Source organism: Schistocerca gregaria, chromosome 1, assembly GCF_023897955.1.
Source record: "Schistocerca gregaria isolate iqSchGreg1 chromosome 1, iqSchGreg1.2, whole genome shotgun sequence".
In the NCBI taxonomy this organism is placed as follows: domain Eukaryota; kingdom Metazoa; phylum Arthropoda; class Insecta; order Orthoptera; family Acrididae; genus Schistocerca; species Schistocerca gregaria.
In genome coordinates this window covers 100,722,863-100,794,951 of record NC_064920.1, presented here as the reverse complement: position 1 = coordinate 100,794,951, position 72,089 = coordinate 100,722,863, and positions in this window count along the sequence as shown.

Sequence of the window (72,089 nt, the reverse complement as noted above, 5' to 3'; positions counted from 1 at the left end):
ATTAGTTGAAGCTGAAAGGGCTGTGGAAGCCACCACTAAAGTCAACAGTAAGGAAAAGGCTCCCGAAGAAGAGGACAAAGAAGCAGCTCGCCAGCACGATTATGCTGTTGTAATATTCTGAAAGAGGCATACGGTGAGTCAAAAACACTGTGAACATTCCTTTCTCATTTTCTCGGAACTACATTTTCAGAACGTTAGGTACATATAAGTTCACAATGGTTTTAATCATGTTTAAAAAATTTCTCTCAACTGAAGAATGGGATAGCATCTTTGTATTATGCCTAATACATCGCAGGAATGATCTATGTTTGTCATTCTGTATGTAATTTTAGTGGTGTTTTTTAGTTAAAATAGTAATGTGGTATAATAAGGACTTTTCTGTTCCCTCCGATATACTCCAAACTACAAAACGACAGGAATCAATGTGCTCCTGTGAATGTTGACCACAGCCTGCCACAGTTTGAATGCTACTATACTAATGGTGGATCAGAAAACTGTACCAGAATGGGAACGTGTATTATAAAAGCATCTTTTAGGCTAAATACTGTAATTCTTAAAATATAACATATATTTCAATAAATTTTCTTCTACAGCTTGAATTAACATCATTCATTGTTGAAAAAAAAACACAACTTCCTCCGCATTGTAGATCAAGAGTAATGTGCACTGAGAGCGAGGGATAAAAATGCACCCCGTTCACGTCCAGGTCCCCTTAAAGTTATTGCTAATCAATCTGACGAAGAAAAGAAAAGATCCGAGTAAAGTTTGTAACTGTTTAAATTATCAGTTTTCAAAATATAGTAAATAAAAACTTTTTATCGCTTTCTTTCATTTTTCTACTGCTTAAAGCGTGTTGACTAAACCCCTCCTGATAATTCCATTTCTATATAAGAAGGGGGCGATACTTGTATCAGTAACTGTGAGCAAGCACTGCCCTCAGCATGGACAGCAGTATTTGTTTTGAATTATTTTGGCATGTTGCTGGGTGCAGGATATTCACGCAGTTGCAGCGGCAAGACGAGGAATGTTGTCTGTTGGATGCGGGAACGTTATTGTATTAATGGTTAGGAGATGTTAGAAAATGTTTCTTTATAGAAACAGTCAAATACAACGTAATTTAATTTTTCGTTATTCATAGAGAGAACTATAAATTTTTGATTATTTTTTTAATTTTATTTTTCAATTATTTTTATTTGTTCTCAGTCAGAATACTAATATTGTGAGAGACTGAGCTTTATACATTTCTTACGTCTTTGGCCAGAAAATAAATAATTACAAAAATTGAACTAAACTATTCTGAAGCTCGTCCACATGACCCACTGAATGTATCTGGAAAATTCCTTCGCTTTATGATACATATTCCAAGATACAAGAAGACATAAACACTGAGATGCGTGAAAAACCAGCTTTTCGTAAAACCTATTGCAAATTACTCTGACCATACTGATTAAGTGTTCTGATAGAATTTAAATATAATGTCAACCCTTTTGCGTTTTCACTCATAAAGCTTCATGCTTAACAGAAGATACTCAACGCATTAACTTATTTGTAAATCAGTCAGACTTCTGATGGTGTTTGCAGTCTGGAGTATGAATCCTTAAAGAATCGGACAGTGGTTGGCACACTGGAATCACATTCTGGAGGACCTCAGTTTAAATCCGCTGCCCGACCATCGTGTCTCAAGTTCTCAGTGATTATCCTCAGCAAATGCCTGGATGGCTCCGTTTAAAGGGCACGGCCGCTTTCTTTCCACAAGTTTGTTCATCATCTTTAACGACCTTGATGTTGACGGGACGTTAAACACTAATCTTCCTTCGTTGTTTACAGAATCGGGGGTGAGACGTTAGTGGTATTCCAGTACAGGTCGATCGAGAGCGCTGTAAGCGACATATTTCTTAAGTGAATTATGTTTTTATTTCGGATTTATTCCAATAAATATGAGTCTTTTCTCATTGTTATGCTATTTTAATAAAGTAGCGTAGTTTTCTCTATGTTCTCTTAACGTTAAAACAGATTCTCCGCTGTTTACCGAGAACACAATTAATGAGCCATTAGAAAGCAGTGAAAGATTGAAGAGAGTACATCGCAGGAACTGAAAAATGACTGCCGACAAATCGTATCTCCGACGTTGTACCACTGGCGAACCGAGTTTTGGAATCTACACGATAGTTGAGAGACATGTAGACAGACTATAAACATGCGATTTCGGCGTAGGTGCTACACTGTTATAGGCGCAACTGATGACAAGTAAAACTCGAGAAAAAATTTTCACTCTACTGCGGACTGTGTGTTCGTATTAAACTTCTACGTAACACTTTGACGTCTGAGCGTGTAGGGTGTGGTTGAACTAGCTGATACTGTGCTTTTCTGAATTATATGTAGCTTGTTCTACAACATACAATTAATTGACTGCATTTGAAAGGGGGGTCATTCTTCTACTGAAAAGATACATAGACGTATATCAGTGACCGCTTATTATACTGAAATGAAAATGTGGTAGTTTCATAACAGATAAAACATATTTTTGTTTCCTAAATGGAGACAGATTTATGACTGATTAGTACTGAAAATGTAACTGATTGAGCATGTAGATCCTCACTGGAACTTACCTATTTATATGTACCATAGCATGAAAAATTTCGAAGCATTCTTGTAAAACGAATTCCTACGTAACATTCTTCACAATAGTACCTTGTATATTTACTTGACGCTTCCCCAGCTCTTCACTTGAGTCTTTCTGAAGAAGCCTTACAGCTGTTCTAACGCTGCCTGGATCGCTTAAGGAAAATATCTCATGCTCATTTTGTTTACAAGTGAACTATTTTGAGTGGAAGTTGCTTCAACCATGCTTCTTTGTTCATCAGAGCCTCTGCAATTTCATCAACGAATTCAACATTTACTAGTCTGCTTAGACGTTTAATATGAATCATACCAATTTATCATTATCAAAATGTGAAAAAACTTTCATCCATCACTTCATTTCCTTCCTGTCAAAAGGGTAGTATCGCATTAGATGGTCGCTGTCGACCATGTCAGTCTTTTTTTTAGCGCAATCAAAATAGCGACAGGTGTCACCTTATTTATTACTCCTATTTTTGTTCTGAAGTTGACACTGCGTGCACTCATTTTGAGTTTTGTCGTCAGAAGAAATAAATTACTAGCTTCTTTCCATTTCACCCATAGCAAATGCTCTCGTCTGAAAACGAAAGTTTACAGTTTCTGGGAGATAGGTCATTTGCAAGTCCTTTTCTGTACTTTTGTACTGTAGTGTAAGGCTAACTTCAAAATAAATTCAAATCGTGTAGAAGACTACAATCAATGCCCCTTACACTGCACTGCGTGTGACGTTGGAAGGCGCTGAGAGTGTTAACAAGGGGTAATGGCAACGCATCGAAACAAGTAACATAATACTGACTGAATTCCATTGCTGACAATAAGACTGACAGATGCTGCTGCCCATGGTTGTTCGTGTAGTACGAGCCTCACACAGGGCATTTATAGAGGCGACAGTCGCAAGAGAAAATTAGGGATGCATTTACATATTTCAAAACTGACTGACGTAGGGCATAGGTCGCTCGTCTTTCTGGAACATTCCATGCGACACAGGAGCTATGTCTCTCATCTCTAAAGTGTTTGGGACACATGCCGCTGTAGAGTGAAAGTTCGGTTCCAGAAACAATCCTCTAGGCTGCGTCGAAGCCATGTGTCCGCAGTGTCCTTCCTTGCAGGTCTGCTAGTGCCGTAAGAGATGCAGGCGAACTGTGAACTTTGGAAGGTGCTAGAAAAGCCAACGGAGAAAGAAGAGCTGTTAGGACGCGTCGTGAGTCGCACGTGAAATGACCAGTCGTTAGAACTCTTACCCTGCGAGAGGCAAAGGTCCCAACCTCGAGTCTCGAGTTCCAGATCTCTCCCTAGTGTCTCACTGTAATGATGACGTGTGACACTGTTGCTTGTGATTCTTATTTCAAATGAGCTTTCTTTGATTTATCCGCCAGTTAAGTGCTATTTGAGCTCAGCACGTTAGCGGTCGTTGTGCCTAGAGGAAGGACGTTCTTTCCGATTAGACAGGTAAACGTCCCCCTACCGGTCTTCCAGCCAACACTGCCATACAAATCTTTCATTCCTTCTATCAGGTTATTTTCAGGACAATGTAGTGATCGTGTCTCTTTCGGTTTCAAAATGTCACAGAGGGCAGGATGGTGTTGTGGAACAGCTAAAAACAGATATGCTTAATTTTCAAAAATATTTATAAGCACTACTTGGAAACATATCGGTTCTGAACACCAAGACTGCAGTATTAAGGAGCAAATGAAAGCTGACACAATAAACGGTGACTTCATTTTTTCTTAATCTACAGATGTTTTCCAATGGCTGTTTTCATATGCAGACTGACTCATGTCACTCAGTTGCTTGTGCAGGTGATTTAACTGTTGAAATAGCTATTTTCCAGCCATGCTCATTGCGAATTGACACAAGATCTGCGGGCTGATCGTTGTTTCGCTGCTACATTCCCGGTAACTGCAGTTCCTCAACCTTCTCACAGACTAAATTTTATTGAACTCGGAGGGACGAAGGATCTAAGCCTTTAGATGATTTATGGAAGAATCTCTGGAAAACGAATGCTGATACTGAACAATATCGTTTTCCACAAAATTAAGTGCCTCAGTGTATGTACATTTACGTGATTACTCTGCTATTCACACTGAAGTGCCTGGCAGAGGGTTCAATGAACCACCTTCGTACGTAGGTGGGTGCCAACAGAATGTTTTCACAATGGGAGGAGAAATCTGGTGATTTAACGTTCATGAGAAGATCCATTCGCAACGAAAAACGCCTTTGCTTTAATTATTGCCACTTCAATTCACGTATCATGTCCGTGGCACTATCTCCCCTATCTCGCGATAATTCAAAAATAGCCGCCCTTCTTCGTACTTTTTCGATGTCATCCGTCAGTCCCGCCTGATGCGGATCCTACACTGCACAGCAGTACTCCAGAATAGGGCGGACAAGCGTGGCGTAAGCAGTCTCTTTACTAGACCTGTTGCACCTTCTAAGTGTTCTGCCAATGCATCCCAGTCTTTGGTTTGTTCTGCACACTACATTATCCATGTGATCGTTCCAATTTGTAATTGTAATCCGTAAGTATCTAGTTGAATATACAGCCTTCAGATTCGCTTGAATTATCGCGTAATCGAAATTATCACAGAACAGGGAGAGGAAACGTATATTAAAACTAACGATTTATTAAGTTATTACAGTTAAAAGGCTGCCAATAGTAGTGTGACATACCAAATTTGAGATTGTACTAGTCGATGGCCGTTTATCAATGTTGATAATGCTGGTAGAATGAAATCCGTGAATAAAGTAAGATTTAAAAACATAAATACGAAAATAACGTATTTTTTCCAAAGCGTCTGAATGAATAATTAAATTTACTGTCGCCTCAGAGTTTATTGGAAGCATGACAGTTCATTGAACACAATGAGCAGCGACCAAATCACAAAGGATATTTATATTAAATTGTTACGGAACATTTACATATAAATTACTTTTGAGCCACATTGTTTATTCACAATAAATACTCATACGTATTCGAGTATAATTGTTCACATTTCTCGCGTTAAAAATGACGAGAAAATGGGAACAGCAGGAACAACTTCCATGAACTTTACAGAAGACATTGATGTTTAGGTATATCGCATTCTCCTTCCGACAGCGTGTGGCCTCTCTGTCTATTGGAATTTACTCATATAGCACCATGAGTTTGCTTAGAACCCCATCTGCCGAGAAACACTGTATAATACTTAAAAAAAAAGGTCTGCACTGCGTGTCAACAGTGTACATAATCGTTCTGTTTCCTGCTGCAGAGTTGGTTCATTATAACAAGCAAATTCAAGGCTACTGAATAATTTCTTCATTCATATGTTTGTCGTACATGCTCATTTTATCACTACACCAACGGCTCTAAGTTCACCCCAAGCAACGGTCCTTCATAGAAGAAAATATAATTGCTAATAGTTCACACTGTCATAGTCACTCGCATTGGCACAGTCTGTCAATAGTAGCCAGCATAAGTGTAGAACACACGATCTTGTGTCGAAAGAACCACAACATTTAAAAGTTAATAAACCGTTCTAAACTTCATATGACTGTTAGCGGTGTTGGTGTGCTTGCTCAGTACTATACATTTCATTCAGTTCTTGTTAGTATCGTGACAAGATCCAAGGCCGTACCAGGAACTGCTCATGCCAAGGTGAACGGAGGGAAGGGGGAGGGGAGCATGAAGATCCCCTTGTTCCACGCCTTCTGCACCTGTGTTCAACAGCCAAGAACGGTAACGTATCAGAATTGCCGAAAACTTCACAAAATATGATTGCATTAGTAGCTTTCAAAAATTCTTTTAAATACTGGCACGCCAGTCATGCTGGTAAATATCATTAGAAGCTGTATATATCTTTTAGTGTGGAATATTAGAACGAGTGGACAGTATATTTCCAAACGAATAGTTGCAAACTAACATTTGTTTATAAAGCAAATATAACAAATTATGTACTTGTGTTTGTTTAAAATGAACTTTTATTGTAAATAGTATCCCATAAGCTGTGGTAACACAAATAAAATTTCCATCCCTGCTTGATTCTATCATCAGCCTATACTGTAGAGAATGAGGGCTTACTGCTACCAGCAAACAGATAGTTCGTAGCTCAAGAAAATTTGATCTTTCCACACCCACTCATCATATTAGTGTCCAAAAATTCTGAGGTTTCTTGCCCCAATGGTAGGTTTCAAAGCCTGATAACAGTTTACATTTTAGATGTTACGTATAATAACTTGATTTAAAACTAGCCTGACCAGTGTTATAACTGCAGAAAAGTATGTGTTAACTAAGCAGGCAAATAAACAGACTGACTGTACTAATTAGACCTATTCACAACATACCATCAGAATTCCCGCTTAGTGAAGTATTTCTCAAGCACATATTTAGGAGGGATGTAATGCATGGTGTTATTCACTAGAAAAAACGTTTGAACAGTTTTGTTGATGATCATTTATTACCATTACTACAAATGACACTAGCCTACTGAAAAAACTTATAGTGTGTATCTGTCCCTTTTTATTGCTCACAGTATTCTAAAAAAGTACGTCAACAGCGCCAAAAGAGCGATTTCATGTGGCAGTACCTAAATACGTAAGATGTGTATTCAGTCTGTGCAGTTTTACACACATCAAAAAAAGTTTGGTGTCACCAGAGCACCCAGAACTCCTGAAGATGGACGTTGACTGTAGATATTGTATCACGGACACAGTCCATTTGACTATTCAGAGATGTCACTAAACACGACCAAAGATGTAAAAAACCATGCACGAGCAGCACCTGTTAGATGGAAGAGGTCAGACAGCCGATCAGTTCCAGTCATTCCACCAGGAAGGTGGTACACGGCTCGTCTTATCTGTAGTTCAACCACACCTAGACAGTCAATACCGCGGTTCGATCGCGTCCGCATTGTTACTTTGAGCCATGAAGGGCTCTCAACAAGGAAAGTCTCCAGGTGTATCGGAGTAAACCAAAGCGATGTTATTCAGACATGGAGGAGATACAGAAACGTTCTATGACATGTATTGCTCAGGCCGCCCATAGGCTACTTCTACTCCAGTGGATGACCGCTGCATACGGATTATGGCTCGAAGGAATCTTCACAGCAACGCCACCACGATAAACAATACTTTTCGTTCAACCACAGGACGTCGTGTTACGACTCAAACTGGGCGCAATAGGCTGCACGATGCGCAACTTTACTCCCGAAGTCACTCCCGACGTCCATGGCGAGGTCCACCTTTGCAACCACGACACCACGCAGGGCGGTAAAGATGGGCCCAACAACATGCTGAATGGACAGCTCACGATCGGCACCACATTCTCATCACCGATGAGTGTCGCATATGCCTTCTACCAAACAATCGTCGGAGACGAGTTTGGAGGCAACCGGGTAAGGCTGAATATTTTAGACACACTGTCCAGTGAGTGCAGTATGGTGGATATTCCCTGATGTTTTGGGGTGACATTATGTCGGGCCGTGGTACACTGTTGGTGGTAATGGAAGGTGCCGTAACTGCTGTAGGATATGTGAATGCCATCTTCCGACTAACAGTGCAACCACATCGGCAACAATTTGACTAGGCATTCGTCTTAATGGACGAAAATTCGCGCCCCCATAATGCACATCTTGTGAATGACTTCCTTCAGGATAACCACATCGCTCGACTGTAGTTGCCACCGTGTTCTCCAGGCATGAACCCTATCGAATAAGCCTGGGATACCTGGGAATGATCAGTTTGTGGACGACGTGACCCAACAACCACTCTGAGTGATATACGCCGAATCGCCCTTGAGGTGTAGGGCAATCTGGACCAATAGTGCCTTGTTGAATTCGTGTTCAGTATGCCACGTCGAATACAAAGATGCATCAATGCAAGAGGACGTGCTACTGGGTATTAGAGGTACATCTACATCTACATCTACATCTACATGACTACTCTGCAATTCACATTTAAGTGCTTGGCAGAGGGTTCATCGAACCACAATCATACTATCTCTCTACTGTTCCACTCCCGAACAGCGAGCGGGAAAAACGAACACCTAAACCTTTCTGTTCGAGCTCTGATTTCTCTTATTTTATTTTGATGATCATTCCTACCTATGTAGGTTTGGCTCAACAAAATATTTTCGCATTCGGAAGAGAAAGTTGGTGACTGAAATTTCGTAAAAAGGTCTCGCCGCGACGAAAAACGTCTATGCTTTAATGACTTCCATCCCAACTCGTGTATCGTATCTGCCACACTCTCTCCCCTATAACGTGATAATACAAAACAAGATGCCCTTTTTTGCACCTTTTCGATGTCCTCCGTCAATCCCACCTGGTAAGGATCCCACACTGCGCAGCAATATTCTAACAGAAGAAGATCGAGTGTAGTGTAAGCTGTCTCTTCAGTGGACTTGTTGCATCTTGTGTCCTGCCAATGAGACGCAACCTTTGGCTCGCCTTCCCGACAATATTGTGGTCCTTCCAACTGAAGTTGTTCGTAATTTTAACACCCAGGTACTTAGTTGAATTGACAGCCTTGAGAATTGTACTATTTATCGAGTAATCGAATTCCAACGGATTTCTTTTGGAACTCATGTGGATCATCTCACACTTTTCGTTATTTAGCGTCAACTGCCACCTGACACACCATACAGCAATCTTTTCTAAATCGCTTTGCAACTGATACTGGTCTTCGGATGACCTTACTAGACGGTAAATTACAGCATCATCTGCGAATAGTCTAAGGGAACTGCTCAGATTGTCACTCAGGTCATTTATATAGATCAGGAACAGTAGAGGTCCCAGGACGCTTCCCTGGGGAACACCTGATATCACTTCAGTTTTACTCGATGATTTGCCGTCTATCGGTATCGGTGTGTACAGTAATCTGGACTATCAACTCTGATGGTATCGCTGTATGTTGGTACAACATGCAATGTTTGGTTTCTTTGAGCAATAAAAAGGGTGGAAATGATGTTTATGTTGATCTCTATTCCAATTTTCTGTACAGGTTTCGGAACTCTAGGAACCGAGGTGATGTAAACCTTTCCTTGTGTGTGTCTTAGCAGGAACTCTGATTCGCATAAATTAAAACCTGTAACCAACTGCGCAACCACAAATACACACACAACACACCTTATGAGAGAAAAAAAAGGAATATATTGCTTTTGTTGGCAAATTTTACTTAGACTACACACAGACATGTAAGCCTATTGCTTGTAAATACATAAGCAAAGAAGTGACATATACAGACGCATAGTCAAGGTCGATAACTTGAAAAAAATTAGTTACGATATTCGTTTTATAGGTAACAACCGCCTTCTTCCTTCTGCATTTTATTTCATTTCTTCCAGACTCATTTAGCCAATTATTCTAAGATATCATCAATGTAATCTGGATTAATATAGTTTTGTCTTGATACACAGTTCATGTCTTAGTGCAAACGACACGATAATTGGGAAGACAAATATTTATGACGAAAAGATGTAATTATGTTTCGTAAGTGGAGTGTAATGCGACAGCCAGCATAGGACCAGATAAGATGGAACGCAGATACGATCAAAACCCGGGTAACTGTAAGTATAAAACAAGATGTGAAGTGTTATATAAATGTCACATATCAAAACAAAATTGTATCATTCTAGACCCCTCTGAAGATGCCTTAAAGTAAAACGTGAAACACGTCTGGAACAACTAAAATACGCTCCACCAAGTAAAACGCGGATTATACACTCCTGGAAATGGAAAAAAGAACACATTGACACCGATGTGTCAGACCCACCATACTTGCTCCGGACACTGCGAGAGGGCTGTACAAGCAATGATCACACGCACGGCCCAGCGGACACACCAGGAACCGCGGTGTTGGCCGTCGAATGGCGCTAGCTGCGCAGCATTTGTGCACCGCCACCGTCAGTGTCAGCCAGTTTGCCGTGGCATACGGAGCTCCATCGCAGTCTTTAACACTGGTAGCATGCCGCGACTGCTTGGACGTGAACCGTATGTGCAGTTGACGGACTTTGAGCGAGGACGTATAGTGGGCATGCGGGAGGCCGGGTGGACGTACCGCCGAATTGCTCAACACGTGGGGCGTGAGGTCTCCACAGTACATCGACGTTGTCGCCAGTGGTCGGCGGAAGGTGCACGTGCCCATCGACCTGGGACCGGACCGCAGCGACGCACGGATGCACGCCAAGAACATAGGATCCTACGCAGTGCCGTAGGGGACCGCACCGCCACTTCCCAGCAAATTAGGGACACTGTTGCTCCTGGGGTATCGGCGAGGACCATTCGCAACCGTCTCCATGAAGCTGGGATACGGTCGAGCACACCGTTAGGCCGTCTTCCGGTCACGCCCCAACATCGTGCAGCCCGCCTCCAGTGGTGTCGCGACAGGCGTGAATGGAGGGACGAATGGAGACGTGTCGTCTTCAGCGATGAGAGTCGCTTCTGCCTTGGTGCCAATGATGGTCGTATGCATGTTTGGCGCCGTGCAGGTGAGCTTCACAATCAGGACTGCATACGACCGAGGCACACAGGGCCAACACCCGACATAATGGTGTGGGGAGCGATCTCCTACACTGGCCGTACACCTCTGGTGATCGTCGAGAGGACACTGAATAGTGCACGGTACATCCAAACCGTCATCGAACCCATCGTTCTACCATTCCTAGACCGGCACGAGAACTTGCTGTTCCAACAGGACAATGCACGTCCGCATGTATCCCGTGCCACCCAACCTGCTATAGAAGGTGTAAGTCAACTACCCTGGCCAGCAAGATCTTCGGATCTGTCCCCCATTGAGCATGTTTGGGACTGGATGAAGCGTCGTCTCACGCGGTCTGCACGTCCAGCACGAACGCTGGTCCAACTGAGGCGCCAGGTGGAAATAGCATGGCAAGCCGTTCCACAGGACTACATCCAGTATCTCTACGATCGTCTCCATGGGAGAATAGCAGCCTGCATTGCTGCGAAAGGTGGATATACACTGTACTAGTGCCGACATTGTGCATGCTCTGTTGCCTGTGTCTATGTGCCTGTGGTTCTGTAAGTGTGATCATGTGTTGTATCTGACCCCAGGAATGTGTCAATGAAGTTTCCCCTTCCTGGGACAATGAATTCACGGTGTTCTTATTTCAATTTCCAGGAGTGTATTTGTTGTTGTTGTGGTCTTCAGTCCTGAGACTGGTTTGATGCAGCTCTCCATGCTACCCTATCCTGTGCAAGTTTCTGCATCTCCCAGTACCTACTGCAACCTACATCCTTCTGAATCTGCTTAATGTATTCATCTCTTGGTCTCCCTCAACGATTTTTACCCTCTACATTGCTAAATTTGTGATTCCTTGATGCCTCAGAACATGTCCTACCAACCGGTTCCTTCTTCTCGTCAAGTTGTGCCACAAACTCCTCTTCTCCCCAATTCTATTCAATACCTCCTCATTAGTTATGTGATCTACCCATCTAATCTTCAGCATTCTTCTGTAGCACCACATTGCGAAAGCTTCTATTCTCTTCCTGTCCAAACTATTTATTGTCCATGTTTCACTTCCATACATGGCTACACTCCATAGAAATACTTTCAGAAACGACTTCCTGACACTTAAATCTATACTCGAAGCTAAAAAATTCCTCTTCTTTAGAAACGCTTTCCTTGCCACTGCCAGTCTACGTTTTATATCTTCTCTACTTAGACCATTATCAGCTATTTTGCTCCCCAAATAGCAAAACTCCTTTACTGCTTTAAGTGTCTCATTTGCTAATCTAATTCCCTCGGCATCACCTGACTTAATTCGACTACATTCCATTATCCTCGTTTTGATTTTGTTGATGTTCATCTTATACCCGCCTTTCAAGACACTGTCCGTTCCGTTCAACTGATCTTCCAAGTCCTTTGCTTTACAATGTCATCGGCAAACCTCAAAGTTTTTATTGCTACTCCATGGTTTTTAATACCTACTCCGAACTTTTCTTTTGTTTCCATTACCCGCTTGCTCAATATACAGATTGAATAACATTGGGGAGAGGCTACAACCCTATTTCACTCCCTTCCCAACAGCGGCTTCCCTGTCATGCCCCTCGACTCTTATAACTGTCATATGGTTTCTGTACAAATTGCAAATAGCCTTTCGCACCCTGTATTTTGCCCCTGCCACCTTTAGAATTTGAAAGAGAGTATTCCAATCAACATTGTCAATATCAAAATTGATTATATGTTTTAATCTTCATGAGCCATAGTTTCTTGAAATGCAACTGCACAGATTGAATCCATACTTTACATATTTAGATTCCTCTGCAATATAGACACTGCTCTTTTCGCGCTACTGACGTATTCTTTAGAATATTGTGAGCAATGAAAAATTAAATGAGGGAATGGCATTGTTGGCGGGTAGTCCCCATCCTGACAAGTTCGGCCGCCTTTGTAAGTCTTATTTCACGTGACGCCACATTGGGTGACTTATAATCCGGTGATGAGGATGAAATGATGATAAGAGCATTACAACACTCATTCCACGAGCTGGGAAAATCTACAGCCCCGCCGGGAATCGAGCCCAGGCCTGCTGCATGGGTACCAAGCTAAGTAGGCGAACAGTGTGAGCAATAATGTCGACAAATACAGTCTATAAAACTCTCATCGATCCTTTGGACTGTAAACTACTGTTATTGTACGTAGCCCATTCTATGTTTAGGTCATTCGTAAGAATAGCCGTAATTGGGAATCACTAACACAATTTACATTCTTTCTAGTCAATAACATGATATGTTATCTTCGTCCCTCCAGAAATGTTGCTTGAGAAATATTTTAAGAGGTAGAAATATATAATTCGTAGGTGTGATGTAAGTAGGACTAATTAGTCGTATTCAGAGTTTTTGTACTTACTAAGCACAGATGTACTTTTCTGCAGTTATAAACCTAATTATGTTATTTTTACGACATCAAACTATTATACCTTACTTCTAAAACCTCACGTGTTATTAGCTACTGAAATCTACCATTGGGGCTAACGTGATGAGTATTTGTATAACTGGAGATTAACTCACAATTTCTTGTAAACTGAACATTCTTGTAATGTTACTTCAATTGATTTCACTCTTACAGTGCTTTTTCATGTATTAATCTCAACGGACAATGTAAACATCTTACGTTTAGCGTTACCGACATATTTTGCTGACATATCAGAATTTTTTTCAAACTCTTAGATGTGGGAAATAAGTACTTTACGACCCTGTTTTTACCACCATATGTCTGACTGCAGACTGGTATTATTATACTTCAGCTTCAGTAGACCAGTCTCATTTGTAATAACAGCAAGAACTGATAATCAGTGCACCATTCATATTGTTTCTAACAATAGCAAAATTCTTTATCTTTCTCACCTCTCTGTGTTTCCAGTATCTCCCAAGTTATTCCAGGTATACGAAACTCCAATGGCAGTTACCCATTGTTATTCTGAAATAGTTTGCAGAATTTATTCTCGATCGGTGTATGGTAAATGACTTTATTAGTTTACAGGTAGGGATGTAGTTAGGCCATCTGCAAACCACACGTGGGTGACCAGGCCCGCAACCAGTGAGCAAGCACAAAAGCGAAAGACGGGAACTGTCCAGCGTGGAGTCGCGTTTGTAGGACATAAAAGCCAAAAAACTACAACAGGGAGAAGCTTGCAGCTTCCTGATAGTCAATGCATATCGTTTCGCCTGAAGCTACGAGCGTCATTCTCAATTTCATTACTCATCAGTCACTAAAGCCTCGTTTCAGTTCTTTCCTAAAGTTTAACTGTGATGCTGAAATTTATACCGAATTGCCTTTTAGTACCAATTCTTCAAAACGAACTGTAACGTTGACAGTAAATAAGTGTAATTTGCGTTATAACTTACGTATATACTTGCCATATTTCAGATTTGATTCCCTTTGCAATCGCGAGTTTAGGAAGGAGTTTAACAGCAAGAAAGTTATTAAGCGATGTTGAACTTCAGGAAATGGAACTACAAACTTAACCTTTTGAGTCTCACCTTACATTTAGAAAGTGTCTATGCACTGCAAACTACGTAATTTGAGTTTCAGGATTTTACCTAATTCGAGCATTTCATAGAAATTAATATCTTTGAAATCATGTACGGATCAGCTACCGTTTATATGTTAGTCGCTCCATACGTAGTTGAATTCATGGGAAACCTAACTTTTGCAGAACTAGATCTTATACAGTGCTTCCTCCGAATACTTTTTTCGAATTCTATAGTTCTGTACTACTACAGCGATACCCAATTTTGGTTATGGGAAACAATGTTCTTCGCGTTCATAGCATCTGTAACATTAACAGTACCTTGCAGCAATACTTACCGCCGTCCTGTTTGTCCTTAAAACACAGTGTAAATAAAATACACAAATGTCCTGATTGGACGTAATATACCGACGCTAAGGTGCTACGAAAACGGGGTTCGTTTCGCTAACGTATGCCAGGTTTACTGAAGAGAACAACAATTTCCAATTATCTTAGATGAAACACTTTCACTAGTAACCATAAAGCTACTAGAAATCATTATTCTGCTTCATTAATTCGTTACTCACATCAAGCATATCTGAATCTTCGCTTATGGATTACTCCAAGGCATATGATAGTGGTCACACGATAAACTTTCTCAACACCCATAGGGTATACGTTGCTTGAAGGGTGTTAGTGTAGCTATAAACACTTGTGACAAGGACACGGGAGAAAAAGAAGCGCGAGATATCCATGTGATATGATCACATTTACGTACTTTGTTCTTTCTCGTTTATGTGTGCACACTATCATCTAATCCAATTGATATTAATAATGATCAAACTGTGTTCATATCGAATAGGGACATACATATGGTGACAGCCTTTAACTCTCCCACGTTTGCCCTTACCTGAGTTGTAACCCGTTACCAAACAGAGTCGCGTTACCTTTAGTTAAACACTCCTGGAAATTGAAATAAGAACACCGTGAATTCATTGTCCCAGGAAGGGGAAACTTTATTGACACATTCCTGGGGTCAGATACATCACATGATCACACTGACAGAACCACAGGCACATAGACACAGGCAACAGAGCATGCACAATGTCGGCATTAGTACAGTGTATATCCACCTTTCGCAGCAATGCAGGCTGCTATTCTCCCATGGAGACGATCGTAGAGATGCTGGATGTAGTCCTGTGGAACAGCTTGCCACGCCATTTCCACCTGGCGCCTCAGTTGGACCAGCGTTCGTGCTGGACGTGCAGACCGCGTGAGACGACGCTTCATCCAGTCCCAAACATGCTCAATGGGGGACAGATCCGGAGATCTTGCTGGCCAGGGTAGTTGACTTACACCTTCTAGAGCACGTTGGGTGGCACGGGATACATGCGGACGTGCATTGTCCTGTTGGAACAGCAAGTTCCCTTGCCGGTCTAGGAATGGTACACATAACGTTTCTGGTTCTCAAGAATATATTTCAGTTAGAAATGATGAAATTTTTCTTAACATTAGATACTAACTATGTAATTCTCAACCAGAACCCATAAACTTAGTACGTTTCTGCATCCAACAATACAACCATGAATGAATTTAGCCTTTCATTAGCCTACCACAAAAAGTTCATGGCCATGAAAACTGGTATTCATAAATTAGAATACGCTTCCTGAAAAGAATATAAGAGTATAGGAAGACTTGTGGAATAAAATATGCTATTCACACCATAGTCAGTTTGGAACTTTGTAATTACAGCTGTCCTGAAACCGAAGATGTGCATTTAATAAGATAAGGAACATCTCTTGGCACTCCTAAACAAGGTTAATTATGGATATGGGTATTGCTAGTTGCCAATACACATATCACCAAGGCCCCATGTCCTCTACGAAGTAGAGGAAGAGCCAAAAGAACAGCTTTCATCCTTTATTTGTTTTGCATCTCAGTGACATTAGCGGCCATAAATACAACTCCTGGAAATGGAAAAAAGAACACGTTGACAACGGTGTGTCAGACCCACCATACTTGCTCCGGACACTGCGAGAGGGCTGTACAAGCAGTGATCACACGCACGGCACAGTGGACACACCAGGAACCGCGGTGTTGGCCGTCGAATGGCGCTAGATGTGTAGCATTTGTGCACCGCCGCCGTCAGTGTCAGCCAGTTTACCGTGGCATACGGAGCACCATCGCAATCTTTAACACTGGTAGCATGCCGCGACAGCGTGGACGTGGACCGTATGTGCAGCTGACGGACTTTGAGCGAGGGCGTATAGTGGACATGCGGGAGGCCGGGTGGACGTACCGCCGAATTGCTCAACACGTGGGGCGTGAGGTCTCCACAGTACATCGATATTGTCGCCAGTGGTCGGCGGAAGGTGCACGTGCCCATCGACCTGGGACCGGACCGCAGCGACGCACGGATGCACGCCAAGACCGTAGGATCCTACGCAGTGCCGTAGGGGACCGCACCAACACTTCCCAGCAAATTAGGGACACTGTTGCTCCTGGGGTATCGGCGAGGACCATTCGCAACCGTCTCCATGAAGCTGGGCTACGGTCCCGCACACCGTTAGGCCGTCTTCCGTTCACGCCCCAACACCGTGCAGCCCGCCTCCAGTGGTGTCGCGACAGGCGTGAATGGAGGGACGAATGGAGACGTGACGTCTTCAGCGATTAGAGTCGCTTCTGCCTTGGTGCCAATGATGGTCGTATGCGTGTTTGGCGCCGTGCAGGTGAGCTTCACAATCAGGACTGCTTACGACCGAGGCACACAGGGCCAAAACCCGGCATCATGGTGTGGGGAGCGATCTCCTACACTGGCCGTACACCTCTGGTGATCGTCGAGGGGAAACTGAATACTGCACGTTACATCCAAACCCTCATCGATCCCATCGTTCTACCATTCCTAGACCGGCAAGGGAACTTGCTGTTCCAACAGGACAATGCACGTACGCGTGTATCCCGTGCCACCCAATGTGCTCTAGAAGGTGTAAGTCAACTACCCTGGCCAGCAAGATCTCCGGATCTGTCCCCTATTGAGCATGTTTGGGACTGGATGAAGCATCGTCTCACGCGGTCTGCACGTCCAGCACGAACGCTGGTCCAACTGAGGCGCCAGGTGGAAATGGCATGGCAAGCCGTTCCACAGGACTACATCCAGCATTTCTACGACCGTCTCCATGGGAGAATAGCAGCCTGCATTGCTGCGAAAGGTGGATATACACTGTACTAGTGCCGACATTGTGCATGCTCTGTTGCCTGTGTCTATGTGCCTGTGGTTCTGTCAGTGTGATCATGTGTTGTATCTGACTCCATTAATGTGTCAATAAAGTTCCCCTTCCTGGGACAATGAATTCACGGTGTTCTTATTTCAATTTCCAGGAGTGTATATTCCTACCTGAATTCTTCACTCCACTCTCCCAGGACTCCTCAGTGATCTGTAAAGCCTACAGCCGAGAGTAGTACAAGCGTGTGCCTTTCTCTACAGTATGGGCTATATTCAGATATATATTTACTGAAAGGAACGTACACCATGTGCATTTATATCAGAAAGAACAACAAATGGCTGCATGGGCAGACAAAAATGAGTGTAAGTAAAATATATGAAAATGTAATTGGAAATAGATTAATAGTTAGATTAAGAATGCATAAGAAACGGTACAAATATGACATCAGCATGTTTGTAATTAAATGTTTTTATACTCTTTATAGACCACTGAAGATACCTAATATGAATAAGTGAAACATTTCTGGCACTCGAGAATAAATTTCAATTTGCAAAAGATGGAATCCTTTTTTCCTTTACAATAACACTCAATTTGAAGCATTATTAGCAAGTGACGAAAATTGCTGCACATGTTAATAGTATTTAACTAACAAGGTATACAAAAAACTTACATATATTTTGTATTAGAAACACTTGTTCAGATAAAATAAAAGATTGAAGTAATAGGTAATGAAATCTGTAACCAAAGCTTAGCACCGCGTCTCAGATGTTACAATGTAATACATATATTGTGAATCAGTTAAAGTTTTCTCCCATATTTATTTGGTGATGCTGCCAAGGTGTGATCAAATTTTGGAGAACCTTATGATGAAAACTGATCAATGCTGTATTGCAGTATTTGTCAGGAAAACGAAATTAAATGTTTCAATTTTTTAGAAAACTTATTTAATGTTAAGTCTTCCAAATTCTTGTCTTATATTCTCTCTCTGCTGCGGATTTCTACATCTACATCTACATGACTACTCTGCAGTTCACATTTAAGTGCTTGGTAGAAGGTTCATCGAACCACAATCATACTATCTCTCTACTATTTCACTCCCGAACAGCGAGCGGGAAAAACGAACACCTAAACCTTTCTGTTCGAGCTCTGATTTCTCTTATTTTATTTTGATGATCATTCCTACCTATGTAGGTTGGGCTCAAAAAAATATTTTCGCATTCAGAAGAGAAAATTGGTGATTGAAATTTCGTAAAAAGGTCTCGCCGCGACGAAAAACGTCTATGCTGTAATGACTTCCATCCCAACTCGCGTATCATATCTGCCACACTCTCTCCCTATAACGCGATAATACAAAACGACCTGCCCTTTTTTGCACCCTTTCGATGTCCTCCGTCAATCCCACCTGGTAAGGATCCCACACCGCGCAGCAATATTCTAACAGAGGACGAACGAGTGTAGTGTAAGCTGTCTCTTTAGTGGACTTGTTGCATCTTCTAAGTGTCCTGCCAATGAAACGCAACCTTTGGCTCGCCTTCCCGACAATATTATCTATGTGGTCCTTCCAACTGAAGTTGTTCGTAATTTTAACACCCAGGTACTTAGTTGAATTGACAGCCTTGAGAATTGTACTATTTATCGAGTAATCGAATTCCAACGGATTTATTTTGGAACTCATGTGGATCATCTCACACTTTTCGTTATTTAGCGTCAACTGCCACCTGACACACCATACAGGAATCTTTTCTAAATCGCTTTGCAGATGATACTGGTCTTCGGATGACCTTACTAGACGGTAAATTACAGCATCATCTGCGAACAGTCTAAGAGAACTGCTCAGATTGTCACCCAGGTCATTTATATAGATCAGGAACAGTAGAGGTCACAGGACGCTTCCCTGGGGAACACCTGATATCACTTCAGTTTTACTCGATGATTTGCCGTCTATTACTACGAACTGCGACCTTCCCGACAGGAAATCACGAATCCAGTCGCACAACTGAGACGATACCCCATAGCTTCGCAGCTTGATTAGAAGTCGCTTGTGAGGAACGGTATCAAAAGCTTTCCGGAAATCTAGAAATACGGAATCAGCTTGAGATCCCCTGTCGATAGCGGCCATTACTTCGTGCGAATAAAGAGCTAGCTGCGTTGCACAAGAGCGATGTTTTCTGAAGCCATGCTGATTACGTGTCAATAGATCGTTCCCTTCGAGGTGATTCATAATGTTTGAATACAGTATATGCTCCAAAACCCTACTGCAAACCGACGTCAATGATATAGGTCTGTAGTTAAATGGATTACTCCTACTACCCTTCTTGAACACTGGTGCGACCTGCGCAATTTTCCAATCTGTAGGTACAGATCTATCGGTGAGCGAGCGGTTGTATATGAGTGCTAAGTAGGGAGCTATAGTATCAGCGTAATCTGAAAGGAACCGAATCGGTATACAATCTGGACCTGAAGACTTGCCCGTATCAAGCGATTTGAGTTGCTTCGCAACCCCTAAGGTATCTACTTCTAAGAAACCCATGCTAGCAGATGTTCGTGTTTCAAATTCTGGAATATTCCATTCGTCTTCCCTGGTGAAGGAATTTCGGAAAACTGCGTTCAATAACTCCGCTTTAGCGGCACAGTCGTCGATAACAGTACCATCGGCACTGCGCAGCGAAGGTATTGACTGCGTCTTGCCGCTTGTGTACTTTACATACGACCAGAATTTCTTCGGATTTTCTACCAAACTTTGAGAAAATGTTTCGTTGTGGAACCTATTAAAGGCATCTCGCATCGAAGTACGTGCCAAATTTCGCGCGTCTGTAAATTTTAGCCCATCTTCGGGATTTCGCGTTCTTCTGAACTTCGCATGCCTTTTCCGTTGCCTCTGCAACAGCGTTCGGACCTTTTTTGTGTACCACGGGGGATCCGTTCCATCTGTTACCAATTTATGAGGTAAGAATATCTCAATTGCTGTTGCTACTATATCTTTGAATTTGAGCCACATCTCGTCTACATTCGCATAGTCAGTTCGGAAGGAATGGAAGTTGTCTTTTAGGAAGGGTTCTAGTGGCACTTTATCCACTTTTTTAAATAAAATTATTTTGCGTTTGTTTCTGATGGATTTGGAAGAAATGGTATTGAGCCTAGCTACAGTGACCTTGTGATCACTAATCCCTGTATCAGTCATAATGCTCTCTATCACCTCTGGATTGTTTGTGGCCAAGAGGTCAAGAGTGTATTCGCAACCAATTATAAATTTCGTGGGTTCGTGGACTAACTGCTCGAAATAATTTTCGGAGAATGCATTTAGGACAATCTCGAAAGACGTTTTCTGCCTACCACCGGTTTTGAACAAGTATTTTTGCCAACATACCGAGGGTAAGTCCCCACCAACTATAACCGTATGAGTGGGGTATTTATTTGTTACGAGACTCAAACTTTCTCTGAACTGTTCCGCAACTGTATCATCGGAGTCTGGGGGTCGGTAGAAGGAGCCAATTATTAACTTAATTCGGCTGTTAAGTATAACCTCCACCCACACCAATTCGCACGGAGTATCTACTTCGACTTCACTACAATATAAACCACTACTGACAGACACAAACACTCCACCACCAATTCTGCCTAATCTATCTTTCCTGAACACCGTCTGAGACTTCGTAAAAATTTCTGCAGAACTTATTTCAGGCTTTAGCCAGCTTTCTGTACCTGTAACGATATCAGCTTCAGTGCTTTCTATTAGCGCTTGAAGCTCAGGGACTTTTCCAGCGCAACTACAACAATTTACAACTATAATTCCGACTGTTCCTTGATCCAAGCACGTCCTGTAATTGCCAAGCACCCTTTGACATTGCAGCCCATCCCGCACTTCCCGAGGCCTTCTAACCTAAAAAACCGCTCAGTTCACGCCACACAGCCTCCGCTACCCGTGTAGCCGCCAGCTGAGTGTAGTGAACTCCTGACCTATTCAGCGGAACCCGAAACCCCACCACCCTATGGCGCAAGTCAAGGAATCTGCAGCCAATGCGGTCGCAAAACCGTCTGAGCCTCTGATTCAGACCCTCCACCCGGCTCTGCACCAAAGGTCCGCAGTCGGTTCTGGCAACGATGCTGCAGATGGTGAGCTCTGCCTTCATCTCGTAAGCAAGACCAGCAGCCTTCACCAAATCAGATAGCCACTGGAATCCAGAGAGAATTTCCTCAGATCCAAAGCGACACACGTCATTAATGCCGACATGTGCCACTACCTGCAGCTGGCTGCACCCTGTGCTCTTCATGGCATCCGGAAGGACACTTTCCACATCAGGAATGACTCCTCCCGGAATGCACACGGAGTGCACACTGGATTTCTTCCCCTCCTTAGCCGCCGTATCCCTAAGGGGCCCCATTACGCGCCTAACATTGGAGCTCCCAACTACCAGTAAGCCCACCCTCTGCGATTGCCCGGACATTGAAGGCTGAGAATGATCCTCTGAAACAGGGCAGGCAGCTGCATCTGGCTCAGCCAGAGACAGTGCCTGAAACGGGTTTGTCAGACGCACCGGGGAGGCTTTCTGACCAGCCTCCGGGGACGCCTTTCGCTGCCTGCCACGCCTTGGAACGACCTCCCAATCAACCATAGGCGAGAGCTCAGCCCCACTGCGGGCAGCAACCGGGGCAACCACAGCGGCAGACCGATCTGGGGATAGACGGGACGAGGTTGACATACCCGTGATACACAAGTCCTGCTCCCCACAGTGGTGCCCATTGGCAACAGCCTCAAGCTGCGCGACCGAAGTCAGCGCCGATTGCAGCTGTGAGCGAAGGGATGCCAAGTCAGCCCTCATCCGAACACAGCAATCGCAGCCCCTGTCCATTCTAATCGATGTTTAACAACAGTTACCGAAACACGAGTCCGTGCCTAGATAATGCAAGCGGAACACGCAAAGAATGTATCAACTAACCTGTACAAACGCCTATCGACTGCGCTACAATCTGCTGAATTTACGATTACAGTAACTAAAACTCGAAATTGCACCTCCTATACGAAACTCACACGCAATTTAAATAAGAATCTACGAAGTAAACACTAAAGCGCGATGCTACAACTGTCAAATACTATAATACGCCCGAAATATATGAATTAAACAATGCAAGTACCCAAAAACACTCGTAGTATTACAGTAAAATTAGCTTTACGAATAATAATCAAACATACAAACAAAGAAGTAGCATGCAACAATGAATTAATATATCCTGGATAAGACAAATTCGAGACTGTAACTATTTCATAAATTCAACAATAAGTCATGGAGATGAAATGCATTTTATATATTGTTTCTTGGACGTTTGACGGGTTGGATGACCACCACCTACAAGCTTATGCTTCTCCCAAAAGGCAAACATTTAGTTAAGGTAGGTATTTAAAATTACATCTTACCTTATGTTGGTCTGCACAAAGTCAGTAGCACAAAGACTTGCATGGACCATATTTATTCAAATTAGAATTATATATTAATTTCAGCTGCTGATTGGCGTTGATATATATCAATGGGGGCAGGTGACAATGTGTGCCTCGACCAGGATTTGAACCTAGGATCTCCTGCTTACATAGCAGACGCTCTATCAATCTGAGCCACCGAGGGCGCAGAGGACATTGCGACTGCAGGAACTAACTCGCACACGCCTCCCGCGAGACCCACATTCTCACCTTATATGTCCACACACTACATTCTTAGTGTCCTTACCCAACACACCCATTAGTCGTGGAAGACATACTCAGTAAGCCCCGTAAGCTTTCGGGTAATATGTGTGCATCCACACAGAAGAAGAAGGTCATGGCCGGTATTCCCAGAACTATATACTTACATGGATATGGTGTTTGTTCTTTCGGACATGTCCACGTTTCAGTTTACTAAAGGTACCGCATGTCTTTAATTATTAGTACTCATATGTGCTCACCTCCACCTCTGGCATCAGTTTTTTTTCCTCACGTCAAGCTGTCCTATGGCAAATAAAGGGTGTTACAAAAAAGTACTGCCAAACTTTCAGGAAACATTCCTCACACACAAAGAAAGAAAATACCTTATGTGGACATGTGTCCAGAAACGCTTATTTTCCATGTTGGAGCTCATTTTATTAATTCTCTTCAAATCACATTAATCATGGAATGGAAACACACAGCAACAGAACGTACCAGCGTGACTTCAAACACTTTGTTACAGGAAATGTTCAAAACGTCCTCCGTTAGCGAGGATACATGCATCCACCCTCCGTCGCATGGAATCCCTGATGCGCCGATGCAGCCCTGGAGACCGGCTTATTGTATCACAATACGAGCACGAAGAGTCTCTACATTTGGTAGCGGGTTTGCGTAGTCAAGAGCTTCCAAATGCCCCCATAAATGAAAGTCATGAGGGTTGAGGTCAAGAGAGCGTGGAGGCCATGGAATTGGTCCGACTCTACCAATCCATCGGTCACCCAATCTGTTGTTGAGAAGCGTACGAACACGTCGACTGAAATGTGCAGGAGCTCCATCGTGCATGAACTACATGTTGTGTCGCACTTGTAAAGGCACATGTTCTAGCAGCAAAGGTAGAGTTTCCCGTATGAAATCATGATAACGTGCTCCACTGAGCGTAGGTGGAAGAACATGGGGCCCAATCGAGACATCATCAACAATGCATGCCCAAACGTTCACTGAAAATCTGTGTTGATGACGTGATTGCACAATTGCGTGCGGATTCTCGTCAGCACACATGTTGATTGTGAAAATTTACTATTTGATCACGTTGGAATGAAGCTTCATCCGTAAAGAGAACATTTGCACTGAAATGAAGATTGACACTTTGTTGGATGAACCATTCGCAGAAGTGTACCGGTGGAGACAAATCAGTTGCTGATTGTGCCAGCACACGATATACATGGTACGGAAACAACTGGTTCTCCCGCACCACTCTCCATACAGTGACGTGGGCAACGTTACATTGTACAGTAGGAATTTCTCTGACGCTGACATTAGGGTTCTCGTCAACTGCACGAAGAATTGCCTCGTCCATTGCAGGTGTCCTCGTCGTTCTAGGTCCTCCCCAGTCGCGAGACATAGGCTGGATTGTTCCGTGCTCGCTAAGACGCTGATCAATTGCTTCGAACGTCTTCCTGTCGGGACACCTTCGTTCTGAAAATCTTTCTCAATACAAACGTACCGCGCCCCCGGCTATTGTCCCGTGCTAATCCATACATCAAATGGGCATATGCCAACTCCGCATTTGTAAACATTGAACTGACTGCAAAACCACGTTCGTGATGAACACTAACCTGTTGATGCTACGTACTGGTGTGCTTGATGCTAGTACTGTAGAGCAATGAGTCGCATGTCAGCACAAGCACCGAAGTCAACATTACCTTCCTTCAACTGGGCCAACTGGCTGTGTATCGAGGAAGTACAGTACATGCTGACGAAACTAAAATGAGCTCTAACATGGAAATTAAGCGTTTCCGGACACATGTCCACATAACATGTTTTCTCTATTTGTGTGTGGGAATGTTTCCCGAAAGTTTGGCAGTACCTTTTTGAAACACCCTGTATACGCGCATGCTGATCTTAAATTGCCGTGTTTTACTATGACCTCTTACACCAAAGAAATGTTGGCCCTTCTTATGACCATACGAGCTGCATGCTTCTGTTGCAAAAATAATAAAAAAAGCGTCTCGTTCGTTCTTCACCTACTTCGTAAGGAAAGGGCCTTAACGAAATTTAGTCATGTCTAGGTGACTTACGCCCGTGTAAACCGCTTTTAAGACCTTTTACGATTCGTGCGGCCCTCAAGTGTGATACTCTGAACTCTTTCGATGAAACTTAAAGAGATACTCTAAGGATGACCCAAAAAACTGGGAAATGGCTTCCAAAGTTAGAATGACGTTACACAGAATGTTATACTGCATATGTAAATTACAAAGTCTTCAGCGTATTTCATCTGCCACTGCTTTTCAGATGTTTCGTTCCAACCTATGGGACACTGAAAAGTTTCCAAGAACAGAAAGCGTTCGATTCCCACCGTTTGTCACTTTGTTAAAATGTACTACCCCGCAAACTATCCCGAGATTTCCTATTTGAAAAGGTCGCCACTCTGCGGGGAACAATGTAGAGGGCCGCCGCATAAGCGCGGTAACATGTTTTGCATACATACATACAGCAACGTCCTTTCGTTTTCTGGCCGAGACGAAAAACTCCCTCAGAGCTGAAAACAACATTTGTTTCGGACAATACTCGACAGCGTTCGTTGCGAATAGCCAACGGACGAAGTTCTTTGCAGCCCGCTGGTCGTTGTTTCGGCTACGTCGATAAACTTGCAGGGAAACGAAGCTGCGAGATTTCCTTTCGAGCTGGCCGTGTTCTCGCTGTTTCTGAAATATGGGAGTGGGCGGGGGAGAAGGGAGTAACTGTTCACAGCACGCCTCTGCCCACTTACGCGAACGGCAACAGTTGGTGCTGATACTCTTATGTAGGAGACCACATCGGGGCATACAGTTGACTCATCCGCGTTAGTCCCCTGTGAAAACCTACGTTGATGTTGTAGCAGCCCGACTGTCTTCACCTTTGATTTTAGTTCTCAGTTGACGGTACGTGTGATTAAATATGAACATAAGATTGATCTAGAGCCTCCTACGGAACAAAGGCGGCCATCATTACTATACCAGTCCTATTCTTTCTATCTGTTTTTATTAGGTTACGTGTCTTTTCTTTTAGTGTAACAGTGTGAACAAATTTAGTAGTGGAGTATGTAAGGGTGAACCTTTATGTGAGCGGAAGTCCAGATCAGATGTAAAATAATATAATAATAATAATAATACACATGGTTCTCTTGAATACTCCCAACAGAGTCCTAGATTCAGGTGATAAAACCAGATAAATAATCAACGAAATAAAAACCTACCACCTGAGATAACTTCCACAAGTGAAATAGATGACACACAGTAGTTCGCTGACACCTGCCTCAAACGTACATTCTTGAAATCTCTGGCATGTACAGAATTCTTTCCTCCACCGTCTGCCAATTAGTTGTAGCTCCAACTTACAAGGCTGTTAGCACTTATAAATGACAAATTTTCATTTACTTGTGCTCAAAGTAGTACAGCCAGGATTCACAAACATGGCAGTTTTTAAATATGTAGACAGTCTATCGAAATACCTGTAGTGTTCAGTGATTTTCATAATACACCCACCAACAAAGGAAAACCAGGACTTTAGTGTTAGTAGACTTGGACATGTTATTACGAGATACTGCGACAAATTGCACACCGTTATTGGTTACTCAACTCGCAGCTTACGAAAAAGGTTATTGTTGCTAATAGCAGATATTAAGAGTGTTAAAAAACGGGACATTTCCTCAAATTGATACGTTCTCTAAACCTCGATCCATGCCTCACTGAAGAGGTCATTGTACACATACTATAAAGCACCCTAAAAGTAGGATAAAAAGAATGTCAGTGGTGTTTGCTGTAGGGTTCTAGTGCGAGCCATTTTATTAGGTATTGTACTTTCAGAAGTTCCTATACCGACACTTTTACAATAACTGTGTTAACACCTACTTAGGATCAACACAAACACACTCACTAGTTATTTGGGTTCTGACTAGTGACAAGACAGCTGATGATCACACGTTATTTTCAGAATGACCCCCAACTGTGATGAAACACGCTTCCAGTCTTGTATGGAACTACAGCTGCACATGTGCTAGCATTTTGGAGGAGATGTCCGAGAAGGCTGCGGTAATATATCGTTTCATATCATTGGGTATGTCCTAGCAGACAGCGTCTTTCAGTCTTTCCCACAGAAAAAAGTCTACAAGCGCCAATTCTGGGGAATGGTTCCGCCAAGGTACAGGTCCTTTTGGCTCAATCCAGTGATTTGGAAACATCATGTTCCATCTACGATATACTACCCTATGAGTTGATGGTACACCGTGCCGCACCACACGCTTATACTCCATTGACACTTACGTTCTATCTGCTGAAGGTAATCAAGTCATTCTTCGGCAGTTTACCAGATCATTATTGGTAAATGTTGCTTCATTACTAGATAAGATAGATTATACATCTGGATTATCTCGACATAATGCTCATGTGCTGAAGTTAGCACGATTCTCATAATCGCTTCCTTGCCACTTTTGATACAAAGAGATGTTGCAGGAATATAACCTATGTCACAAGAGAATGAATAGGACACTTGCCTCCTCATGCCACTTCGTTATGCGATTGCGTGAGGCCTAACATATGGATCAACAGCTACAATAACAAGAAGATCAGCTTCCCCTCTTCTGTTAGTGTAGGTGCTGCACTACCACTTTCACATAATTAGTTGAAAAGATTGATAAATAATTGCTGAGATGGTTGACCTCTATTGGGATATCAAACCACATACTTCGTTAGGTACCAACTGAATATGAGCATGTCAGCTTTATCTGTATTGGTAAATCCCATCGTTCACCCACAACCTACTGCTTCGACAGTCACACACTAACTGACTAGCAAGTCGCAATGTACTCAAGGGACTCAGAACCACACTCTAAGCGAACATAAAAAAAAAAACGTATCTAGCAACTACGTAGCCTCAGTGGTACAAACCAATGTCGAGGTGGAAACCTTTCAGAATATGATATCTCATAATAAACGACTCATAAACTGGACTCGTACAACAACCACCATGACATTGTAATTTACCATAATTTTAGCTTATTGATGTCAATAGTACGAGGTGAGGTCGAAAAGTTTCTAGCCCGAGATAGTTACCATAATGTCTCGCACAAACAACACACCCAACTTGTATGATTATCCTTTGTGGGTATCGAAGTCAAATGTCGCGGCTCCAGCTTCCTTAAAAATGGTTCAAATGGCGCTGAGCACTATGGGACTTTACATCTGAAGTCATCAGTCCCCTAGAACTTAGAACTACTTAAATCTACCAAAGGACATCACACACATCCATGCCCGTGGCAGGATTCGAATCTGCGACCGTAGCGGTCCCGCGGTTCCAGACTGAAGCGCCTAGAACCGCTCGGCCACATCGGCCGGTCCCTTAGTTTTCCCTCTACGATGCGTTGTATATCGTGGAGTAAGTAAAATGGCGAATATCGGGAGAATTAAGAACAATGTTGTGATAGAATATCTTCATTTGCAGGGAATGACGCCCAAGTAAATTGCGGAAAACATGCGGAATGCACTTAAGGTCAGTGCTCCGTCTTATGAGACAATGAAAAACTGGTTTTCCGACGTCAAATGTGGCTGCAATTCACGATACAATTTGGAGTATCGTCGAACAACGTTGCTGCACATTGAAACCACATTAGGAATCTATCATTCGCGTGCTCATGACATGCTTGTGATTATTTTGGAAATGTGAAAAGTCTCATCTCAGTGGGTCCCGAAAGTCCTGAATGCAGATCAGAGACGGCAGCGTGTGCAGTGTTGTGAAGAGATCGTCCGCCAATTTGAAGCGGGTGAAAACAGGGGTTAACCACTCTCGATCCTGAGACAAAATAACAGTCACAATAAGTGAAACATCTATCATCCCCAACCACAAAAATTCTGGGTGCAAAAATCAGCCGGTAAGGTGATGGCATCGATCTTCAGGGATACATAACTGGTAAATTCTGGTGGATTACTTGAAAAATGACGTAACTATCAATGTATCCTACTATTGTACCTTCCTGCGCCGTTTGAGAGAAGAGATAAAGAAAAAAAGAGGTGCGGAAAGGTGGCGCGAGAGTTCTTTGACATCAGAACAACGCAGCGGCGCACAAAGCCTTCACAACATTGGAAACTCTGTGTGACTACGTGTTCCCAACTGTTACGTCACCCACCACATTTTCCAAGTTTGGCTCCATCAGGCGTTTTCCTTTTCCCAAACCTAAAAAAAAAAGACCTGAAAGGATGACGATTTGACAGTGATGGAGATGTGAATAATATTGTGAACTCTTAGTTGGATTCGAAATCGAGACCTTTTATTTGTATGGTTTGCAGAAGTTATCTGTGTGTGTTCACAAGTGTATTAGTGTACAAGGGTATAACACTGAAAAATAAACTGGTATTATGAAATTTCTGTCATTCTTTACTTGTTAAGCTAGAAACTTTTCACCCCCTCGTATTTAATCATAGTAAAGTCAAAAGTCAGTTTTGTGCTGGTAATGAAATCATTGCCTGTTACATGTCGTTCTGTAAACATTTTATGAGTCTGATAATTCGGAGATTATTCAGTGATTACATCAACTGCATATCCGTTTAATGTCCAGCCTTTCTTCTTCGTTTGAAGACGGTCGCTATGATCAAGACCAACAGAAAGTAAATAACAAATTTGTACAGCTGAGAGCAAACATGCATTTCCTCCAAGTCCTGACAGCTGCATGAAGTAACCTTATTACCATATACAACACAACACATTTGTCGTCTACTGCTGATAATTTTAATAATACAGTCACACGGTGGAAACTACATGACTTGTGAATGAAGCAACATACCGAACAGTAGTAATTAACATTCGTATAGGTAAGGAACGATGATTCCTACGCCTTCGACTACTTTTCGAAGTCAACCAAACATTAAAGTGACCTCATGACATGTTGTTATCATTTTTTGCTGCATAAAGTGTTCGTCATCTTCTGCTGTTAATGCCAAACATTTCAGTGACCTCGCACTTGAGTATCTACATGCACATTTACATCTCAATCATATTCCGCAAGCCACCTAACTATGTGTGGTAATGGTGTGTGGCGGAGGGTGATTTCGGTACCACTATCTGATCCCTCCCACCCTGTTCTACTCGTGAGTAGTGCATGGGAAGAATGATTGTCGGTAAGCCCCCGTGTTCTCTCCTCGTGGTTAATAAGCGAGATGTATGTGGAGGGACTTAATACGTAGCCCGACTCCTCCTCAAAAGTGCTGTACCGAAATACTAATAGTAAATCTCTCCGTGCTGCACAAGGCCTCTCTTGTAACGTCTTCCAGTGGAGTTTGTCTAGAATCTCTGTAGCGCTCTCTCACCAGCTAAACGAAGCCGTGACGAAACGCGCCGCTCTTCGTTGGATCTTCTCTGTCTTCTCTATCAGTCCTACCTGATAGGGATCCCAGATAGATGAACAATGCTCAAGAATCGGGAGAACAAGCGCTTTATAAGCCATTTCTTTTGTGGATTAGTTACATTTCCTTAAGATTCTTCCGATGGAGTCTGCTTTCCCACTATCTGTTTTGTGTGGTCGTTCCACTTAAGGTAGCTCTGGATAGTTACGCCTAGACATTATACGGAAGACGCTGTCTCCAGCTGTTAGTCATCAATAGTGTGGCTGTACAGTAGTGGCTTTCTTTTCCTACGTATATGTTACATTTATTTATGTTCAGGGTCAACTGCCAGAGCCTGCACCATTCATCAATTCTCTGCAGGCCTTTCTGCAAATTTTTACTATGTTCTAGCGTTGCTACTTGGTGTAGACAAATTCATAATCTGCGAATAGCCTTAAAGAGTATCTGCCGCTTTCTACGATGTCGTTTACATATATTGTAAACAGCAACTGTCCTATCACACTACCATGTGGTACTCCGCATATTACCTTTACATTTGTCGATTTATTTCCATTAAGAGCGACGTGCAGAGTTCTGTCTTCAAGAAAGTCTTGAATCCAATTGCAAGTCTGCTCCGATACTTTTAAGCACGTATTTTTTAAATTAAATGGCAATGCGGGACGGTGTCAAACGCTTTACTGAAATCAAGGAACACGGCATTAACCTGAGCGCCGTTTTGCACTGTTCTGTGGATCTCATGGAGGACAGAGCGAGCCGAGTTTTGCAGGATCGCTGTTTGCTGAATCCTTCTTGATTTTTATAGTTGTTCATTTCCCAAAAAAGGAATAATTCTTGAGCATAGAACATGTTCCATAATTCTGCAACAGATTGACGTCAACGATATTGGTCTATAATTGTATGGATCTCTCTTACGGACTTTCTTAGCAACGGGAATTACCTGCGCTTTTTTCCAATCGTTAGGTACCTTTCGTTGCCCAAGCGATTTACGATAAACTACTGCTTTAAGGGGGCAAGTTCTTTGGCATAATCTTTATAGAATCTTATAGGTATCTCATCTAGTCCTGATGCCTTTTCACTACTGAGTTATTGCATCTGCGTTTCTGTTCCGCGATAGGTTATCTCAATAACTGCTATTTCGATTTTCGTACGACCACTGAAAGGAGGGACAATGTTACGATTTTCCGTGGTGAAACAACTTCGGAAGATCGAAACAAGTATTCCAGTCTTCTCTCGGCCATCTTGTGTTTCAGTGCCGATATGGTCACTAAAAGAATGAATAGGTGATTTTGACTCACTTACTGATTTTACATATGACTGAAGTCTCTAGGGTTTTTACTCAGTCGGGTGACAACGTCTTATTTTCAAAACGATTAAACGCTTCTCTCATTGCTCTCCTTACACTCATTTTCGTTTCGTTCAACTTACGCTTGTTGCCTAGGTTTTTATTTCTCTTGAATCCGAGATGAAATGCTCCTTGTTTACGTAGCGTTTTTCTAACGCGGCTATTGAACCATGTAAGATACTTCCGATCCCTTAAAACTTTACTCGGAACACATTTGTCTAGGGCATATTGAAAGATGCCTTTGAAATTTTTCCATTTGTTCTCCACATCTTCGCCCTCATCACTGAATATTTGATGCCGACTGCTGAGATATTCTTAAATTTGTATCCTGTCACCCTTGCTGAGAAAACATATCTTCGTATGTTTCTTAACATTCCTTGTATTACCCGTCGTCATAGATGCTGTCACAGCCTTATGATCACTGATACCTTCGTCTACGTTAACTGATTCGGTAAGTTCAGGTCTGCTTGTTGCCACGAGGTCTAAGACGTTACCGCCACGTGTTGGTTCTCTATCTGCTCAAAGTAATTTTCGGACAAGACATTGAGATCAATGCCACACGAATCCCTGTCTCTGGCACCAGTTATGATGGTATAACCCTGCCAATCTACGCCTGACAAGTTGAAGTCACCGGTATGAACAGGAAAATTACAAATGATATTCTGTAAGTTCTGTCTGATGCACTCTACAACTACATATCCTAACCCAGGTGGTCTATAAAAGCATTCGATTACCATTTTTGACCGTTATTTGATACTAAATTTTACACATATTAATTCACATTCGGAATCCGTGATAATCTTGCTAGATTTAATCGAAGTTTTTACTGCTAAATACGCCTGCACCATTGGCGGATAACCTATTCTTACGATAAACATTCCAGTCTGAACTTAGGATTTCGTTGTCGTTGACGTCTGGTTTCAGTCAGCTTTCTGTTCCGAATACTATCTGTGCATTATAACCTTCAGTAAGCGATAATAACTCCGGGACATTTCCTGGGATTCTCCTGCAGTTTACTAAAATGATATTAAACTTTTCTATGTCTGATCTGCGGGAACCAAGGTTCTCTGAGGTCGCTGTGTCTGGTTTGACAGGCAAATCGTCTTTGTTCCCAAGGCAAGGTTCCTCTAACTTAAAAACGCCCCATGTGCACGTAACACGTACTCCGCTAACCTAGTAGCCGCTTCCTACTTGTAATGCAAGCCTGACCTATTAAGTGGACGCATACACTTCTACACCCGATAGTAGAGGTCGACAAATTCGTATCCGATGCTGTCGCAGAGTCGTCTGAGCCTCTGATTTAAACCTTCCAATCTGCTCCAAACCAGAGGACCTCGATCAGGCCTTGGTACTAGGCTACAAATAGACGGATTAGCCTGCATCCCGCGTGCGTTGCTATTTGCCTTCACCAAATCAGCTATCTGCAGAAAAAAGCCGAGGATGGCTTCAGAACCCAAGCGGCAGGCGTCATTTGTGTCGATATGTGCCACTAAACGCAGCCAGTTGAACCCAGTGAGCTCGACAGCCACCAGAAGGGCCCCCTCCACATCACGGATGAGACATTCCGGCAAATATACCGAATGCACACCAGAATTCTTTCCCGTCTTGCATGCTATCTTCCTGAGGGGCTCCATCACACACCTAACATTGGAGCTCGCAATGACAAGCATACCCACCCTCTGTGCTTGTCCGAACTGGGCTGTAAAATCGACCGCCGGCCCAACAGGAGAGGCATCCCGTATTGGCTCAGAATTATCATCAACACTGGGTAGCGCCTCGCGCCTGTTGCTAAGACGTAGTGAGCCAGCCGCACGGCTTCCTCCCTCTTTCGCCTTCCTCCCAGTGACACGCGAACCCACCACTGTCTCCCAACCACTCTGGAGTGAGGACGGACCTGTCAGGTGTTGCGTATCAGAAGCAGCAGAGACGTCCGGGTCACCGGGGGATCCCAGTTGCACCAAAGAGGTCGTAGGTCTCGTCACTGGCCCCCCGACATCATCGCAACTTTGAGCATTGGCTAGAACCTTGTCGACGATAGCCAACGAAGCTTCCAGCTGTTTACGGACAGCAGCCAACTCCCCTGGCTCACAACGAGCACAGTCCTTAGCCATATCGTACTTTGTATAAAATAAAGTCTCAAACGACGCTACTAAGTTTGAAAATATACCATATATATACGTATGAGCGAGGTTTCTACAGCTGCCGCCGCCTCTCGCATCCCAATCTCCATGGTTCACTGTCATCGCAGTCTCCTTCCTTAAAACCTCTCGCCGCCATTGCTTCGTTGACGTTGTCTTTCCAGCATCTCGCAGGTCTACCGCGCTTTCTTCTTTGATGTGGAGTCCATTGCCATACCCGTTTCTTCCATCTTGTGTCTGGCATACGCTATAAGTGACCATACCAGAGTAGGCGCTTCCTTTCTATGTAGTCTAGGATTGTGCTTTTGACATTCATAACCTCTATGATCCTATCATTTCTAATATGGTCAAGTCTGGAGTATCCACAACTTCGTCTCCAGAAATCCATCTCGACAGCCAGCAGACGATCTTTCTGCCTCTGAGTTAGTTTCCACAACTCTGCGCCATATGTTGTGATACTTTCAATAATTGTGTGCTGGCTAGTGTTTTGTTCTACGCGTTATGTTTTTGTTCCAGAGAATACCATTCAGTTGTTTTATAGCTCGCTTTCCCTGGCCTATTTTATTGTTTACATCATCCATACTTCTAACATTGGACGACAGTGTCACTACCAAGTACTTAAAATTATGACACCCTTTAACAGTATCACAACCGAGTTGTAAGTCGTTAACAGTATTTTCTCCCACTTTCAGATATTCTGTTTGAGATAAGTTTATGACAAGATCAAATTCTTCATATTCTTCTTTTAATTTGCAGAGCATGTAATTTGCATCTTCCTCATCTCCAGCTACTAACACTTGGTCGCCAGCAAAAAGTAGAGTGAACAAGATCTCGTCGTCTATAGGGACACCCACTCCTCCGCATTTCCTTTTCCACGATTTTAGTGCTTCCTCTAGGTTGATGTTAAAGAGTGGAGGGGCAAGTGTGCATCCCTGGCGTAGTCCATTTGTCACCGCAAACTCTTGATATACTGGATTTCTCACTTTAACCATTGCCGTACAACCTTGGTAGAGGAGCCTGACAGCTTTCACATAGCTCGATGACACACTATTATCAAACAGACTTGTCCATAGCTTCTTCTGTGAAACTATCTCATAAGCTTTCTGGAGGTCTACAGAGACAAGTTGGGTTGTAAGGTCCCATGCTGTCCTTCTCTCCACTAGGCTTTTGAGGGTAAATACTTCATCAGTACAGGAGCGACCAGATCTGAATCCATTTTGTTCTTCAGGTTCAGCTATTACTTCTTCTATCCTCTTTTTTAGGATACGGCCATAGACTCTTGCCATGGATGGCATCACACTAATACCACGATAGTTTGCACAATTCCTCCTGTTGCCCTTCTTAAATATTGATGTAATTGTTGCCTTTTTCCACTCCTTTGGGGATTCGTCACCTCTAAGGCATTTGTCAAAAATCACTGCCAATATTTCAAAGAGTTTTGACGGTCCTGCTTTAACCAGTTCTATATAAGTTAATCCTGGACCTGGTGGCTTTCTGTTTTTCATGGCATTAATTGCATTTTGGACTTCCTTTGGGTTTAACGGTGGTATATTATCATTACTGATTTCAATGCCTGGTGCTCATACCAAAGGAGACTAAAGTGACACTAAAATTGGCTGTGCAGATTCCCCACTCTACTCTGAGACCGCAGGCTACTACCGCAAGCTACTAAACAGAAATAAATTTCTCTACTGAAGTTGATGTATTTACAGATGATGTTATTAGAAACCCTGTTTACTGAATAGTTACTTCACGAGATAAACATTCAAACCAGAAAGCACTGACCTATACTGTGTGGTGTCTACTAGCACAAAATTAAAACTTTGTGGCGTGACGAATTTTCTGGCGACGGAAAAATTTACATTAGGAAGCCGCCCAACACAAGGATATTCACAAGACTTGTTCAACAACAAAAACTAAGATTAATCTACTAACCATAGTCTGACAGTAAAATACACACGTATAGTTTCCTTCTTTATAGCAGAACGTGAAAAGAAACAAAGACTAAATTCACGTGCTGCTGCTGCTCTGCTGCGCGTCCTCTCAGCTCGGTGGCTGCCGCTACACTGGTATTAACTTTACCTTGCTGAAAAAGACGTTTTTCGTCTTTTCCTGATAACACTAACACGTGATGTAACACAGTGGAGACTACATGACATTTTGGTGAAATAGGATACCCAACACTAGGAACATACACTCCTGGAAATTGAAATAAGAACACCGTGAATTCATTGTCCCAGGAAGGGGAAACTTTATTGACACATTCCTGGGGTCAGATACATCACATGATCACACTGACAGAACCACAGGCACATAGACACAGGCAACAGAGCATGCACAATGTCGGCACTAGTACAGTGTATATCCACCTTTCGCAGCAATGCAGGCTGCTATTCTCCCATGGAGACGATCGTAGAGATGCTGGATGTACTCCTGTGGAACGGCTTGCCATGCCATTTCCACCTGGCGCCTCAGTTAGACCAGCGTTCGTGCTGGACGTGCAGACCGCGTGAGACGACGCTTCATCCAGTCCCAAACATGCTCAATGGGGGACAGATCCGGAGATCTTGCTGGCCAGGGTAGTTGACTTACACCTTCTAGAGCACGATTGGTGGCACGGGATACTTGCGGACGTGCATTGTCCTGTTGGAACAGCAAGTTCCCTTGCCGGTCTAGGAATGGTAGAACGATGGGTACGATGACGGTTTGGATGTACCGTGCACTATTAAGTGTCCCCTCGACGATCGCCAGAGGTGTACGGCCAGTGTAGGAGATCGCTCCCCACACAATGATGCCGGGTGTTGGCCCTGTGTGCCTCGGTCGAATGCAGTCATGATTGTGGCGGTCACCTGCACGGCGCGAAACACGCATACGACCATCATTGGCACCAAGACAGAAGCGACTCTCATCGCTGAAGACGACACGTCTCCATTCGTCCCTCCATTCACGCCTGTCGCGACACCACTGGAGGCGGGCTGCACGATGTTGGGGCGTGAGCGAAAGACGGCCTAACGGTGGTCTGGACCGTAGCCAAGCTTCATGGAGACGGTTGCGAATGGTCCTCGCCGATACCCCAGGAGCAACAGTGTCCCTAATTTGCTGGGAAGTGGCGGTGCGGTCCCCTACGGCACTGCGTAGGATCCTACGGTCTTGGCGTGCATCCGTGCGTCGCTGCGGTCCGGTCCCAGGTCGATGGGCACGTGCACCTTCCGCCGACCACTGGCGACAACATCGATGTACTGTGGAGACTTCATGCCCCACGTGTTGAGCAATTCGGCGGTACGTCCACCAGGCCTCCCGCATGCCCACTATACGCCCTCGCTCAAAGTCCGTCAACTGCACATACGGTTCACGTCCACGCTGTCGCGACATGCTACCAGTGTTAAAGACTGCGATGGAGCTCCGTATGCCACGGCAAACTGGCTGACACTGACGGCGGCGGTGCACAAATGCTGCGCAGCTAGCGCCATTCGACGGCCAACACCGCGGTTGCTGGTGTCCGCTGTGCCGTGCGTGTGATCATTGCTTGTACAGCCCTCTCGCAGTGTCCGGAGCAAGTATGGTGGGTCTGACACACCGGTGTCAATGTGTTCTTTTTTCCATTTCCAGGAGTATATATTCGTGCAGGTAAGAAACTAGGGGTTCTGTGATTTCAACTGCCTAGTATCAAATTCATCCAAACATTATAGCGACTTCATATTAGAGTCGTTGTACAAAGTTCTACAGTGCACTTCACTCACACAGACTGTTAAAACGGAAAGTACTGCAAAGAACTAAAACCATAAAAAATTCCACATTGCATTTCAAATAACAATGTTAACGAAAAATGTTAAAATGTTATGAGCACAATGGATTTGTATATCAAAAAGTTTCACAAAATATTTTTATTCACAGACACAGTTAAAATGGAGCGGATTGGAACGTTAAAAGAGTTCCACCATGGACGCATTCCTGCAAACGGTCGAAATGGACCACAACAGAGAGGTTCACAAATAGCTCTGAGCACTGTGGGACTTAACATCTAAGGTCATCAGTCCCCTAGAACTTAGAACAACTTAAACGTAACTAACCTAAGGACATCACACACATCCATGCCCCAGGCAAGATTCAAACCTGCGACCGTAGCTGTCTCGAGGTTCTGGAGTGAAGCGCCTAGAACCGTTCGCCACAGTGGCCAACACAATCAAGAGGACCGGAACGTTATAATAGTTCCACAATACGTTCATTCCAACAGACTATCAAACAGAATGATATGGGGTTGTTAACCATCATGGGCTCATCCTGTAAGCGGCCGTTATTAACCGACTGTAAACTATGTTTGTGTGGTGTCACCGCCAGACACCACACTTGCTAGGTGGTAGCCTTTAAATCGGCCGCGGTCCGGTAGTATACGTTGGACCCGCGTGTCGCCACTATCAGTGATTGCAGACCGAGCGCCGCCACGCGGCAGGTCTAGAGAGACTTCCTAGCACTCGCCCCAGTTATACAGCCGACTTCGCTAGCGATGGTTCACTGACAAATTACGCTCTCATTTCCCGAGACAATAGTTAGCATAGCCTTCAGCCACGTTATTGGCTACGACCTAGCAAGGAGCCATGATCAGTTTCTATTGATATTGTAAATCATGTACCGTCAAGAGCGACGTTCGTCAAGCTACGTCCTTTTTTCTCAAGTCTAATTCCCTTGTTTTGTTCCAGACCTCACCCCAGCCTGCGTGAGTTAAAACGCGTGCATTTCGGCCTGCTTTAGTTATACGGGTTGGCTCTCCTGCCAACCACAACAGTTTGTGTGAACGATCAATGCCTTGCTGTATTGCAATATAAAATTTATAATCTAGCATGGAATCGCTCATTTGTCTGGGTGACTTTGAAAGTAGGCAGCTGAAAGTTCGATAATTCTGCTTTCTTACCTCTACGAATGTGGTATATCATGCTTTTGAAGTTTTTATGCATGTTCCAACGTTGATTTTTCTATTGCTAATTCATCTAAGTGTTTTACATACCGAAAATATTACATAGACTTACCTGTTGTCAAAAATATATTGCCGGCCGCGGTGGTCTAGCGGTTCTAGGCGCGCAGTCGGGAACCGCGCGACTGCTACGGTCGCAGGTTCGAATCCTGCCTCGGGCATGGATGTGTGTGATGTCCTTAGGTTAGTTAGGTTTAAGTAGTTCTAAGTTCCAGGGGACTGATGACCACAGATGTTAAGTCCCATAGTGCTCAGAGCCATTTGAACCATAAATATATTATTTCTTTATGGTATCATGTTTCAGGACTACATTATTCCATTATCAAGTTCATGCCATTACGCAACGCCAAAAGTAAAACATAAGCAGTACTTTAACTTGCCTAATGGCAAATTATCTTTGATATCTTGATAACTGGACACTGTAGTCGAAAAAAAAAACTGTTGCTGTAAATAAATTACACGTTATAATTTCTAAGACTTTCCCGGCGATTTGTTGACATCTCGTAAAATCGGGTGTACTGCCGGTGGTCCGCGTCTTCCCAACACGATATTTCGACGTCGTAACTCGGCGTCTTCATCAGGTGTTCCCTGAGACTGGTTGGCGAGCTGACCTCGTCCCATATTTATGCCTGGGCGGTGTGTGGTGCTCCCTATGCCGTCCGCGCCCGCTGTGGCCATTTCTGTCGGTGGTATCAGTCTCTAGGCGCTTCCTCTTCGGTCCGCGCCCGTTGCGGCTCTCTTCTGAGGTATCGGACGTCCCAAGGCGTTCCCTATTGGGTCCGCGCCCGATAGGCGCGATCCTAGCACTATCATGGCTCTGCTGAAGCTCCTTATGCTGTCCGCGACCGCGGCGAGTTTCTCTCGTGGCCGAGCCATTGTCCTGGCCTTCTGAACCCGGTGTGCGCCTGTGAGGTGCGCTTCCTGTGGCATCCGACTGTTGTTGGAGCTGCATATTATGATGGCCATCCTCCAAGGAGCTTGCTGCCACCAGGTGTCGAGTATGCCTTTCTGTTCCCAGACTTATACCCTTGGACGTCTGTAGCTGATTCCTGGAGGATGGAACTTCCTTCCGTTGTTTCTGTAGTAGTTCCAAAGCAGGATTCCACGCAGTACTAAGCTGATATCCTGCTTCTCGGTTGATCAACGGTTGTACAGTGGTTTCGCAAAAGATTAATATTTGAAGTTCAGTTTTGATGTAATATTTTATTTTGTGGAAACCTAGTCAGTAAATGTAGAGACTTGATAAATAATTGTGTCATTATCAACAACTTTTATGCCATATGCTTCTGCTCATAAAAGCTGTAGTTTCTTGTCACACCAACCGTAACCGCCAGACAGTGCGGAATGTATACAGCTGACAAATTAACACATAAGAAGGTAAGAGAGAGTTAAGCAGCTTACTATGACACATAACGTGTATCGAGGTCTCACGTATTTTGGTGTCATGTGGTGTGAAAATCACAATGATTCCATGGAAACTGATGTACGCTACGTTACGACCAAACATTCCGTGCCTTGTACTAAGAAAAGAAAATTTTCTCGAGGGAAATCTGTAGCTTATTTCACTATCGTCAATATATTAAGCAGTGTTTTCTTCCCTTTTAGTGTGTGTAATTGATACTAGTTTCTAGAATCATTAAATGAACACGATAAATAGTTGTGGTCGAATATTTTCTGAGTCCATTTCCGTTCTTCCAGCATTTAAAACATTAATTTTTCCTCTAAAAAACAGAAATATGTTTTTCAATTAAATTAAACTATAATATAGTGATGGTATACGATAGTTTACAGAATTCACAGACAGGCCGCGAACATGACGGCATCCCGCCGCGAAGTTAAATCACATGAATTTGGCAAATCTTGAGTATAGCGGATCCCACACTTATATGCAATATACCACATTAGAAAGAGAGAAAGACGGGGGAGCAAGGTAATTAGCTACTGTACACACCATGTTCAATCATTCATTTGTCATTGTATCAGCCATCATCGCCGAAAACAAAATATGTTTGGTAAGCGCTGCATTAACTGTAGCAATGACTTTGCATTTAATTAATATAGGTAAAGATGCAGTTGTCGGTTGCGGTCTCACTTTTCCTTTCGAGAGGGTGCAGAGTACTCTACAGCATTGTCCTCTTACTAGCTCGCATTTATAGAGAATCTATCTCTCAGAGCAAAGTTCCAAACGTCTTGGAAGAAGTATGTGAGAAAGGAAGAAGGACGGATCCGCAAAATTACAAACCAATATCCCTAACATGGTCTTGCCGCTGAATCCTTGAACTTATTATCAGCTGGAGTATAATAAATTTTCTTGAGACCGAGAAGCTTATGTCCACGAAGCAGCATGGACAGCATCGCTCGCGAGAAACTCAGCTTTCTCTTTTCTCATACGATGTCCTGCCAACTATGGATGAAGGGCAACAGGTAGAACCCGTAATTCTATACTCCCGGAAACCATTTGACACGGTATCCCATAGCAGACTGTTAGCGCATATACGAGTGCATGGAATAGGTTCCCAGATATGTAGTTGCTCGAAGACGTCTTAAGTGATAGATCCCAGTATGTTTTTCTCGACTGCTAGTGTTCGTCAGAGACGAGGGTATCGCCAGGAGTATACATAAATGATCTTGCGGAATGGGTGGGCTGCAATCGGGCGCTACGGTCGCAGGTTCGAATCCTGCCTCGGGCATGGATGTGTGTGATGTCCTTAGGTTAGTTAGGTTTAAGTAGTTCTAAGTTCTAGGGGACTAATAACCACAGCAGTTGAGTCCCATAGTGCTCAGAGCCATTTGAACCATTTTGCAATCGGGCGGCTGTTTGCTGATGATGGTGTGGTGTACAGGATGGTGCCGAAGTTGAATGACGTTAGGAGGATGTAAGATGACTTAGACTAAATTTATGGTCATTGTGATGAGTAGTAGCTAGCTCTAAAAAAAAGTTATGTCCTGTTTGGCACAGACACATCATTTAAATATCTGTGCGCAACGCTGCGAAGCGATATGAAATGGTACGAGCATATGAGGTTTGAGGTAGGGAAGCCGAATTATCGGCTTCGGTGTCTTGGGGCCAATTTGGGAAATTGTGATTCATCTGTATTGCAGAACGCATACAGGGTGCCCGTGCGACCTAATACTGGATTGTATTTTACTGTATGGAACTGGGGACCTAGAAACGATGTAGAGGCTTCGTCCACACCGTAGCCTTCAGTGGTGCATGATAGAGTAACTACGGTGTACGCTTACGTGGAGAAAGTGTTTGCGTAGCAATCGCCGGCATAGTGTAATTGAGGTGTAGTAGGGGGGGGGGGGGGGGGGCTCATGGAAAACTGCCTTAAAAACCATCACAGACCGGCCAGCAAACCGGACCTCGCTACTAATCCGTCGGGTGGGTTCGTACCTGGGACTGACACGCCCTCCCGCCCGGAAAGCACTGAGTTAGCCCGCACGGCGAACGAAGCAGTCTAATCCTGGATAATGGTCGAGTGTTTGGGATCCGTACCAGGTCGCGTTAAAGAAATATATTGAAGCAATTGAGGGGCACGGTGCTGGATTTGTTACCGGCAGGTTAGAACAAGATACAAGTGTTCGGAGATGCTTTGGGAATTCAAATGGGAGTCCCTGGAGGGAAGACGACGTTCTTTTCGAAAAACTCTGTTGATAACCGGCATGGTAGCTGACTGCAGCACGATCCTGCTGCTGCCAATATACATTTCGCGTAAAGAGCACGAAGTTAGCGGAAATCAGGGCTCATATGGAGATATATGGACCTTCGGTTTTCCCTCGCTCTTTTTACTTGTGAGCAGGAAAGGAAGTGACTAATAGTGGTACAGGTACCCACCACTACGCACCGTACAGTAGCTTGCGGTGAATGTATGCAGATGTAGACGTACAGTTGAGCTGTCAGAATGATACGCGTCGGTTGATCTGGCTGATAGTTACGTGGCTTTCCATTGTCACATATGTGTTTAATAAGTAAGAGAACGTGGGTTGTCCTAGGAAATGTGGTACACGGGCGCTTTACATTACAAAAGATAACAAACAGGTTGTATATTCATCCATCTAGGAAATGAAGCAGTGACCAACATTATTCCCTGTTTATTACGAAATTCTTTCCTTACATACTTATATAGCAAAAATATTACAAGATCTGTTTGACCGCAGAAAATGTACAGAACACGAAAGGGGACGGTAAATGAGTCAATACAGGTGTACTGGCCAGAAACCGCTTGAAAGTTTTGCCAAGGCAGAATCTGACCTTGTTAAATGAAACTCTAGAGCCAGGTCTATTGAGATCCGTAGTTCATTTTAGAGCAAGAGGGCCGCATAATCATCCAAACAGCTTGTGCAACATGTCGCTCAATATAGGGAAAGGCAGCGGCAAATAACGATAATTTTGAGCATCTCTGTGCCACGTGTCTTCGCAACCTTAGCTTTGTTATGTGTTATTTTCATTCTGATCAGGCAGATAACCAATTTCAAAAGGGAAGCAAGGATAGTCCAAATCCCAGTTCATTGATACCGAGGGCGTGAGACGAGTAGTTAAGGGGTCGATCGAGCAGTGGTCGTCCAGTAAGGAATTTTTACCTTTGTTTCCATGTCATGTGCTTTAAGGGGCACTAGACTACATTCAAGTTTTCTGAAAGTACGGAAATATGTCATATGTGCCGACCCAAACAAGTTAAGAGTTAAAGGTCGACCCAGGTACTGGGTCTGCCCTAAGGGGGGAATATTGCACCAGTACTACCATTTGGGATAGGAAAAGTCAGTTTTCGTGCAATATTTCTGATCGTGCAAGTTGCAGCCAGGTGTGGGTCTGTTTACAGTGAGTTACGCTCACCAACAGTTGCGAAGTAAAATACAGCCCACAGGGGTGTAGAACCCCAGAAAATACACTCAGTAGTATTCATGGCGCAAGTCACAGGCAGATCGCGCCCACTGGCCAAACTAAGTGTTATGAGTACGTGTCACGTAACACAGAGCGACGCCTTTAGCAAAACAGAGGCCCACATCCGCACATAAATAGGTGCTGGTTCACTAACAAACTATTCAAGTGTGATATCTCTCCTGGACAGTGGGGTGTGTCACAACACTGGCTACATACATCAACAGATGAGGCACCAGCGTTCCAGTCCATGGCTGGTCGCTGGTTAGACCCTCTGAGGTCAACATGGGGTATTCAAGTGTGACAGCTCTCCTGGACAGTGGACCATGTCACAGCACCGGATACACACAGCAGCACATAATGCACCAGTGTTCCAGTCCACAGTGGGTCACTGATTGGACCCTCAGAGGCTGACCCTCTGTAGCCAGCCAGAGTGTGCCACTCCATGGCTCGCTACTGGAGGGATTCACCTTGGCTCCCAACACACACCAGAGACATCGAGGGTGGGGGCCACAGATTCAGCTGCCAGATTGCGAGCGCTTGTTGTCGCCATGACTGAAGCCACACTGGCGACGACACATGGCATGGGTCACCTTGCAGTTGTCTGCAGGCGGCGCTAAGGCAGCGCAGAATGAAGGCTGCTGAGTCAGCTGCCGGCGCAGCCCTGACGTCGTCATATCAACGTGGCCATACCAGGCTGATACATTAGTCAGGTGCTTGATGGGTTGCTGAGGTGGTGTCCTCAGCATTACAGGACCCAGTGACACAGAGGTGAATGTGGCACTGTAGTTAGTTGATCACTTGGAAAGCTCGGACGAGTTTTAACATGGAGCCTTCTACCTCTTCCCGCTTCAAACAGGAAAAAGTAAAATCCCGCTGAAGATTAACGAGTTTACTATTAAGAAATTTTGTGCAAGACCAGACTGAACTGTGCCGTAGTACAATGGTGAAGCATGCTCAATGACAACTGGTAGTGTAACATTCAATTCTTGCTGCTGCCATCTTTAAAATTTAAAATGAAAATAAAAATTTTATTATATTCCTCACAATTGTAAAGTACTAATTAGAACTTTTAAACACTTCAATTTTTATATATGAAATTTTGTAGTATGGAAAACATGTGAAAAGTGTTCGATCTGAGGGTTTGATTCTCGCATTATCCTCTTTTGCTTTCCATGTTTGTTATTCGGGAACAGTGATGGGTAGGCAACAGCTGGAGTGAAATATATAGCACATATTAATACATTAATAAAACGTTGGTGGAAATCATAAAAATGTAAGCATCATACAGTTCTTGATCTTGGTCCAGTAGGTAAGGCTATTATCACTACTACATTAAATTCCGCCTGTCATGACGACTTAGTGAAACACAATCTGTTTATTTTTGTGATATTTTATCATGTTAGCAAAATTTTACAAGAGCCACCACTGGCGTTCCCTTGTACACAATCGCACAGTAGCGATTCATCTGACAATCACAACTTATTCGTGGTGGTTTAGATTCTTGCAACTCAAGAACGAAGTGTCTTCAAAGATACCCATACGTCTCACCCTTTTATGTGCCCTGTGGAATGTCTTCTGTCGGTAGAGAGCGATCCCTGGGATGGAATTTTTTTTCTCGCCACATCTCTCGTTTGCCGCTGTCCGTTAGTGAGATTTTTTCTTGCGTGCAGGAAACTCTTCTTCGACGTGACTCTGCAGCGGACTGGTATGAATCCAAAAAGGTAGTAGGCTGAAGATGTAAGGCACTTACTATATTCCTTCTTAGCTGCCACTTCGTACCTGATGCTATGAGAACTAGCCAGCACAGCTTGTCAGTCGGTGTTGGTGTCGAACGGCCAGTCATGCTGGGGCATGGTTCACTGTTTGCAATGTCTTACTGTTGGCGTGGCTAGAGTTGTATCATACAGGGCACGCATGCTCAACAGCTGAGTAGCCCAAGGCTAAGGGTGTAGTCCTTGTTGTCCAGGGCTGCAACTATATTGAAGTGCCTGCAACTTTGAGAACGATGTTGTTTCTAGCAGCTACTTTACGCTTCGGTTTCTTGCAATGTTTACTGCAAGACAGTCCTCCGTCAAATGTGATGTGAAGTAATACAGAGGTTCTATAACGCTCTTGTCGTGTCGCCTCCTACATTACTCGCAGAAGTAAGTTACTGCGGTGCCACTTGTTGACGGAATGTGCTGATGTTCCAAAGAGGGTAAAAAAATTTCACGACTGCTAAATTAACATAAATTTTTTAGAGGAAACAGATGCTGGAGGCATTTCGTTTCGGAGCGCCAATCGTAACTGTGCCTCTACAGTATCAATAAATGTTTTGGTGGAAGGATGTGTGCTTTTTCCTCAGTAAATGGTCCTTGAAGATCCAAAACAAAAACTGTAAAAATTATATCGCTAATGCGTTTATCGCGAAGCGTTTGTCTTTTGCCGTTCCGAGACCATTTCGAATTCAGTATTTACCTTTTCAGGGCTCCGTACGTACAGGAGTCTAAAATTCACTGCTCTCACAACAGCTCATCTCAAGTAGCAAGTCAAAGTATTTTCTGCTGAAGTATTGACTCGTGAAAGACTCTTCCAACAATCATTGTGAATGTTGAGAAGATTAATCAAAGAAAGTAAGTTTTCAGTGCGTCTATTATTCATTTATAGTAGAATACCTTTGTTAGCTCATTGTCATTAATTACATCTGCCTGTTCTGCTATTAACAAAAGGCGCGTTTAAGATATGATGTACGGTGAAACCACGATGCTGAGCTAATTAAACAGAAAGTACGTAATAAATGCACAAATAATTCCAACATTGCCGAGTTGCTTGATTGTTGGCTGTCGAAGATTTTTCTTGGTCTTGGTTGGAGGTGCAGAGGTTTTCATTGCCATTATTTAGTCATTTGGATACTATCATTAGTACTCAAACTTGTGTATATTATTATTATATTTTACTTTTTTTCAGGCGTTACAGACATTGATATAAGTTTTAGATGTAGCTGTATCAGTCTGTGGAATTGTGCAACGGCTTTCAAAGAATCTACTTGTAATTACATTCCGATAGACGCGGATGTGAAAACTTATCGTCCTTTCACTGAAGTCGCATGATACATTTAGGCTTTCTGTGTGCCGTCTGGCCCATTGTTCCTGCGGGCGGTAAGCGGGCGGGAGGTATTGTTTGAGCGCCGGCGTTTGCTCCAGGCGAGTGGCTGAAATGTTTGCCATAGCTTCCAGCACGTTCTCGATGTACTAAATCCTAATGTTTACCGAGTGCATGTCTGGCGGCTCGTTCGCCACTGCTAAAGTGTCCTTTCCAGCGTTGTTCCACGAGTTCTACCGCATTTTCCGAGCGCCACTGGCCTAAAATTTCTTTATATGCGTAATGGGTGTAGGATTTCAGTAAAGAGTTTCAGCCGTGTCTACACTGAAACGTTTTATAAAGGTCTCCGCATTAACTCTGTGATACCCATTACGTGATTCTGCAGCTTCGGTATCTCGAAATGTAATCATATATCAGTATACCGCTACGCGGCCTCAGAAGCGTGCACATTTCAAAATTCGACGTTTTCCGGGGCATGGTAAAGCAAAATCACATAAATTTTAAAGACCTGAATTTTAGTTCTTTTTCATTCTAAATCCGTAGGATAAGTCTCCTAAAGGCACTGACTGATTCAGGTTAATTCAGAGGTAAGGAGAGTCAATATTTAGAAAAATAGAAAGTAAAGCTTCTTGATCAAAATTTTCATTCGTGACCCTTGCAGCTCAGTACTAATAAGTGAGAAGTGCCATCAGGCTTATACGATGACTGCAATGAACTGCCCGTAGCCAAATGGAGACGGGAGATAATTTCGAGAATTTCGGAAAACAAGATATTCCAGGAGGGGTTACATAATAAAATTGAAAATCAAATGATTTGGAGAGTCTGATAACGTCTTTACCTTAAGATCTACATTAGATATGTAGTACAACGAAAGTTTCGCAGCACCGCTCTTCATATTTTTGTGGCGTCAGATTACTTTGATACCTAAAAGATAATCATGTTTCATGGTGTATGCGTAGCACTTATTTTTATTATTAATGTGCTGGTATAAGCTTTCGCCAGCACACCGGTTGGCACTACGAAACGATGTATAGCATGTACTGAACCAAGCGTCGCTATGAGAAGAGAATACCGAGAACGCCCCCACGCTACGTGCCGATAACGCTCCCTGAGAAGGACGCCGCTGCCGACCGGGCTGTCTCAATCCCTCAGTCTCAGTACGTCGCATGGGGACTCAGTTCGCATTGCACCTCAATATGTCGCTCTGTACTCTAGTCTTCCACAGTGATAGTCGTCACCTCGTACCTTAGGTAGCTGTGGCGGAACGTTAGTCATTGAATACGGTTGTGATACTGACAAAGACAAGAGTCAAGAACTAGTACATGTTATTTGATTGGGACAAATGGGATAAACGATACTGCGTGAAGAGTTTGACAGACCACTGAAAGACCTGAGTCGAAACAAGGCCCCGGGAGTAGACAACTTTCCTTTAGAAATACTGATAGCCTTGGGAGAGCCATCACTGACCAAACTCAACCATCTGGTGAGCAAGATGTATGAGACAGGCGAAATACCCTTAGACTTTAAGAAGAATATAATAATTCCAAACACAACGAAAGGAGGCGCTGACAGGTGTGAAAATTATTGAACGATCAGTTTAATAAGTCACAACTGCAAAATACTAACGCGAATTCCTTACAGACCAATGGAAAAACTGGTAGAAGCCGACCTCGGGGAAGATCAGTTTGGACTCCGTAGAAATGTTGGAACACGTGAGGTAATACTGACCCTACGACTTACACTCCTGGAAATTGAAATAAGAACACCGTGAATTCATTGTCCCAGGAAGGGGAAACTTTATTGACACATTCCTGGGGTCAGATACATCACACGATCACACTGACAGAACCACAGGCACATAGACAGAGGCAACAGAGCATGCACAATGTCGGCACTAGTACAGTGTATATCCACCTTTCGCAGCAATGCAGGCTGCTATTCTCCCATGGAGACGATCACAGAGATGCTGGATGTAGTCCTGTGGAACGGCTTGCCATGCCATTTCCACCTGGCGCCTCAGTTGGGCCAGCGTTCGTGGTGGACGTGCAGACCGCGTGAGACGACGCTTCATCCAGTCCCAAACATGCTCAATGGGGGACAAATCCGGAGATCTTGCTGGTCAGGGTATTTGACTTACACCTTCTTGAGCACGTTGGGTGGCACGGGATACATGCGTACGTGCATTGTCCTGTTGGAACAGCAAGTTCCCTTGCCGGTCTAGGAATGGTAGAACGATTGGTTCGATGACGGTTTGGATGTACCGTGCACTATTCAGTGTCCCCTCGACGATCACCAGAGGTGTACGGCCAGTGTAGGAGATAGCTCCCCACACCATGATACTGGGTGTTGGCCCTGTGTGCCTCGGTCGTATGCAGTCCTGATTGTGGCGCTCACCTGCACGGCGCCAAACACGCATGCGACCATCATTGGCACCAAGGCAGAAGCGACTCTCATCGCTGCAGACGACACGTCTCCATTCGTCCCTCCATTCAAGCCTGTCGCGACACCACTGAAGGCGGGCTGCACGATTTTGGGGCGTGAGCGGAAGAGGGCCTAACGGTGTGCGGGACCGTAGCCCAGCTTCATGGAGACGGTTGCGAATGGTCCTCGCCGATACCCCAAGAGCAACAGTGTCCCTAATTTGCTGGGAAGTGGCGGTGCAGTCCCCTACGGCACTGCGTAGTATCCTACGGTCTTGGCGTGCATCCGTGCGTCGCTGCGGTCCGGTCCCAGGTCGACGGGCACGTACACCTTCCGCCGACCACTGCCGACAACATGGATGTACTGTGGAGACCTCACGCCCCACGTGTTGAGCCATTTGGCGGTACGTCCACCCGGCCTCCCGCATGCCCACTATACGCCCTCTCTCAAAGTCCGTCAACTGCACATACGGTTTACGTCCACGCTGTCGCGGCATGCTACCAGTGTTAAAGACTGCAATGGAGCTCCGTAAGCCACGGCAAACTGGCTGACACTGACGGCGGCGGTGCACAAATGCTGCGCAGCTAGCGCCATTCGACGGCCAACACTGCGGTTATTGGAGTGTCCGCTGTGCCGTGCGTGTGATCATTGCTTGTACAGCCCTCTCGCAGTGTCCGGAGCAAGTATGGTGGGTCTGACACACCGATGTCAATGTGTTCTTTTTTCCATTTCCAGGAGTGTATGTTAGAAAATAGGTTATGGAAAGGAAGAACCTATGTTTCTAGTGTTTGTAGACTTAGAGAAAGCTTTTGACAATATTGACTGGAATACTCTCTTTCAAATTCTGAAGGTGGCAGGGGTAAATTACAAGGAGCGAGAGGCTATTTATAATTGGTTCAGAAATCAGATGGCAGTTATAAGAGTTGAGGGGCATGAAAGGGAAGCAGCGGTTCGGAAGGGAGTGAGACAGGGTTGTAGCCTCCCCCCGATGTTATTCAATCTGTATATTGAGCAATCACTATAGGAAACAAATGAAAAATTCGGAGTAGGTAGTAAAGTCCATGGAGAAGAAATAAAATCTTTGAGGTTCGCCAGTGACATTGTAATTCTGTCAGAGACAGCAAATGACTTAGAAGTGCAGTTGAACGGAATGTACAGTGTCTTGAAAGGAGGGTGTAAGACGAATATCAACAAAAGCAAAACGAGGATAATGGAATATAGTCGAATTACATCGGGTGATGCTGAGGGAATTAGATTAGGAAATGACAAGAAAAGAATAGAAGCTTTCGAAATGTGGTGCTACAAAAGAATGCTGAAGATTAGATGGATAGATCACATTACTAATGAGGGGGTATTGAATAGAATTGGGGAGAAGAGGAGTTTGAGGCACAACCTGACAAGAGGAAGGGATCGGTTGGTAGGACATGTTCTGAGGTATCAAGGGATCACAAATTTAGCATTGGAGGGCAGCGTGGAAAGTAAAAATCTTAGAGCGAGACCACGAGATGAATACACTAAGCAGATTCAGAGGGATGTAGGTTTCAGTAAGTACTGAGAGATGAAGAAGCTTGCACAAGATAGAGTAGCATGGAGAGCTGCATCAAACCAGTCTCAGGACTGCAGACCACAACAACAGCATTTGATTGCTGTTAACCATAGAACTACAGACTGGACATATCTGAAGTTAAGTACTCATATGGTTCCTGTATTAAAGTGTATTTTAACCACGTGTGCATTTTGTGTTGTAGTGAGAGGAAACCGGTCACGCACCTGTCATACCAACCTCTCCGCGTCCAGCTAATAACCACAAAAAAATTACAATAGGGCACAGCCACAACAATTAATACGGTTATCGATCCCAGTTTTATGATTCAACAGATTGTAATTACATGCGTGCACTTTAAATCCAGTGTGTAAAATGTGTTAGTAAGTGAAGAGAGAAACATGTATTTTTATTCATATCGGCTATCGATGTGGCCATAGTTTTCCTGCGGGTATTGAATCAAGTCCTTCACATCCGAGGCTCAATCCCGGATAGGCGTGAGGATTCTTCATCGTTTAGCGCCTACACAATAGCTCCAGCTCACTTACCATACTGACAAATGAGGTCCAGGAAACTGACCCGTTGGTAAAAGGCCTCTGGGGCGATGATCTCGCCACCCTCCCCCTGCTAGTGCCGCGTTGAATAAACGCTGCGTTCTCCTGGCAGTTAGACCAGCACACTGGTCAAAGGCTTGCGCCACAGACTTTATCCTGTAACTTTAAGGGTGACAATAATATGACGTTGATACTAAATTAAAAAATGTAACTTGGAACAGATCCACACGTCAAATCCCATTGTATATCAACAAAAAAATCTGTAAACCATGCCACTGATTTATAATCCTCCTACTAGAGGAGTGCGGAAATCAACCTTGAAAAAAGCTTAATCTACTTCCGTGAGTCCTACAGTACCGTTTTGCTCACAAAACGGTACATTTGTTAATGGATTTTGCCAAATTTTAAGCCTTAAAATTTTTAATACTAACTGTCACAATGAAAGTCTAACATAATATGTTATGAAACCTAATTCTCTTTAGGTTGTTTGACGTAACGCTAGCGAAAGACAATCCGGAAACCGAAATAACCCTAAAATTGGCCGGTAATAATAATAATAATAATAATAATTACGCGTGGCTCAAAGACTAGGTTCAAGTCACAACTTCGCCCATTTGTGGTCCTTAACATAGAGAATTTGTCCTATCTGGAAAAACTTGACCACAATTTAACGCAGAATCAAAACCACCTGTCACTCCGGGCGTACTTTCACAGCTTTGAGAGCTGACGACTTGGTTGCAGGCAGATTGAAATGGACATCCAGCCCCGCTATGGACCAGTGGCTCCGACTCTAAACAGTTTAGAAGCTCACCGAGGTAATACTTGTTTCCATTTTTTACCACGTCGTCGTGCGTCCTTGCAAACTGGACTGCGGAACTGGTGGTGACATTTTCATTGTTTGCTGCGCTGACTTGCAATCCAGTACACTTCGGGAAAGTTACTTTCCTAATCTTGCCGACCCTGAATATTTAATCCTTTCTTCTGTATTTTATTGCTTGAAGCAGTTTGTCTTCCATTTTACCAACGCTCTCGCGTCCAGAGATGCAGCAAAGATATAAGCATACATCTACGTCAATAAGCCTACTCTGCATTCCAGAGGGAGAGAGTTCAAGGCACTTCTCTACCTTCCACTCTTGAACAGCGCAAGGGAAAACGAACATTTCAATAATTTTTTGCGTGTTCCGATTTCGCTTACCATGATCGCTTCTCCCTACGCAGGTGCACGCCGACAGCATATTTTCGTGTTCGTAGCACATTGTTGGTGATAGAAATTTCGTATAAACGCCTTGTCATTTCAACTCGTGTATCATATCCATGATATACTCTACCCTATTTCGTGGCAATACAGAATGATTTGCCCTTTTTTTAAACTCTTTTCGATGTTCTCGGTCAGCCTTGTTTGTTGAGTGTGCCATACCACACAGCAATACTCCAGGAAAGGACGAGCATGCGTGAGGTAGGCAGTATCTTTTGTGGACCTGTTGTATTTTTTAAGTGTTCTGCTAATAAAAAGAAGGCTTTGGTCATTTTTCCACACAGCATCATTTACGTGAGCAATCCAGTTTAAGTTAATCGTAAACGTAATTCCTCAAAATTTAATTGAATTCACAGCCTTTACATTTACTTGGTTTAATGTGTAACCCAAATTTAGCGGATTCCTTTTGCTAATCATATTGATGACATCACATTTTCGTTATTCAGAGTCAATTGCCAGTTGTTACATCATACAGGTGTCTTGTATGAATCGTTTTGCTGTTGCTTTGGATCTTTTGATGAAGCATTCAGTTGTATTCCTATCGTTGTTCCTCGAGGTTTCAAGCCTTTTTCCAGTGTCTCACAGTACGCCCCGATAGCTGAGTGGTCAGCGTGACCGACTGCCGCCTACGGGCCCGGGGTTCGTTTCCCGGCTAGGTTGGAGATTTTCTCCTCTCAGGGACTGGGTGCTGTGTTATCTTCATAATCATTTCATCTCCATCCGGCGGGCAGGTCGCCCAATGTAGCGTCGACTGTAATAAGACCTGCATCAAGGCGGCCGGACTCGCCGCTCAAAGGGTCTCCCTGCCAATGACTCCAAACGCTCATTTCCATTTCCATGTCTGACAAAAATTACACGAATCATGTTCTCCTGTGTGTTTTTGAAAGGTACGTGCTAAGTGGTGAGGGTCAATTACACTCATGTTCTAATGTGAGTAGTGCTGAAAATTCTGAAATGTGATTGACTACAGAGGAACATGCCGGACAGTTCCAATTTCATCCAGCGCCACTTTTTGTATTTTGAAGTGTGCAATAATATTCAAATGTTTCACTGTTGTTCCAGAAAAATGATATAAAATCTCCCTAGATTCTGTATAGGTAAGCTTTACACTGTGTATGTCCATTCCGTCTTCCGACATGTTGGGTACTTGTAGTCAGTATTGCAGGTGGTGCCTTTCGAAGTAGCGTTTGTTCTCGCTCCTGCAGCAGATTCTTCGGAGTGGCCGTATCCGCATGTGCTGCATTACTGAAAGTCTTCTACAAATCATTCCTGGTCCAAAATGTCTTTCTAAGGATATTGACAGCAGAAAATTAGATGACTTTTTTGTAGGATCTACTTTTCCAGTACTTTATCATATGAACACTCCAAACTGTTAAACAAGTTTATAAACTACGACGTCTGTCATTGTCACAGCACAGTGGTAACACTGTGAGTAGCCTTTGCACCACACAACACTAAATTTTTTTAGTGTTCGGTATGTCATAGCTTCTATTCAGGGCATCCAAATAATGTGGGGTTTATATTTTCAACATCTTCATATCCGAAAAGGGGGGCGCAAATGAATTTCAGTTTACATATACGTTTTCTTAAAAGGTCACGATTCAAATTCATGGTTTGTATAAAATATTATCTCTACCTTTTACTTGGTAGACCAATGAGTTTCTGAGATAATAGGATGTATCCTGGACAATGGGTTACTTTGTTGATAGTTCATCTTGATTCTTCGTTCCATCTCATTCATTCTGTCATTTTAAATCCGTTACTGGGATTCAGTGTGCGGTTCCTTTGGATGCCATGGTGAATTATCTTTTTCTTAGGTAGTTTCTCTGGCCTGTGCGTTGTTGCGAGTGTTACTGTGCCTTTTGGCCCATATTAGTGCAATTTCTTCTTTTTTATTTTACAAAATATTGATATTTTTTCCTGTGGCTACATGGAATGCTTCTTCAGGGCCACGGCTCTGCGACAGTGTAGTGGGGTAACAGAACTAATGATGGGATTAACCCATTGTGCTGCTACTGACAATTTTTGTTTGGATTTTATGTTAGTGGTTAGTTACCCTTTTTATCGTGTCCTATGACATCTCTTGGGCTACATTGTTCTATACAGGGTGTCCCATTTACCTTCACAACCCCAAGTTTGTCCAGATGCACATTACCAAATGTTTCAAGCAAATGTTGTTTAGCCGTTAGGGAGACATCAATCAGAATGATTGCCTTCGTTGTAGCTTTGTTTTTTACACAGATATGAACAGCGTAAGACTTTTTTTAAATAGCACCCGGTATTTTTTATTCGATAATTCATTACCTCTCCTAAAGACCTACTCAAAAATGTATCACAGTGTACCATTCACTGAAACACAACGTTATTAATTACATAACACAACATGGACTTTGAGCCTGGGATCAGAAACTCATCCACTTGCTGAAGTTGTCAGAAAACAATCGAAAACAAAGTAAAAACATAACAAAAGTTGACTTTGTCTCTGCTGTATCATTGTCCAGGAGAAGAACATTCAAAGGTGCTCAGAGTGGTGACCCTAGACACGGATACATTGGTGCACTCGTTGACGGAAGGAAATATTTACTGCTTTCAGTGTTGCCTGCTGAAAAGGGTTACAAGCAAGCACGATAACTTCCTGCATGTCTTCATGAGTTGTTGGAATATCGCGATAGACAACGTCTTTAATGCATCCCCAAAGAAAAAGGTCCAGAGGATTTAAACCAGGAGACCTAGCAGACCAAGTAACTGTTCCTCCTCGACCAGTCCATCTGGCAGGATACCTTCCATTCAGAACACGACATACACGCAAGGTTTTATGCGCTGGACATCCATCGTGTTGATACCACGTAAGCATTTTGGTTCTTAGAGGCACTTGGTCCAGAAGAGGAAGAAGAATTCCTCCGAGGAAATTGGCGTACGCTGTGCCGTTTGGACTACCATTGATGAAATAAGGGCCATTAATTGTAGAGCCAACCATCCCATACCATATGTTGACTCTCCATTGATGATGATGTTCCACCTGTCTAAGCCATCGTCGGTTGTCGCTGGGCCACTAATACATGTTCCTTGTATTTACATGTCCTTTGTTTAAGATGGAACATTCATCGGTAAATAGAACATTGGAGAAGAAGTTCGCGTTGGCGAGGTTCAAATGGCTCTGAGTACTATGGGACTCAACTGCTGTGGTCATTAGTCCCCTAGAACTTAGAACTCTTTAAACCTAACCAACATAAGGACATCACACACATCCATGCCCGAGGCAGGATTCGAACCTGCGACCGTAGCAGTCGCGCGGTTCCGGACTGCGCGCCTAGAACCGAGAGATCACCGCGGCCGGCGGTTGGCGAGGATTTGCTGCTGTGCCCACGATTCTGGAAATCATTCCCTTGCAATTCTTCATGTAGGTGTACATGGTAAGCATGGAACTGGTAACGTGTAAGAATACAATGTACAGTGGTTTTAGAAAAACCAATCCCGTGCTGAAGCTGTCGTGTGCTCATAAGTATATATGATTTTTTGTGCCGAGTTATATTCATATGCCGAAGTGCTAACATGCGTGGTTTTTGGTAGCTGCTTGCTAATTTTACGTTATGAGCTGTGTGTTAGCCTTGTAGACCAGGCGGTCAGTTTCACCTTTGAAAGGGTATTTTTCGCCCTGCCATGCTTCCACCAGTGGTTGTAATTAATCGTAATTCTCCCGATTTTGCTGGACATTCGAGAGTGTACAGTCTACTAACGAGTTTGTTCTATCGTGGGGCTCTAGATGGAACGCTGTTTGCATGTCCGCAGTACGTGTGTGCCATGGAGCATTGGTCATGGTTCATAGCATCTTCTTCAGTATGACTGCCAGGCGACGCGGATGTTGGACTCTCGCAAGGGCCTTTCCCGTGATGTGTTGCATGCGAGATGAAGCCAAAGATCTAAGTGTTGGCCGCAAAATAGTGTGTTGGCCTTGTGTATAGAGTAATTTGTTTAAAAATTTGATATATGTGTGGCTATCGAATTTCGTATTACAATGTACATGGCGTTGGAGGTGGCTTCTTTCCTGAGAGAGTGAGAGAGAGGGAAAGCGCGGGGAGGGGGGAATGAGGTAGGCAAACGTAAGAAAAGCGTAGAGGGAATGAGAGCTGCCTACGAGTTTTGTAAGTTGAAGGTGGAGATGGGAGAAAGGAAAGAAAAATAAGGGGGATTTTGGTATCAGATGCATCAGGACTTTATGTGGAATCAGCGGCGACGAGTGAAAGCCCGTGCTGGACAGGGATCCGAACGGACGAGAGCATCCTTTCTCTTCCAGATGCTCGAAGGGAAACTATATTTATTTGGTTTCCGGCTGTTACGATAGTCAGACTAGGTCAATCGGGGTCGCACTGTGACAATATATGAAGTGAGAATCGTAGAGCTAACTGTGGTTAGTGGCTGTGTAGCGTGATAGAGGGGAAGTACACAGCACAAGTAACTCCAGTAGCTCTCGGTGTGCTTCTAGATTTACGTTCCCACGTTTCTGTAATCACTCCACGACACATAGATTAGTGATGAAATGTCTTTAGTACGACGTGTTTCGCCACCATATCCATTCCTCTTCATACATATATATTAATGATGACCAAAACGAAGATTTGTCCGACCCAGCTTCTTAAACTCCATTGACAATAAGGTGTGTAAAAACTGTAATGCTGGACCAACAGTCGTAGAAAAGAGAGAAGATGTTAAGCTTCGTAATAACTTCTGATGTGTTTCTACTGTACCACAGACCATCGCCGCACGGGGTAGCCGCGCGGTCTAGGGCGCCTTGTACGGTCCGTGCGGCTGCCCCCGTCGGAGGTTCGAGTCCTCCCTTGGGCATGGGTGTGTGTGTTGTCCATATCGTGAGTTAGTTTAAGTTAGATTAAGTAATGTGTAGGCTTAGAGACCGATGACCTCAGCAGTTTGGTCCCATAAGACCTCACCACATAGACCACTGGTCATCAAACTGCGGCCCGCGGGCCGTATATGGCCTGAATCAGGTCTACGTACTGTCGGTGGTTCTCAGCCGTGTTTTGTAGTAATCTGCTTCCAGCACCTAACAATGGAATCCAAAAACCTCAGTTAATGTTAAGAGTGTATTTTTCTTGCTCGGCTTGTATGCCAATTACGTCAGACGCAGAGTGCAGTAGCAAGGAGGTGGGCGTGGAAGGGGGGGGGGTGTATTGCAGTTACTGTTATTAATTAATATAGCATATTAATTTATGTAGGTATCAATGAATAGTAAGATCGATAGGAGAAGGTGTGGTAACGGGGCCAGGACGGGGAAAGTGGTCATTGCTTATTTGTTGTACAGAAAAGTGCTGCTGCCTGCCGGGAAGAGGTCAGACTTTTTCTAGTATACAGCGCCATTGCTGTTAGTGAGAGTGACAGTGGAAGCTTCTTTCGTTATTTTTTTGTAAAAACATTTTATTCTTCGAATCGTCTGACGTAAGATAAGTCATTAATATTATTATTTTTCGTTACTCGTGTAGAGAGTAATTTTTTTTTTACAGTATAAATTTTCAAACAACGTATTTTAGATTACAAATGTAGTTCCTTGTAATGATCCTTGTGTTGCCATCTGTCAGTAGGTGGTGTCACTTTGGCATCTTCGCTAGTCTACCCTTTATAGTATTCAGTTTGACAGTTTCTTCTGTGGATAACTAATACTGACATGGTGTCCGATAGGGGAAAGTGGCCACACTACTCATCGGGAGAAGTGTCGGGGGTTTTCAACCCAATAAGAATTCATTACTTCCAAACAACCTGCTGTATGTCCTCCCACAATGTCCTATGTTTCCTCAGCGGTCTTTCCGCTTGTACCGATCCCTTGTCAGTTCGAAACTAGATTGTAGTGTCTCGTTAATGCACCTGCACGACCGTCCATTTACGCTGTCTCAGTACCATTCACCATCGTGTCATCCTTTTGGCCACTGGCGGCTTTTGCACTATCTCGGCTCAGGGTCACTATGCTAAAAATGCCTAACTGACATAGCGCCGTGATTTTCCCCTTGGCAGACTCGCATGCAGTTTGTCTGCCATTCCTGGCCACCCATACTATGCCTCCTTCTTTGACGACCAATTTGAGCGCCAATATGTGGCTTGTACCTCTCTTATGTTACCTCTTGGAGTTCGCTTTCGGGAAGTGTTCGGCAACTGAACTTCACGCTACCTGCCAATTTTCCAGTGGGTGCGAAACCTTCACCACCTCGGCTTTGTGCGGTGGCTCGAGTGAAGCTTGGACTTATTTAGCTTAATAAGAACACTACTCCACACTCTCTGTCGCTGTGTTTCTCGACCTCCGCACGGAAGTTAGCGATAGTACGTTTGTGTACACTGACGGCTTTCGGACAGACGGTGGTGTCGGGTGTGTCTTCGTCATTGGAACCGACATTTTTCAGTATCGGCTTCCGGACCACTGCTCAGTGTTTACAACGGTGCTCTTCGAACTGTATCAGGCCACGCAGTCAATCCGGTGACAAAGGCTTTTCAATTGCATCATTTGCTCCGACTCTCTCAGGGCCATTCAGAGCATCTTCGTGCTGTACACAGACCATCCCTTCGTGCAACGGCCCAAACAAATCTGTCACTTCTTGACTCTCGATAGAGCCAAAGTGATGTTTATGTGGGTTATTGGTCACGTCAGTCTGACGGGAAAATAGACCACTGATGCTGCTGCCAAGGCTGCAGTCCTCGTACCTCGGTCCTCTAGTTGTTCCAGGCCCCACTATGATCCTTGTGTTGCCTTCTGTCATTAGGTGGTGTCACTTTGGCATCTTCGCTAGTCTTACCTTCATGGAAACAAGCTCCTGGAAATTAAACCTCTCCCAGATGCTTGGCCGACCCCCTGTCTGCCCTCTAGACGGGAGATTTTAGCTTGGTTGCGTGTTGGGCCCCGTCTTTTCTGCCATCGCCATTTGTTGAGATGCCCAACCATCTCGTTCTCATTGTCCTCACCCTTTGGTAGTTCACGATTTCCTGATGGAATGCCCTTCTTTCTAACCATCTTAGTTCTAATTCATTTCACCGTCTGAGTTAGGCCGATTTAGCGAAAGACGCGCGGGCTGTGTACCGCGTTTTACTTTATATCCTCCGTACCTATATGATGGACATTTAATCTTTAGTTCAGCACCTCTGTTATCTTCATGACGTACTTTGTGGCCCTTTCTCCAAGAAAAGGTCATGGGTTTAGGTATCTTTCCTTTCGTCGATGGTGCTTAATGTATAGTTATTTTCAACTTCTTTTCCTCTTGGTGTTTTACGATTCCGATATGGGAGCGTATGACCGTAGTTGCTTTTGCGTCCTGAAACAAAACAAAACAAACAAACATTCAAACAACACGCATAATACACTCCTGGAAATGGAAAAAAGAACACATTGACACCGGTGTGTCAGTCCCACCATACTTGCTCCGGACACTGCGAGAGGGCTGTACAAGCAATGATCACACGCACGGCACAGCGGACACACCAGGAACCGCGGTGTTGGCCGTCGAATGGCGCTAGCTGCGCAGCATTTGTGCACCGCCGCCGTCAGTGTCAGCCAGTTTGCCGTGGCATACGGAGCTCCATCGCAGTCTTTAACACTGGTAGCATGCCGCGACAGCGTGGACGTGAACCGTATGTGCAGTTGACGGACTTTGAGCGAGGGCGTATAGTGGGCATGCGGGAGGCCGGGTGGACATACCGCCGAATTGCTCAACACGTGGGGCGTGAGGTCTCCACAGTACATCGATGTTGTCGCCAGTGGTCGGCGGAAGGTGCACGTGCCCGTCGACCTGGAACCGGACCGCTACGACGCACGGATGCACGCCAAGACCGTAGGATCCTACGCAGTGCCTTAGGGGACCGCACCGCCACTTCCCAGCAAATTAGGGACACTGTTGCTCCTGGGGTATCGGCGAGGACCATTCGCAACCGTCTCCATGAAGCTGGTCTACGGTCCCGCACACCGTTAGGCCGTCTTCCGCTCACGCCCCATCATCGTGCAGCCCGCCTCCAGTTGTGTCGCGACAGGCGTGAATGGAGGGACGAATGGAGACGTGTCGTCTTCAGCGATGAGAGTCGCTTCTGCCTTGGTGCCAATGATGGTCATATGCGTGTTTGGCGCCGTGCAGGTGAGCGCCACAATCAGGGCTGCATACGACTGAGGCACACAGGGCCAACACCCGGCATCATGGTGTGGGGAGCGATCTCCTACACTGGCCGTACACCTCTGGTGATCGTCGAGGGGACACTGAATAGTGCACGGTACATCCAAACTGTCATCGAACCCATCGTTCTACCATTCGTAGACCGGCAAGGGAACTTGCTGTTCCAACAGGACAGTGCACGTCCGCATGTATCCCGTGCCACCCAACGTGCTCTAGAAAGTGTAAGTCAACTACCCTGGCCAGCAAGATCACCGGATCTTTCCCCCGTTGCACATGTTTGGGACTGGATCAAGCGTCGTCTCACGCGGTCTGCACGTCCAGCACGAACGCTGGTCCAACTGAGGTGCCAGGTGGAAATGGCATAGCAAGCCGTTCCACAGGACTACATCCAGCATCTCTACGATCGTCTCCATGGGAGAACAGCAGCCTGCATTTCTGCGAAAGGTGGATATACACTGTACTAGTGCCGACATTGTGCATGCTCTGTTGCCTGTGTCTATGTGCCTGTGGTTCTGTCAGTGTGATCATGTGATGTATCTGACCCCAGGAATGTGTCAATAAAGTTTCCCCTTCCTGGGACAATGAATTCACGGTGTTCTTATTTCAATTTCCAGGAGTGTATAAGAGATAAAACTAACGTCTAGACTTTTTATGCACTAAGCTGTCATCCGCCGTTCTGTCCATTTGTGACAGTTTTCTGTTACATCTATCTACATCTACATGGATAGTCTGCAAATCACATTCAAGTAACGTAAAGATGCCTACAAAATGTGTCCTGAAATCAGGAAACGAACCATGGCGTCCTGTTGTGATGGCACTGGCCACAGTATCTGCTTAGGAACCCTCTCAGAAAAGCGAATATAGTTCTAATATTTCTTTCTCACTTAAAAATGTTTGGCCGGGTAGCTTATGTCATGTAGATTTCCAAAGAACTAGGGGTTAAGCTTCTGCCATTAATCATGATTTGGTGTAAGCAATTTATGTTTGAGTGATCACGTAATTCCCCATGCCCCCGCCCCAGTCCAATGCTTTCCGAGATGTCAGTATGTGCTCTTAAGCACAAATTTTTGTCGACCAGTGCCCTAGAAGATCGTAAGCTGAAGGGATGGTGCGTTGTTTGCAGTGAGCACATACGTCACCGTACATGATACATATCGATTTACCGTTAAACACAGCTTAGCCGCCCTGGATACTGGGGTAAAAACTTTTTATTCTTTACAATTTTCTCACTTACGTCTAAAAATAATTGTGTACTAAACTGGTATTCAGCTTTCTTCTTTAGAGTTTGCGGATATATTCATATTACCTGAGCTTTGCACAAGAAACACTGTAGCAGCAACAAAAACTATATGGCTCAAGAAAATATGCCTAATTTGAGTCAGGGTGCACTTCTCCGTGTTGAAAAAGCATCGTGTTTTGTGCAGTAAAAATTGATATTCACTGCTGTATTTTAAATGAAAAATTTGACCATAAATTTATTGTAGATCTTCACTTACTGGTAGTCTGCTTCGCATAGCGTTAACAGACATTTCGCAGTGCGTGGTAGTCCTGTGCAATAATTCCATATACGGAGTACTTGACAATTACGTCTGTTCATAAATTCCACATAGAACATAACTTTCTGTGTCGATACATACAAGATCGTAGAAATAGTGTTAGTAACAAATTATCGGTTACTATATGACTGTCTTAAGCAGTGATGAGTAGCAAACAACAACTGCATTAAAAATAACTCAGATGTCAATAATTGTCTTGGTTAATTATACATTGTTATAATGACTATTATTTATGGAAATATTTTATTCAGTTTCGGTTGTCAGAGTACGGCTAATCTGACTGCGAAGTTGTTTTGAAAACTCGTTTGACAGCAAAAAATTTTAAATTAGGTTTTTTTTCAGGATAAGACATTTTTAGTGATGTAAATAAATTGAAGGGTGTGAAAAACTAAACAGTATTTTGGAGATAAGAAGAATATGAAGCCGTTGCTTTTTGAGGCTGCTAATAACGACACAATTTTAAAATTTAAATATTTCAATAAAATCTCATCCCAGTCAGTCTGACAAAATATCGAATGGGTACCAGATTCCACGTCACCTATGCTACCTGATGAGATAGAAATTCTTCCAAAGATAATTAGTTTTTGTAACAGGCTATTTTGCAAATTATGAATTTTGTTAATTAAAGTTGGTTTTAAATAGTAATTTAGATACTGATTTACAAGTTGTGATCAACATCACAAAAGAGTGAGTACTATCGAGATAGAAGTCGCTTCGCAATTCACCAGTTTTGGTTTACTGCAAATTTTCAGACATTGTAGTAATTGTAGCATGTAAGAATCTTTGCTAATCTAGAGAAACTTCGAAGACTGCTATGATGTTAAGTATTGTAAATGTGCACTAAGGTGACAAGTGTCATGGTATAGCTCCTAATAATGCGTAGGACCTCCGTTTGCCTGAGTTGTGTAGCAACACGACGTGGCATGGACTCAACAACTCGTTGTTCAGTCCCCTGAAGAAATATTGAGCCATGCTGTCTCGAAAGCCGTCCATAACTCCAAAAGTTTTGCCGATGCAGGATTTTCTGCACATATCACTTCTACATTACGTCCCATAAATATTCGATGGAACTCGTGCCGGCCGATCTGGGTGGCCAAATACTTCGCTCGAATTGTCGACAATGTTCATCAAACCAATCGAGAGCAATTACGGCCCTGTGAAATTGAACATTGTTACCTATAAAAATTCCATCGTGGCTTGGGAACGTGAAGTCCATTAATGGCTGAAAATGGTTTCGAAACAGTCGAAGAAACCCAGTCCGTCAGTAATCGGGTCAGTTGGACCAGAGGACTCAGTCCATTCCACGTAAACACATGGAATCTCCACCAGTTTGCACAGAGCACTGGTGGCATCTGGCCTCTATGACTTTGAAGGGTCGGCACAACATTCGATCCCTACCATCACCTGTTACCAACCGATATGGGCATGAATCCAGGAGAAGCGTACCAGACAATGTCGTGCTGTTGGCAAAGCAACTCGCGTCGGTCGTCTGCTGCCATAGCCCATTAACGCCACATTTCGCCGCACTGTCCTAACGAAGTTCATCGTACGCCCCAAATTCATTTCTGCGATTGTTTCAGACAGTGTTGTTTTTCTGTTGGCACTGACAGCTCTACGCAAACACCGCTGCTCTTGGTCGATAAGTGAAGACAGTCGAACAATGAGTTGTCTGTGGCGAAGGGAAATAACTGGAAATTTGGTATTTTCGGCACATTCTTGAAACTATGGACCTCGGTATATTGAATTCCCTAACAATTTCCGAAATGTAATATCCCTTGCCTATAGCTCCAAATACCAATCCGCCTTCAAGGTCTATTACTTCCCATCGTGCGGCCATGATCACGCCGAAAACTTTTTCATATTGATCACCTGAATACAGCTGACAGGTCCGCCAGTGAAGTGCCCTTTTGTACCTTGTATGTGCGATATTACCCTCATCTGTCTGTTAGTATCTCTGTCCCATGAGTTTTGTCACACCAGTGTATGTATCACATAGAAGACAGTCATTTCAGTCGTTACAGTATTAAGTGTTTTTGGCTAAATTTGAAGTTAAAAATGTCAATTGAAGGGCACGATACCCAGCAACTTGCAACATTTTGCTCGACAAGTGAATCGACCGACACACAGCCTAAATTATTACACTGCGTTTCTACCAATCCAAGCAAATGTAGGAATGATGCAGGTTTCGCAGTCACCTTGTAACTGCCGCTTCCTCGTAAAGCTCTTATGGAGCTGCTGAATAGGACCACTCCAGCATCCTGGTGAGCGAGGTACATTGTAAAATCTTAAATGGCGCATTAACTAGCAAGTCAGCTTCGACAAGCCGTTTGTAGAAGCTACTTCTACATATTTTAGGGCTTGGAATCATCCTCTGTAAGTCGAGTTCGGAAGTTCGCTGCAGCTATTGACAGCACGTACTAGTCGCTGGTAATTTTTATCAAACTTGCAGAAATTTAGTACGAAAATATATGTACCGAAATACTTTGGACCGGTCCTGGAGAAAATCAGTTGTTAATTCAGAAAGTCGTGTGCTCTCATGTGTTGGGGAGCACAGAACAGGTGAATTTTAAAAATTTGATTGAAAAGCAGGACGCACTTTCAAATATTTTCGCACAGTTTGAAACAACAGATGCTGAAATATACGGTAAGGAAAATTCGCCGTTTGCTGACTCAATATGGCCAGGAAATTAATAAAGCGAAAAAACGTGGGAATGGGCAAGGGAATGTCCGTATTTGTACAAAAGCAAAGTGGAAAATTTTGATTTCGTCAAATTTATATTTCGCTCCTACAGCACCGAGGAAACAGAGGCTAGTTTGGTAAGTGAAATAAATTTAACGTTCTTCGAAGAGTATTCTTTACTTTTATTACAAATTAAATTTAATGCAAACTGAATTTAAAATAACATGAAAAACCAGCTACAAATTAAAGGCGTCTATATTGCCATTCTGTTCCCTTTCTGCTGTAAATTAATTTCGAACAACCTTGACAGACAGCTATAAATTACGTATATTTAGACGTTGCAATGATACGTCTTTTCCACTTTCTTCCTGAGTTTTTATATGTCGAGATAAGAGTGTACTATGCGGTTAAAGACAGGAATTACAATTCTCTACTGGAGAGCCGAAATCGAGTTGACAGTTTTGCCCGATTTTTCTAGATTTAGAAAAATTGGAGTTCATAATACTCGAAATCGTTTGCTTATATGTCCAAAACAGATTTCAGCCGTATTTCTAGCTCCATAGAGTCGATAACTGAACACCACATTCTGTTTTGGTCGAGATCTAACGAAAGAGAGTAGGTCTTCATAATACAGTTCTTCGAGCAAATGCGCTATCAGCATCAATGATTTATGGTGTCTCGAAAGTACTATCCGGTAAAGTTGGCATAAATGGTAAATTCAAAATATTACGCTCATTAAGTTCTGACAGTTATTAGAAACTACGTCTTCGAATATTCTATCATTAGTGTCTACATCGAAGTATAGATTTCTATAGTCAGATCCAATCAGTGTTAATGGCATAATACTTTGCAATTGAAGTAAAACATTGGATTCTACCTTGGGAGCCTGTATAACTGCATGTTTACATCCAACACAGTTTGGAAAGTCCCGCCAATTTGCGATTCGTAACCATGTTTCGTCTATTAAGGATACCTAAAATTGTAGAAAACAACGATTATATCTGAAATTTATCACTTTCAAGATGCATTGTACATTAACACATTTTTTTAAGTATCAAAAACGGAAGGGTAACTTGCGTGACACAAGTTTTCTTCTGGATAATATACTTACAGATTCATGATACAAAATAAATCTTGTCAAGCGAATGATATTAAGCCAGGCAAAAACAGGCACTATTCTTCAGCGACCAATTGAAGCTGCATAGAACTCAGCCATGAGTTTCAGGTGTTTGGGGATTAAATAGCGTCTGATTTGCAATTATCATCACATATTGCACCTCGTCCATTGAAGCTATTAAAATTTAAATTCCACCGACGTACATCACCCACAAGTTGGTACGACATCAACGTTCATGGATATTCTCTGGTCTGGAACGTCTCTTCACTGTATGGTTGATTCTCAGAGACATCAAGACAATTTCTTAAACATTCCTGAGTTTCAGATATCAGACGCTTTATTTATTGTGATCTGCTGCCTCGCGCGTATAAGATACGGGAACAATGCTTCAAGATGTTTATAAATCCGTCACACGACTCTGGAACTTCGAAAAGGAATTGTATGTGGTTAGACTACAGAATATATCTGACATATAAAAGGATGCTGTTGGATTAATCACTGGGACATTTTTTATTCATCAAGATGAGATGTGGAGTAAATCCATGGCTCCACCTTACACTACTGAATAATGCTGGAAGTTTGTTATCATGTAGTACGCTGAGATCACATGAAGCTATCCATTCTCCTGCAGCTTTGGCATTTGTCAGTGTAAGACTAGTCCCACAAAATATTACGGCTATTGAAGTCACTAACCAAAAACTTCATATGTGGTGGAGGAAGCTACCAAGTTCCACAAATTCAAATACAGTACCTGTGGGTTTATAAACAGATAGGAATGAGCAAATAAAGCACATTGGTAATCAAGCTGGAGAGTGGATGTATAAAAGCTTTTATTTTCCAAAACTTGGAGTAATTCCTGTCTTAAAACCTGGAAAATCGGCAGCTGAAGCAGGAAACTACAGGTGAGCATCTTTGTAATGCTATCACCTCATCACTTTAGAGCGAATGGTGACGAATCGTTAGATTCACGCCATAGAGGCAGTTCTAACGCAAGAACATGCGAACTTCGGACCAAGTTAGATCAGTACATCTGAGGTCCGAAATATCACATAGCTTTTGTGTAGCAATACTTTGAAAGCAGGAGAATTGAATCAATGATACTCATCGGCCTGACGGTTCCTTGTGAGACTGCCAATCGCCGTGCATTGTTATTGAAGGTCTACGAGATAAAGAAAGATAATACACTCCTGGAAATGGAAAAAAGAACACATTGACACCGGTGTGTCAGACCCACCATACTTGCTCCGGACATTGCGAGAGGGCTGTACAAGCAAATATAACACGCACGGCACAGCGGACACACCAGGAACCGAGGTGTTGGCCGTCGAATGGCGCTAGCTGCGCAGCATTTGTGCACAACCGCCGTCAGTGTCAGTCAGTTTGCCGTGGCATACGGAGCTCCATCGCAGTCTTTAACACTGGTAGCATGCCGCGACAGCGTGGACGTGAACGGTATGTGCAGTTGACGGACTTTGAGAGAGGACGTATAGTGGGCATGCGGGAGGCCGGGTGGACGTACCGCCGAATTGCTCAACACGTGGGGCGTGAGGTCTCCACAGTACATCGATGTTGTCGCCAGTGGTCGGCGGAAGGTGCACGTGCCCGTCAACCTGGGACCGGACCGCAGCGACGCACTGATGCACGCCAAGACCGTAGGATCCTACGCAGCGCCGTAGGGGACCGCACCGCCACTTCCTAGCAAATTAGGGACACTGTTGCTCCTGGGGTATCTGCGAGGACCATTCGCAACAGCCTCCATGAAGCTGGGCTACGGTCCCGCACACGGTTAGGCCGTCTTCCGCTCACGCCCCAACATCGTGCAGCCCGCCTCCAGTGGTGTCGCGACAGGCGTGAATGGAGGGACGAATGGAGACGTGTCGTCTTCAGCGATGAGAGTCGCTTCTGCCTTGGTGCCAATGATGGTCGTATGCGTGTTTGGCGCCGTGCAGGTGAGCGCCACAATCAGGACTGCATACGACCGAGGCACACAGGGCCAACACCCGGCATCATGGTGTGGGGAGCGATCTTCTACACTGGCCGTACACCTCTGGTGATCGTCGAGGGGACACTGAATAGTGCACGGTACATCCAAACCGTCATCGAACCCATCGTTCTACCATTCGTAGACCGGCAAGGGAACTTGCTGTTCCAACAGGACAGTGCACGTCCGCATGTATCCCGTGCCACCCAACGTGCTCTAGAAAGTGTAAGTCAACTACCCTGGCCAGCAAGATCACCGGATCTTTCCCCCGTTGCACATGTTTGGGACTGGATCAAGCGTCGTCTCACGCGGTCTGCACGTCCAGCACGAACGCTGGTCCAACTGAGGTGCCAGGTGGAAATGGCATAGCAAGCCGTTCCACAGGACTACATCCAGCATCTCTACGATCGTCTCCATGGGAGAATAGCAGCCTGCATTGCTGCGAAAGGTGGATATACACTGTACTAGTGCCGACATTGTGCATGCTCTGTTGGCAGTGTCTATGTGCCTGTGGTTCTGTCAGTGTGATCATGTGAAGTATCTGAAATTGAAGAAAAAATGTTTCTCAACTTTATGCTATCAGAGGAACAACTCGCGGTATAGGACGAAGTACGGTAATTGTCCACAAAGAAATCGACGAAGGAGGCCTGTTTCATCTTCACCAGATGATAACTAAGTCGATTAAAAGCACGCGAAAATGGACAGCGAATATGTTCGCAGGATTACCAGATTGGGGTCGTCAATCTAGTGAAAAAGCGCTGTGGCCAGTCTTCACAACAAATAAATCATTAAATAGTGATAATCTGCACGGCCATAATACATATAGTTTTAGAATTGCTTTGGAATGAAGAACAAAATAACTACCGGCAGCGAGGTTTGTTGCAGAGGCCTCGCTCATGGCTGTAGCCTCATTGAACATTAGCAATCACACATACTATTCATTTATGTCTACAATTTTCAAACTTGATCTTTCTGAATATCTACATCTACATAGATACATCGCAAGCCACTCTATCGGCTTTGGTGGAGGGTATGCTGTACCATTACTTTCCTTACCTGTTCCACTCGCAAACATAATGAGGGAAAAGAACTGTCTGTACGCGTCCCTATGTGCCCTAATTTCTCGTAAATTAACTTCGTGTTCTTTACGCCCAATGTACGTTTTCGGCGTTAGAATCGACCGGCAGTCACCTTCAAATGCTGGTCCTCTCAAGTTTCTGAATAATTTTTCTCTAAAAGTATGTCCCCTTCACTCCAGGGATTCTCGTTTGAGTTCCCGAAGTATCTACGTAACAATTACGTGTTATTCGAACTTACCGCCAACGAACCTAGCAGCCCGCCTCTGAATTCCTTTCAACTCTTCCTTCAATTGGGCCTGGTTCGGATCCCAAACACTCGATCAGTACTCAAGAACAGGTCGCAGCACCGTCAAATATGTAGATGAACCACTGTTTCCTAAGAATCTCCAAATTAACCGAAGTCGACCATTCGCCTTCCCTATCACAGAACTCACATGCTCGATCCACGTTATTTAGCTTTGCAACGTTATGCCCAGATCTTTAAACGATTTGACTATGTCAAAAAGGACATTAGCAGTACTATATCCTAACATTACTGGTTTCATTTTCTACTCATCCGCATTAACTGACATTCTTCCACATCTAGGATTAACTCCCACTCATCCCACAAACTGGAAATTTTCTCTCAGTCGTCTTGTATCTTCCTACAGCCACTGAACGTCGACACCTCACCGTACACGACAGCATCAACAGTTTACATCCGCAGATTCCTACCCATTCTTCCAGCCAAATAATTTATGTACTCTACTGGCCATTACAATTGCTACACCACGAAGATGACGTGCTACAGCAGCGAAATTTAATCTACAGGAAGAAGATGCTGTGATATGCAATTGATTAGCTTTTTAGAGCACTCACACAAGGCTGGCGGCGGTGGCAACACCTACAACGTGCTGACATCAGGAAAGTTTTCAACCGATTTATCATACACAAACAGCAGTTGACCGGCGTCGCCTGGTAAAACATTGCTGTAATGCCTCATGGAAGGAGCAGAAATGCGTACCATGACGTTTCAGACTTTGATAAAGCTCGGATTGTAGGCTATCGCGATTACAGTTTATCGTATAGCGACATTGCTGACCGCGTTTGTCGAGATTCAATGACTGTTAGCATAATATGGAATCGCTGGATTCAGGTGAGTAATACGGAACGCCGTGCTGGTTCCCAGCGGCCTCATATCACTAGCAGTAGAGATGACAGGCATCTTATCCGCAAAGCTGTAACGGATCGTGCAGCCACGTCTCGATCCGTGAGTCAACAGATACGGACGTTTGCAAGACAACAACCTTCTGCACAAACAGTTCGACGACGTTTGCAGCAACATGGACTATCAGCTCGGAGACCATGGCTGCTGTTACCCTTGACGCTGCATCAGAGCCAGGAGCGCCTGCGATGGTGTACTCAACGATGAACCTGGGTGCACTAATGGCAAAACGTCATTTTTTCAGAAGAATCCAGGTTATATTTACAGCATCATGATGGTTGCATCCGTGTTTGGCGACATCGCGGTGAACGTACATTGGAACCGTGTATTCGTCATTGACATACTGGCATATCACCCAGCGTGATGGTATAGGGTGCCATTGGTTCCACGTGTCGGTCACCTCTTGTTTCCATTGACGGCATTTTGAACAGTGGACGCTACATTGCAGATCTGTTACGACCCGTGACTCTACCCTTCATTCCATCCCTGCGAAACCCTACATTTCAGCAGGATAATGCAGACCGCATGTTGCAGGTCCTGTACGGGCCTTTCTGGATACAGAAAATGTTTGAGTGCTGCCCTGGCGAGCACGTTCTCCAAATATCTCACCAATTGAAAACATCTGGTCAACAGTGGCCGAGCATCTGTCTCGTCACAACACGCCACTCACTACTCTTGATGAGCTGTGATATCGTGTTGGGAGCTGCATGGGAAGCTGTAGCTGTAAACGCCATCCAAGCTCTGTTTGACTCAATGCCCAGGCGTATCAAGGCCGTTATTACGGCCAGAGATGGTTGTTCTGGGTACTGATTACTCAGGATCTCTGCACCCAAATTGCGTGAAAATGTTATCACATGACAGTTCAAGTATAATATATTTGTTCAATAAATACCCGTTTATCATCTGCATTTCTTCTTGGTGTAGCAAATTTAATGGCCAGTAGTGTATATAAAGAACAACAGCGGTCTTACCACAAATCCCTGAGGCACTCTAACGATACTCTTTTTTTACTGTTGAACGCTCTCCTTCGATAACAACAAATCGGGTGCTATTGATTGAGAAGTCATCGAGTCACTCTGAGATCTGTGGACTTATTTTATACATTCGTACCTTTCATAACAGTCTGCTGTAGAATAGCGTCTCAAACACTTTCCAGAAATCTGTCTTTTGCTCTTCATGCATAATAGCTCTGAGCAAGAGGAAAGGGCAGGCTGAGTTTCACACGAGCCATGCCATGCTTCCTAAAACCGTGCTGATACGTGTACATAAGCTTCTCAGATTCAAGAAAGTTTGT